Source organism: Electrophorus electricus, chromosome 18 (genome assembly GCF_041902795.1).
Source record: "Electrophorus electricus isolate QZ-2024a chromosome 18, ASM4190279v1, whole genome shotgun sequence".
NCBI lineage: Eukaryota > Metazoa > Chordata > Actinopteri > Gymnotiformes > Gymnotidae > Electrophorus > Electrophorus electricus.
Window position 1 is genome coordinate 13,279,614 of NC_137514.1, and position 60,387 is coordinate 13,340,000.

The 60,387-nt window shown below is 38.8% G+C and overlaps 3 protein-coding genes and 1 long non-coding RNA gene across 8 annotated transcripts in view; 3 read left to right on the top strand and 1 right to left on the bottom strand.

Moving 5' to 3' along the window:
* Nucleotides 1-11,523: 11,523 nt before the first annotated feature.
* Nucleotides 11,524-19,520, top strand: cd2 (CD2 molecule). 3 transcript variants are annotated; one of them, XM_027006134.3, is made up of 5 exons: nt 11,524-12,079; nt 14,754-15,044; nt 15,292-15,522; nt 16,015-16,167; nt 18,148-19,514. In XM_027006134.3, the coding sequence occupies exons 2-5, from the start codon at nt 14,831-14,833 to the stop codon at nt 18,444-18,446; spliced, it is 897 nt and encodes a 298-aa protein (XP_026861935.2). In that variant the 5' UTR covers nt 11,524-12,079; nt 14,754-14,830; the 3' UTR covers nt 18,447-19,514. The 3 variants fall into 3 exon arrangements, with proteins under 3 accessions (XP_026861935.2, XP_026861934.2, XP_081557618.1); XM_027006133.3 differs by lacking the exon at nt 11,524-12,079 and adding an exon at nt 14,318-14,546 and having other exon boundaries at nt 18,148-19,513; XM_081701492.1 differs by lacking the exons at nt 11,524-12,079; nt 16,015-16,167 and adding an exon at nt 14,318-14,546 and having other exon boundaries at nt 18,148-19,520.
* A 3,983-nt stretch (nt 19,521-23,503) lies between these two features.
* Nucleotides 23,504-51,047, top strand: ptgfrnb (prostaglandin F2 receptor inhibitor b). 2 transcript variants are annotated; one of them, XM_027006125.3, is made up of 9 exons: nt 23,510-24,166; nt 25,521-25,886; nt 30,537-30,944; nt 34,331-34,696; nt 40,857-41,264; nt 41,668-42,075; nt 42,929-43,036; nt 47,314-47,613; nt 47,886-51,045. In XM_027006125.3, the coding sequence occupies exons 1-9, from the start codon at nt 24,124-24,126 to the stop codon at nt 48,047-48,049; spliced, it is 2,571 nt and encodes an 856-aa protein (XP_026861926.3). In that variant the 5' UTR covers nt 23,510-24,123; the 3' UTR covers nt 48,050-51,045. The 2 variants fall into 2 exon arrangements, with proteins under 2 accessions (XP_081557382.1, XP_026861926.3); XM_081701256.1 differs by lacking the exon at nt 42,929-43,036 and having other exon boundaries at nt 23,504-24,166; nt 47,886-51,047.
* Nucleotides 51,048-57,283: 6,236 nt separating this feature from the next.
* LOC113574942 (2-oxoglutarate receptor 1-like) lies at nt 57,284-60,020 on the bottom strand. Of its 2 annotated transcripts, none has more exons than XR_014118341.1 (2): nt 57,828-59,206; nt 57,284-57,597 (listed from the first exon to the last, which is right to left on the bottom strand). XR_014118341.1 is itself a non-coding variant. In XM_081701690.1 (2 exons), the coding sequence occupies exon 2, from the start codon at nt 58,965-58,967 to the stop codon at nt 57,996-57,998; it is 972 nt and encodes a 323-aa protein (XP_081557816.1). In that variant the 5' UTR covers nt 58,968-58,969; nt 59,954-60,020; the 3' UTR covers nt 57,285-57,995. The 2 variants fall into 2 exon arrangements, 1 of the variants encoding a protein (XP_081557816.1); XM_081701690.1 differs by adding an exon at nt 59,954-60,020 and having other exon boundaries at nt 57,285-58,969.
* A 41-nt stretch (nt 60,021-60,061) lies between these two features.
* The window catches only part of LOC145652127 (uncharacterized), a 5,204-nt gene continuing 4,878 nt past the window's right edge, over nt 60,062-60,387 (top strand). The window contains exon 1 of the long non-coding RNA XR_014118342.1: nt 60,062-60,149. This is a non-coding gene — a long non-coding RNA (uncharacterized LOC145652127). The remainder of the gene's footprint in view (nt 60,150-60,387) is intronic.

Sequence of the window (60,387 nt, forward strand, 5' to 3'; positions counted from 1 at the left end):
GCAAATGAGGGTGAAATTACATGGAAAAGGTAAAAATACTGTGGGGCTGTCCCAGGCCCCAGCATATGTGCCACTAATGCCACATTCTTTGCAATATAGCTGCATGTGTGCTCTTGGCACAAGATGTTGGCATGACACCTGGCATTGCTTCAGGGTAGGACATGCTGATGCCAGACTGTGGAGGGCTTGCTGGCATTTTCTGCCACACAACCAGAGATAAACAGTGGGGCAGACTAGGATGGGGTGCCAGGCTTCTGAATATTGAATTCGTAACAAGAGCTTGGAAAATCCTCTAATTAATGAGGATGTCTCGCTTTCTCTCCTCTCATGCTTTTATGCTCTCTCTCTCTCTCTCTCTCTCTCTCTCTCTCTCTCTTTCTCTTTCTCAGACACACACACACACACACACACACACATACAAAATTGTTTTATTGCACAGCAGACAATCCATACAGGAAGGAATAAACAGCCATTTTCATCGTGTACAAATTTACATTTTATGCTGTTCTCTTACTCTTTTATAACAGCTTTATCAGTAATCATTAGGTGGAAATTATTCTGTGAAAGAGAACAACATATGGGAATGTGCATCAGCAGGTGGGTTTTGTTGAGCTCCATTACATCTAGATTAAATTTGTTTATACACACTATGGGAAGATTTAGGCTTTACAGTTTCAATAGGGCAGCTACAGATGCCAAAGAGATACTGTGTTTATCTATGTTTATGTAATAGTTGAATTATTTCTTCCCCTTCTTTAGCTGGATTGATCTCCACAGGCAAGGTACATTTTAACTGTTAGCAGTAGAAGCTTTAATCCAGATTGGGATTCAATTCAGAGTTAATTCACAGTTAATCAAGGTACAATTTACTCATTAAACACTATTTAACATTCTTTCTCAGGCACAACTTGATTTTGACAAAAAAAAAAATATATATATATATATATATATATATATATATATATATATATATATATATATATATATATATATATATATATATATAATGTTGTGACAATTTAGGGAGTATTGTTTTTAAGGATTTCATCAGGTAAGCCAGTTATTAGTTTAAATCCCTTCTGTTTCTCCTTCAGTCTGCTTCAAAACCAAAACCACAAAGAGTTTTGAAAAAATCTGAACAATCCTAAAAATTTAATAACATAGAGAAGAAATCTGTCATCCATAGACAACATGAAGAGATTAAGGAGCCCAACTTTAGGGGAGAAGAGACAGCACACCATGCTTAAGCAGACAGAAGACCACTGAAAAATGGTGCATCCTATCACTGAATTATTAAACCACCAATCATATAAACATGTCTTTAAATGATTGTACAAACATTTCTTTAAATGTTTCATTTTTCAAGTGTTCATATGTCTTGAATCTCCTTACTTGTAGCTATTCCCAAAATGATTGGTAACAGAAAGCAATGCATAAGGAATACAAGAAGATGAATACACTAAGGCACCATATTAGTAAAATGAATCCCTCACATTTGGCTTTATGCATAGATTTATTTAAACTCTTGTCATGTAAGTTTAAATCTCTTGTGGACAGTTTATATCAGTTAGGACTGCAAATAGAATTATCCTTAATCAAATGTTCCAGTTTCAATGACTCAAACAAAGTAAGAAACTACTTCAACTGTTCAATTGTTAAATAGATTATGATTTTTTTCTGTTCATTCAAGTAATATTCTTTCATACAGAACTTTACAGTGTATCCAAGTGGGAAAAAATGCTTTCAAAAAATAAACTTACTAAACCCAAAGAAAGTGGAAAACATACACATGAGAAAAGGATAATAATTTGGTAAGACACAAAGATGATAGACAACCTCACCCATGTATGCAAATATATGATGCCTGAAGTCAAAAGACTACTGACTGCAGTGTACAGGATCCAGAATTCCCAGTTATTTTAGCGTTAAACAACTGAATTAAAAGACAGGAACAATCTGAGTCACATGAAATCTTATACAATTTTGAACAATTACTAAGAATATACCAATATGTAGTATGGCCTATAAATGTAGTATGGTCTAAATATATAATAGGTAGATGGATTCTGCGAGACAGAGAGCTGAAGAGGCAGCATTAAAAAAAAAAAATCTAATTAGAAAACTTGCACTGCATCACAATTACACAATCTGGCCCAGTATAAATGTTATTAAGAGCAGACACTAAACCTTGTTTAGGTAAGAGAGTTATCAGAGCTGCCCACAACAGAAAGCGCTGTGCAGTAAAATAACATGAAGATAAGCTACAGGAAGTCATGAGGGGTCAGATAGATATGCGTGTTATTTCCCTCTGATATCCTTCTATGCCAAGGGATGACTTTCTCATGCATACCCAGCGTGTAGTTGGACCTGTAGGCTAACCAGATTTTGATGCACGCACATGTTTACTGTACAGTTGTACCATGCTGCTGGCCTCTTTTTTAAAAATAACCTATTTTGAAATCAGGACAGGCAATGTCTGGGTATTTTTGTATGTACATATTCATGAAAATATTGTAGGTTATGCTGCATTATAAGGGTTTGCAAAAAGAGTATTTACAAAGTTAGTTACAGACTTGATGTCTATTAAAACCAGCAGGCTAACACAGTCAACAGACATTATAGTATCATAGTGGTGCCACCAGTGGTGAATTACAGTTTAAAATTTAAAGTAAAATGTACAATAGCATAAGTGGACATATGATAGCATAAGTGGGCATTGGGCATATGTATATACTTTTTTCATTCTTTTTAACTCATTGTAAACACTACTGCTAAAGCAGGTTTTTAAAATAAGTTTCTGTACTTATTCAACATCATTATTTAAAAGATGGCATACAGCAAAGTACATATTATTTGTGTTATTAAGTAAAACACAAAATGTGACATTACATGACCCCTTGTATTTAAACCATGACTTTGTAGCAACACTAAAAGCTTGGTAATATGAGACAGACTATTGAACAGGACATGAGCCAGTAGTGACATGATGTAAAAACAACAAGACAAAACACAGTGCCACTTTACCCCGCCTGCGGCCAGATGCTGTGTGCCGGCCCTGTGCTGCCTTTCCGGGGAGTGAGGGTGGGGTTGAAATACTGGACCAAAATTAGCTCTCACCACTAGCTCTCATGCTCGAGTTAAATTATTCCAGAATTAGCTTTTGTGTTTTACACTGATGTGAAACTGATTACTAAACTGTTTAAAGTTTGTCTGGAGAGAGCTGGAATTGCATTAATATCAACAGGGCCCCCTCGGGGTGAGTATATGAAGCCTTCTCCCAGAAGAAGCTATGTTATACTCTGTGTAAGTGTCTGAACAGCATGAAACAGCAAAGAACAGCATTAAATAATGGACTACCAGCTTTATACACACACACACACACACACACACACACACACACACACACACACACACAATGCCTGGCCAAAAAAAAAAGGTCACACTCTAATATTTCATTGGACTTTGATTACGGCATGCATTCTCTGTGGCATTGTTTCCACAAGCTTCTGCAATGTCACAACATTTATTTCTGTCCAAAGTTACATTCATTTTTCCTCAAGATCTTGTATTGATGATGGGAGATTTGGACTGCGCAAAGTCTTCTCCAGCACATCCCAAAGATTCCCAATGGGGTTCAGGTCTGGACTCTGTGGTGGCCAATCCATGTGGGAAAATGATGTCTCATGCTCCCTGAACCACTCTTTCACAATTTGAATCCTGGCATTGTCATCTTGGAATATGCCCATGCCATCAGGGAAGAAAAAATCCATTGATGGAATAATCTGGTCATTCAGTATATTCAGGTAGTCAGCTGAACTCATTCTTTGGGCACATAACGTTTCTGAACCTAGACCTGACCAACTGCAGCAACCCCAGATCATAGCACTGCCCCCACAGGCTTGTACGGTAGGCACTAGGCATGATGGGTGCGTCACTTCAGCTGCCTCTCTTCTTACCCTGATGCGCCCATCACTCTGGAACAGGGTACATCTGGACTCATCAGACCACATGACCTTCTTCCATTGGTCCAGAGTCCAATCTTTATGCTTCCTAGCAAATTGAAGCCGTTTTTGACGGTTAGCCTCACTGACAAGTGGTTTTTTAAGGCTACACAGCTGTTTAGTCCCAATCCCTCTAGTTCCCTTCATATTGTACATGTGGAAATGCTTTTACTTTCACAATTAAACATATCCCTGAGTTCTACTGTTGTTTTTGTACGATTTGATTTCACCACAAGTTTAAGTGTTCGCCGATCACAGTCATTCAAGATTTTTTTCCGACCACATTCCTTCCTCGAAGATGATGTTTCCCCACTGACCTTCCACTATTTAATAATGCGTTGAACAGTTCTTAACTCGATTTTAATAGTTTCAGCAATCTCCTTAGATGTTTTCTCTGCTTGATGCATGCCAGTAATTTGACCCTTCTGAAACAGATTAACATCTTTTCCACGACCACAGGATGTGTCTTTCGACTTGGTTGTTTAACAAATGAGAAGCTACTCACTGCATCAGTTAGGGTTAAATAATTTGTTTCCAGCCGAAACATAATCATCCATGCAGTAATTATCCAATGGGAGGCTCTTACCTATTTGCTTAGTTAAAACCAGGTTGTGACCTTTTTTATATATATATATATGTCTATTCATCATATTCATCATATTCATCATATATATATATATGATGAAGAGACTAAAATGACCACGGTTCAAACTGCAGAAGCAAACAATACGGGCTCAAAAGGACCTTAAAATGGTCAGAAGCCTGATAATAACATTTTTACATAGATCAATACCAAGCAGATCTATCTGATACATAAAACACTTGAATTATCTATCTGGTGGTAGGCATGACAGAAGATCAATAATAAAAAAGAACACTGCAACTGTGGGATATTCATCTGAAGTGCACTCTCCTCTGCACACACACACACACACACACACACACACACACACACACACACACACACACACACACGCACACAATGCAGTATAAACAATCCTTAATTCTGACACATATAAACTTTCTTTATGGAAACGCCTACTCTACTTACTTGAGTTTTAAATGTGCAGTTTAGTTTCTCTGAGAGGTTTTTGGTGTCTGAACATCCAAAACCACCAACAAATCTGGCATAGGTAATTACTTGTGTAGTGAAATGATGCATCCATTCAACTAGTTGTGCATTAAAAACAACAGCGTGTAAAGAGGGTTTGTATTAGCCCTGGAAAAGCAATGCCAAATCCCCCTCCCGATCTCCCAGTTCAGGAAAATAAAAATCCCTGCATCATTCAGGGGTATTTAACTATATGCCTTTCAGTCTCCATTGCTTTAAATTAATAGCAGTAAGCATTTCAGCTGACTGCCTACTCAGTCTATACTTCAGAAAATCAGATTCTGAAAGCTCCTCCTCAGACGTCACATCCAGCGACGCCCCCTGCAGGCTCTTAAAACTTTGGTGCACTGCGGCAGCGGGAAGGGCGTTGCCTCTCGCCGACGGCCCCAGCATCACCGTCCCCTGGGAGCCGCAGACAGAGGAGTGCACTGCAGGCTGGCCGTGATTCACGAGCTCATAACACCACACACTGCCTTGCCGGTCCCATCACTCAGCGGCTAATGGGGCAGCTGCAGCTTTAATCAGGCCTGTCCTCTGCCCGTGGTCACCCACCATGCACACTGCCCTCCATAAGCACGGGGAATATAAAGTGCTTATAAAAGTGTGGTTGTTTAATTCTTTTGTTTGTTTACTCATTTCCTAAATAGCTGAAAAGCACAATTCTGTTTCAAAGGAGACATCTTGTCTTCTTAAAAGCGTAGCTGGCAAAAACATTAATATATGCCACATATATTTACTCTTGTGTAGAGGAACTATTGTGGTGGTTTGACAGTGAAATGCTAGCAATGGTGAGTCACTGCATGGGGAAGCCAACAGGAAGAAATCCACACGCAAGGTGTGGTGTTTCCTGATGAGCCATGTCTGTTCCAGACCAGATTGTATCAAAGCCGGACTGCCTGTCCCATACAAATCTCCCTCTCACTCTGCTTTGTCATGCCGATATTCCCCAGACCACCATGCTGGGCTTCATGCCTAGGTGACCCACAGTGCTCTGAACCCACTAAACACCTAACACTCCTAACTGTTTTCAACCATGATGCTACTTCCCAGTTTCCTCACTCTATACATACTCTATATATACACCTCCTACTCTATACATATTCCCTCCTCCTCTTTCTGGTCACTTTGAGTATCTGTGCTGGTGTCTGTAGTCATCTTCTCACCCTCACGTAGCTTTGAACAGCTATACAATAATAACAGCCTTGATCCGGTCTAAATGTCAGCCCTTGTGTCCAGATGAGAGGACCAAGAGAAGTAAGCAAATATGACAGAGGTTGCTGCATGACAAGCCATTTACAGAACAAAAGTACAAACTTTGGGTTTGGGTAAGATGCCATATTAAATATTATGCCATATTAAATATTATATTATGCCATATTAAATATTATAGTTTGAATTACTGTACTGACACATTACAGCAGACAGTGAATACTTCTGTTTATTTAGTCTTTAATCAATAATTACATGCATTGTCAAGAGATTAGGTAATCAGTTCAATGAAGGTGTAGTTGGTGTAAGTCTCTCTCTGTAGAGCTTAATCATTAAACTTTCTTGGCTTCCCTCCATTTGTCCATCTCAGTTCAAGGTATGACGTAGTTTAAGGGACTTTGAACCTAACAAAGCTCACAAATGAATTGAAAATCAATTGGTACACAGGAAAGTATGTTACAGTACATAAAATAACACAAGGCTTAGCCTGGGCAAAGTATGTTTATGCTCAAGTATGTTTATACTGTGTACACCCACCAGGCACAGACATGCTGACTAACACATTCTACACATGTTAGACCAAGCACTCTTTATTTACAGCATATTGGTGACTTTCATATAATTTGCATAACCCCCTGTGACACAATAATGACTCTAATTTGGCAATGAAAATGAAATGTCATCATTATGTCAATGTGCTGTGGCTACGCTGTAGTAAGTTCAAATACACACTTTTTGGAAAGCAATTACAGATTGCTTCAGGACACAACTGTGTTTAATGTTAAGAATGTTAAGTTGTACTTTAAGACTTCCTTCTTAAGACATCAAATGTTTATATATATATATATATAGATATATATATATATATATATATATATATATATATATATATATATATATATATATATAAAAAACACAGCTCATGTAAATGCTATTTTATTCTACTGAGCTATTGTAGCTCAACACTGCCACCTTATGATTTAAGGTAGAAGGCACATCATTAAGGTAGAAGGCACAACACTCTGATACATAAATTGGGGAAAATGAAAAATTGGAAAAACTTTCTTTCTTGCACAAAAACTTCTAGGGTCTTAATGGCAATGTTATTGTGGACACCGTCATATTTTTGAAAGTTGTTTATTTTGCCAGAGACAAAGCAACCCTGATTTAATAACCTCTCATGCACAGTTGTGTGGCACTCTGATCAAGCGTCACTGCCCTCACTGCTGTGAGACAGATGTAATAATAATAATAATAATAATATTTTATTTGTAATGCACATTACATTTTTTTAAAAATATCCAAGTACCACACAGTAAAAGCTTCACTACAAAAAGAAAACAAAACACCTAATACAAAACAACATAAAATAGTAGCAATCAACAGGTTAATTAAGGGCCATAAATTCTGCTAACAATAAATGTTTTGAGGTTTTGTTTTTTTTTTAAATAAAATCCCAGTAGTTTGTGGTGCATTCAGATGGTCAAAAATGCCATAGATATATTTCCATAGCTATATTGCCATAGATGCATTGTGAGTAAAGAGGGAATGGCCATCTCTTTGGCAATAAAGGAGGCCATGCTATTGCTTGATAAAGACAGTATACAGCATTCATTTACTTTACATGCGACTAAATGTAACATGACATTTAAACCAAGATACCTGATGGACAGGAAAGCTTCACAGGAAAATGAAACAAGTTATATATTCATTTCTGAGTAACTCTCTTATGTGGTCTTCAATCTTACAAAGTTCACACGTTACGCCACTGCTGCACTCCCTTCATTGGCTCCCAGTAGCTGCACGCATCAGATTTAAAACCTTGCTGCTTGCCTACAAAGCCAAAAATGGACCAGCCCCTTCATACATGAGGTCAATGGTCAAAGCCTGAACCTCAAGTATGGCTCAGCTTGAAATACCTTGCTTCAGGTCTAGTGGACAACAAGCATCAACAAGCATATTTTCTGTCCTGGCTCCAAGATGGTGGAATGAACTCCCACTTGCTGTCCGGACAGCAGAGTCCCTTGCAGTCTTCAAATGCAGACTGAAGACCCATCTATTAGCATAATATTTAAAGGACAACTGACCCTGCTCCAATATTGACTGGCTAAATTAATACTTATTGTAGGGTATTGTTTATTGTGTTGTTTATCAAACTCTAGCACTTATTGTTTATTGCACTTATCATAATTTAAGATAGATCTTATGTATTTTGTACTTCTAGGATCAGCATTGTTTCCTGTATTCTACAGTATTTTAGTTCATTGGTATGTTGGACTCTTACCTACTGTACTGTATTGTACTAGGATATATTCTATGAGTATATGACAAAGCACTTTTGTAAGTCGCTTTGGATAAGAGCGTCTGCTAAATGCCAGAAATGTAACTGTAAATGTAGTCCAATTTTCTAGAGGTCATGGTCTTGTCCCGATGGTGTCCGATGGTGCATATGTCCGAAACCCATCCCAGAAGAGAACATCCACTGAGGGCAAGGGAGAAGTAGTTGGCTAGGGTGGCAGTGTAGTGGGCTACAGCAGGGGACAGGAGGGGGTGGTGGGAGTAGCCATGGCAGCTGAGATGGGTTGAGGCTCAGTATCATCATGACATCAGGGGTAGGTATACCTCAGCAGAAAGAGAGAATAGATTATTAGGCTTGTCCAGGTATGAGGATGTGTAAATTAGAGAACTATAATGTGCAAAGATGGACTCTGGAAGATCTAGCTATGGCAGCACAGCTAAAAGGATAGAGCCAGAAGGAAACACAGGCATGAGAGCACCCTGGAACATCAGCACTCTGCCACTCTCAAAAAAAAAAAAAAAAAAAAAAGAGTCAAAAAACTTGAGTGACAAAAGAGAGGTGAAGTGACAGTGTCATAACATCCCAGTTTGCCATAACTCAATGCCCATAGACCCCCAGATCCACACCTTTACCTAAGATGAGAAATAGTTAATAAAATGCCTGACTGTAGGTTTTCAGCCTAGCCGTAAGTATTGAGACTGTGTCTGAGTCTCTAACATTTACAGAAAGTTTATTTCATAGTGTGGGAGCTTTATAGGAAAATGATCTGCCCTCTATGGTAATTTTCTTATTCCTATAAATATTATTTACATGAGCTTCAAACAAGCGACTGGGATCCACAATAACTCCAAGATCTTTAACTGTTAGACAAGATGTGATTGGGAGACCATTGAAGTTCATTGAGTAATTAGAGAGTGAGGACCTAGCTGTCTCTGGGCCTAATTACTAATTACTTCAGGTAGAATTTACTTAGGAAAGTTTGTGGGCAGTGAATCTAGTAAGCAAGTGGAGGATTTTGAGTACAAGATCAGACATGCAAGTTCTGGCTCTTGAATAGGTGTAAAGGATTCAAGAGTCATTTTTGGCTTGGTTGTTTTGATCTCTAAGTAGCTGCCCAATGTTATGATAATACTCTTAATGTTATTTCTAATGTGCTTAATTTTCTCATTAAAGAAATTCACAAACTCATTACTACTGTGTGATGTTGTGATCTGAGCATTGGTGTCAGTTTTATTCCTAGTTAGGGGTTAGAAATCTAGGGTTATTTTTGTTATTTTCTATTAGGGTCAAGTGATAAGCTGTTGGAGCGGTAATAAGTGCTTTTCTATACTTGAGAAAGCTCTCCTTCCATGCAAGCTGGAAGACTACAAGTTTACTATGGCTCCATTTTCTTTCTATTTTTCAAGTGCTTTGTTTTAAATTGTGAACGTGATCATTAACCTAAGGTACTAATTTTTTGTCCCTAATTTTTTTATTCTTAAGTGGAACAACATCATTGAGTGTGCAGTGGAATACTGATTCTAAGCATTCAGTTATTTGATCAAGTTCCATGGGGTTTGAGGGCATCCTAGTCACAAATGATAAGTCTGGGAGATTCGCAATAAATCTAGGTGCAGTGGCTGACGTGATCATGCATCTGGTATGATAACAAGCTACTATATTGTAGCTCATAAGTAGTTCAAATGAAATTAGGGAATGGTCTGAGATGGCATCCAGCTGGGTTAGTATAACTACATTCTCTATGTCTACACCATATGTCAGTACTAAGTCCATAAGTCAGTACTATGTCCACCAGAGTGTGTGGGTTCTCTTACATTGGATGAAACCAACTGATTCTAATATAGAAAATAAGGCTGATCTCAGAGGGTGTTGGGCACTATAAAAGTTAATATTGAAATCACCAACAATAATGGATCATTCCACTAAAGTGACTAGATTAGAGAAGAAATCTGCAAATTGCTTAATAAATTCTGAGTAGGGTCCTGGTGGCCTGTAGATGCCAATTAGTGGAAGAGGCTAGGTTGGCTTCATAATTTATGCTAGTAAAAATTATTTCAAAGGACTCGAAATCATAACCAACATTCTGGTTTATGCCTAATGTGTCAGTATAAATAACTACAATGCCACCTTTACATCCAGTTATACAGCAAAGAAGGTTCTACTACACTCTACTCTGGTGCACCTATGGAGAGGATCACTATGAACATCCTGGGTTTCTTTCCCACTACAAAATGCCAGGAATTGCTATGTCCTCCTGGCTATGGACTATTTCACAAAGAAGTCCTAGGTTCATGCAGTTCTGAACCAGAGTGTGGCCACAATAGTGGAGAGGCTGGTGGAGGGTTTTTTTTTTCTCTTTGTTTTATTGGAGGTGCTTGACAGGAACTAGGTGAGCAAATTTAAGTCAGGAGTCATGGCTGAGCTCTGCTGGGAATCTGGGAGACTTAGACTATGCTGCTCTACCCCTAGAGTAACAGCCTCGTGGAACACATAAACCGGGTAATCATCACTCAGCTGCCCCTTGTCACTGCCAATCACCAGGGCAACTGGGATTGCCATCTGCTCCTCGTCCTGCTGGCGGGCCACTCCGCTGTGCAGGAGGACACTGTATTTACCCTGATGTTCGGACTTGATCTTAGAACACCCTGAGCTTGTGTTTGACCAGAAGAGGACAACATGCCTGGGGCAGGATATGCCAAGGACCTCCACAACAACTTCCACACTGTGCACCAGCTCACAAGGAACCACCAGGGTGATGCCAGCACTCAGCAGAAGCGGGCATACAACTCGTACTGTCAGGGGCTGTCACGCTCACATACCGGAGCGTTCCCAGTTTCCCTGGCTACTTAAACCACTTCCTTGTTTTCCTACTCTCATCTGTTTCTGTGGTTTCCTGTCTCCTCTCCTTTAGCTCCAGCTGTTCCTCGTTTATCCTGCGTTAGTGATTCTATTTTAATCGTGTGTTTGCTAGTCATTCTATTCTTGTTCTGTTGCAAGTACTCTCTGCGATACAGGCCAAGTTACCATTTTCGTGTTCGCTAGTGTGGTTCTGTTATCGGTCCTCGTCAGGTGTTCTTCCTTCTATTGTACTTTCTCTCTGTGCGCTCGTCTACGTTGCGTTCCCTGTTGGTATTCGCCAGTCTTATTCTGTTCTCACGTCGCATCGTTTCCATTTTGATTTCACTTCCCCGTTTATGACGGAAGTATTGTGTAGTCTTTTCTTTTCAGCTCGGTTTTTGTCTATAACCCTCTAGTCTTCCATTTAGCTCTATTCCCCGTGTTTCCTGTTTTTGTCTTTTGTTATCTGGTTTAAGACGGGGGAATACACTGAACCGGGCTACTTGTCAGTTTTCTTCCCCGCTTGTCCTAGTTTTACGCTTCATCGTTGTTCTTCCGTTAGTCATTCCTTAGTGTTTATTTCTTTTGTTGCCTGGTTATCATCCTCATCCTGTTTAGCCTGTAAGTCTTCTGTTTGTTTCTTTTGTTCCATCCTTTTATTGTTTCTCTGGTTAATTTTTGTTATTAAACTTATTCATTTATGCTATCTTGTCTGTTCGTTATTCTCATTCTGAATTACCAGGTCATTGATTCAGCTCACGTGCGAAACGTGCGTGTGCGCCATCAATCTCCCACTCCTTACAGGAGCAGCCACTTTCGTGGGGGATGCGAGTGTGGCTGAATGATTTTATAGCTCCATGTTAAAATCCTGAAATATTGTTAAATGCTGTTTAACTTTAAAATTAAATGTAATTTGCTGCGATGTAGCCATGTCTGGGGGGGTATTTAGCTGTGGTTGAAGGCAAAAGGCTGGTGGGTTGGCTGAGGTGTATTTCACTGTTGAAATTTTTTTTTGGGGGGGGGGGCTATTTAACTCTGGGCTAATTTAGATTGAGGGGTAATTGGCTGAGAGATTGAGGCTGATGGGTATTTAGATTTTTGGGGTAGTTGTGGTTGAAGACTTAGGCTAATTATGTAGTTTATGGGCCTTTTTTGGGGTGATTTTGGTCCTCCTGGCCTTGGTCTGGCACTGCTTGTAATAGATGGTCTGCAGCTCTGGAAGTTCTGTATGAGTGATGCGCTCTGCTGAATGCACCACCCTTTGGAGTGCTTGTCTGTCCTGCTTGGTGCTGTTCCCAAACCAGACTGTGATGTTCCCTGTGAGGATGCTCTCAATAGTGCAGTTGTAGAAGTTCCGCAGTACCTTGGAGGGCAGTCAGAAGTCTCTTAGGCGTCTGAGGTGGTAAAGACGCTGACGAGCCTTCTTTGCCAGGGAGTTGGTGTGGCGGGACCAGGACAGGTCCTGCGAGATGTGAACTCCAAGGTACCTGAAACTATCTACTCTCTCCATTGTGGTTCCACTGATCCTCACAGGTTGGTAGTGCTGCTCCTGCTTCTTGCTGCAATCCATGATCAGCTCGTTTGTCTTGCTGACGTTTAGGTGGAGATTATTTTCCTGGCACCAGTTTTCCAGGTGTTTAATCTCCTCCAGGTAGGCCCTCTCATCGTTGTCTGAGATCAGGCCCATTGCAAAATTGACAATGATGGTGGAGCTGGAAGTGGCTGTGCAGTCCAAGGTGTACAGTGAGTAGAGCAGGGGGCTTAGGATACAACCCTGAGGAGCTCCAGTGCTGAGGGTGAGGGTGGATGAGACACAGTTGCCCACCCGTACTGATTGTGGTCTTTCTGTTAGGAAGTTGGAGATCCAGTCGCACAGGGATGTATGCAGTCCTAGATCCTCCAATTTAGTAGTGAGTAGGGAGGGAATGATGGTGTTAAATGCTGAACTGTAGTCGACAAACAGCATTTTAACATAAATACTACCTCCCTTCGTCCAGGTGGGTTAGTGTGGTGTGGAGCAGATGTGCAATTGCATCATCAGTGGAGCGGTTGTGGCGGTATGCAAACTGCAGTGGGTCCATGGAGGCTGGCAGTGAAGATGTGATGAAGTCTCTGACTAGCTTTTCAAAGCACTTCATCACGACTGATGTGAGGGCGACAGGGCGGTAGTCATTGAGGCTGGAGAGTCGAGGTTTCTTCTGGACGGGGATGATGGTGGCTCACTTGAACCCGGATGGGACGATACTGAGCGTCAGGGAGAGATTGAAGATGTCGGTGAATACTGGGGCTAGCTGGTCTGCGCAGGCTTTGAGGACTCTCCAGCAGATACCGTCTGGTCCCGCCGCCTTCCTGGTATTCACCCTTTTAAACACTCTCCTCACGTCACTCTCCGTGATGATGAGGGGGCGCGCTTCTTTGGTTGGCTCTGCGCATGCGCCGTTGGCTGCGCCGATAGCACCATTTGCGTTGTTAGCGTTAGCGTTCTGAGCATTAGCGCTGCTAGATGTATCCTCGAAGCGAGTGAAGATGTGGGGGAGGGGGGTAGATTTAGCTGTTGGGGTAGTTGTGGTTGAGGGGTTATTCAGCTGTGGAGGTAGTTGAGGGGTTGTTTTGCTGTCCATATAGTTCTGGTTCAGGGAATGAGGGAGGAAAAAGGGTTTAATCATGTCCTCTTATACTGGACTATCATGGAATCTTACCTTTACAAGCACTTTTTCCTATGGGCAAAAATCTGTGTTTATACATGCGTCACATGAAAAGCCTTTGGACCAAATTAACTCCATACAGATCCACGCATATTTGATTCAATTTAATACCAACCACCATTTACATGAGGTTTGGCAAATGAGACAAGCCTGATGTGAATATTTTTCACATCTAATGGAGGCAGCAGAGAGCTGCTGACATGAGTGCTTCTGAGACAATCTGCAACCTATTCTAGTTGTATTACCAGACCTCCTCCAGTGAAATACAGGAAAGTGAAATCATTTCCTCCAGTTTTCAGAGAAACACTTAACAAGAACAATGAAGTCCAAAGATTGTGTTATAGTCATATTTTTCTACAGCGTGCTTATTATTTCCTCTAAAGGTAGGGTTTGGTATAACTTTAAATTTTTCAATCCCTTTGAATATTGAATACATCAGCACATTCCTTTTGCAAATCAAAGGTTAGGCGGTGGCTGGTGTTTGGAATTCATATTTTTTAAATATACGCTGGTAATTGTATATGTGCGTGTGTGTTCATTTCTGAAATATTACACTGTCTTCTACAAGGGTATGTTTGTTTTTTCCACAGCTTCTAAAAATTGTAATTACACAAAATTAGAAGAGGATTCCGTAACTTTTGAACTGCTCTATAAATCACCTGAGAAGATGAAGGACATAAAATGGAAACATGAACAGAGTAATACTATAGTTGCCAGAAGAAACAAAGGCCAAATCTCAAATGTCTGGGGGGAAATTGCAGAAAATGGGTCCCTGAATATCAAACAAATCAAACGTAACTATAATGGCAGTTTTACAGTTGACGCTTATGATGAATTTGGCAGTCTGCTATTAAAAGCCACCACAATACTCTGTGTTTATGGTAAGAAACTTTATAGTTATTTTGATTTACTAAAATTGTATTTTACAGTTTTTTTTTCTATTTCAGTTATACTGGTTTATGATGATGAATGTCTAATTTCTTACAACCTATCAGATTGTTAAATTTTTTATTTCTTGTTTGTTTTTGTCTGTTTGCTTGTTTGTTACAAAATGCCTAGGTAGATAACAGTAAAGTCACAATAATCATAATGATGATAAACATAGCTCTGTGTTTTTATATTTACCAGAAAAGATACTTAAGCCAGCTGTTAATTTCACATGTGCTAAAGGGAGGCCTAAATTAACATGTGAATTTAAAAACAATAAAGAGCTAACCATCATCTGGCGAAAAGATGGAAAAGAATTTCGTCGGGGGACATCAGATCAGGAACAAGTTATTAAAACAGAAAATGGAAAGTATCAATGTACTGTGAGCAATCCAGCTCACAATGATACTAGTAAAGAAATCACAACAGATTGTAAGTATTTTTGTTTTCAAACACTGTTTTACAGTTACTATATAAACTCATTGATTACCTCTTAATGTGTTTATATGATTTTTATTAAAATAAAACATATAGAAGTAGTACATTGCCAAAGAAATTCCATGCATTTGCAAATTTAGTGCACATTTTACTTTCTAAATTTCTAATTTCTGAAAACAAGTGCCAGCCGAGTTGTCATTGTGTTTACAATGTCACATTTCTTTCCTATCTGTGAGATGTGTTCATTCCCAAATTCATTCACAATGTGTGTTTTACCAGTGAGTAACTGTGCTGTAGTATACTGGAAAATCATTTAATGCAGTCAGTGTTTCTTAGCCTACATAAATCATCTAGCCAAAGCTGTCCAGTGCCAAGATTCCTGGATACCCTTTTATTAACTGCATTTTCTGTTAACTGGTTATTGAAGTTGACATGTTCTTACTGGTTTATTTTATCCCTGAATAAGTGCAGAGTATTTTTGCACAGGTTCAACGAATGAATCAGATAAGCTCTTTGGCTTTGACTTCTGGGTCATGTTGGCCCTTCTAGCAGGTGGAGGAGGGCTTGTAATCTTACTGATAATTCTGCTGATAACATGTGCCTGGCAAAGGTGTAAACAGCAAGAGAAACGTCAGCAAGGTAAACTCAGTCTTTGACTTTATCAGTATTAACAATTTTAAAACATTAAACATTTTTAAACTTCATAAATAAAATCACAGTTGTCTGAGTCAAACTTTGAAAAGGGAGCCAGTGTGCCTTTCAGTTTCTGCAATGTTCAAATTTTTAAAAAGCATCGTAATCAAATTGAAAATAAAATAATTAAAATTGTCTCATTAATTGAACAAAGCATTCTTAATAATCAGGGAGTTGTATTTCTATATTCAATTATTTCTTTGTGATCATTGGCTATTTTTAAGGAAAAAAGTTGATGAAAGCAGTTGTAAATTTAAATTTTTGATTCCTTGCTGTGAATTTTGTATATTTTTGTAAATTTTTGATTACATGCTCTTCCGAGTTATGTATATGTACACTCACTACCAAAATTAAATTGTGTTATCCATCCAGTTTTAATCTGCAGCAACACTGCTGTGCCCATACTTGGCAGACCAACAGAAGCAAAGAGAAATTAGATTTTTTCAATTAAGAAGGCAATGCAACAGTACTTTTGGGCTACAGATACACTTATTGTACCATGAAACCTCAGTGACCAGAACATTTTGGGACCTCATTTTGCATCACAATTGAAAAATCCACACATGACACTGATATGTAAAGTGCATGCTTTAATTTTTTCTTTCCATCTTTTTTTTCTGCATTTTTGGTTCTTGTAAAACATTCTTCACTAGAAGATACCTTATCTTCAGGAGAAGATATATATTTTGTTCGTTACCCTTCATAATCACATCAGAACATCTTTGGCAGCAGAACCCTCACCTCAGAGCTCCCATGTCCATGTGAAAATGGAGAGCTGTGACTCTATAGTGGCTAGCTGCTATCAAATTTTAGGTCATCAGGAATAAACAAATACATCATACTCAAAAATTGGCTGGTTCTAAACATGGATTGTGGCTATTTTTGCATACTCAACTTGTGACGCACTTGTGACTGTACTACACACTGTACACATAAACGTTTTAGTATTAGGTTTAAGCATGAAATTGGGACACACCAATAATCTCTTGAATGGGTCTTGGGTTTGCCTCTGTGCCTCCTTCCAGTGGGACATGATTGGAATAGCTGTAGTGGCAGTTGACCATGTGGGTATCCTTATGAGATGCTCAAACCATCTTAATGGCTCCTCTGAATCTTGAGGATGCTGCCACTGAACTGCCATAAATGCTGAATGAGGTCCTGACTAAGTCTTCCATATTTTACCCCTTTGAAATGAAAACTTTAGAAACCTAAAGTGGCTGTATGTTCAGAAATGGTTCTAACCATGTTTCACCTGCCATCTACATCTCAATGAGCTGTGACCTGTTTCTTCTTCCCCCAAATGTTAACCCAGCTGCATGGACTCATTTTTGGGTAAACAGTTGTTTCAGTAAAACTGACATACTTTAGGTCCCATAACATCCTGTGCTATAATGCTTCTCATTATGATAAAGTGTCAATTGCTGTAGAAAAGCTGCCCCCACATTGCATTGCAACCTTTTTGAGACACTTTTTCCAGTATTGGTGCTATATAAGCAAATGGTTAAGTTGAATAAACAAAATCCTCAGAATGGTACTCCGACTACTCAGAACAGACTGCAAAACTGTAGTTTCTCTAAAAGATTCTATTTTAAGTTCACACTTACTTGAAAATTATTTTTATTGCTATGTGAATATGGAACAAGCTGGAGTTCCAAACATAAAAAAAATCTCTTTATGATGCTACAAACTTACTAAGCCTGTTGTTTATTGAGACTAGAGGATTTTGAGATGTTCTATTGTTGTAATTTTTTGGATTTGTAGCTGTTCTTGCCATACTTATCTAGTTGCTGTGTTATATAATTTAGTCCGTGACATTAGGTCTTCTTAAGAAGATCTCAAAGACTGTGCTTGTCTGTTAAAATATTTATCTTTCCTTTGTCCTGTGTAAAAATAAGTGAAGGAAATATAATATTTTCCCAAATTCAGACATACAGGAGCTCAGGTTGAACCACCTACAAAACCCTCCACCTTATGATGACCAAAGGTCAAAGCAAACTGCAAGAGGTCAGCCAGCTCCTCCACTCCCTTTGGATGAAGCAGATGATTACATCAATAATCCAGCTGAAGTCCTGCTTCAGACCCAGACCAAAACCAAGGGCCAGGGCCGTGGTCGGCCCCCTCCACCTCCCATAGATGAAGATGAGGAGCCTCCACCACTACCCCAACCTAGGAAAAAGGCTCCACGTGCCAGAAAGAGTCAAGAACCTAGGTCCTTACAGCAATGAGAGTACTCCAACAGCTAAGTCTCTGATTCTGCAGGGTCATTGTTGATATAACTTGACATTTCAAGACTACACTGTGAAGGTGAGGCCGACTGTCATTTATGCCAATCATTTGTCATTAATTTATCTGTACATGAGCAGCTATTTGCATGCTTTTAAAATATTGTCCAGTTTTCTTCACTGGTCAGTTTCTGATAACAGGTCCACTGGTGTTTGAATATTATTTTACATGACGCCTATACAAGAATATATTTACAACTTATGTACTTATATGTAACTACTATACTTTATGTTAAGTTTATTTATTTTAGAAATGTATAAATGTTCACCCCCAACGAGTGGTTATTATTTTCATTTAGTGCTTAGTATATGTAGAAATATTCCCAAGAGCTTTGTAATGGCACACTTGAATCAGAATAAAAAGCCAATGAATGGGTCACCAAATAGTTGTGTTTTTTTTTTCCATAAAAAGAGAATATCTTCATATCATGAATATCTTCCATTACGTTACATTTCACATCTTTGACTTGCTTACTCAAACACCACATTTTACATGTAAAGTAAAATGCAATGCAAAGCTTTTGCTCACCTCTGTTGCTCAGTTTAGGGATGTGGTTTAAAAGCACATAGCATATACCAGCAAGCTGTCATAGCATAGTCGGCTCATTTCCTGTGTGTAGGAGATGAAACTGCAACTTGCAATCTAGCCATTGTTTTATATCATTGTGATAGAACAAATAAACGTAGTGGTTACAAAACAATATAAAACTGAATAACTACAAACTTTTTACATGTACAAAACATTCTAAATTATTTCCAAAATATACTTACTTTTCTCTCTTCACCTTTCTTTTTTCTTCTTTTTTTGTATCTTGATCATTAAAATGCCTCTATTAATCTTATTTGTTAATAATCTAAAAAGGGATCCATTGAATTTGAATAGTTCTGTGCTGCACAGCTGATGAGTTTTAAAGTGATATTATATGTGTTTTTGTACTGATTCTTTCAGAAAGCCCTTTGTTGTTACTAGCTGTGATTCTGTTACAGCATTTTTCTTCTTTTTTCTGTTCTTTTGATCAGTGACATGTTTATTTGCATAAACAGAGCTTCTAAAACTTGCAGTAGTTTTTTTCCATTAGGGTAGAAATTTAATCTGGTGTTTAAAATAAATACTTGAATGGTCCAACATTATTATTATTATATAATAATGCAATTTGAGGCTTATCCCTTGTTAGCATGTTTCTCAGTCTGAAAAAAAAAGGTAATCTTGAAATAAATAAGATGTTATTGTAAACTATCACGTAAGTTAATTTAAAATAATAATCATGCAAATCATCATGCAAACCACAAAGAACTTAATCAATAAATACAATATGCAAGCATTAAAAAAAAACCTACATGAAACTATATTTTAACATGCTTCGTTGTTAAAAACAAAGCGCCACTTCCTCTGGCCAGTCACTCAGGAAGTGGTTAAAATTGTAGTTGTTTTATTAAGAACATGAACATCACACGCCAGTTTGACTGAACTGCTTTGTATTCTTAGACACATAACCACTTGAAATATGTCCCATGGTAGTGTAAACCACTATACATCCTTCAACCAATTTCATTCATGTTAAGATGGCATTAAAATAAGATGGAGGTTTTCATATGGCATGGGAAGAATCTTTTGTTCGCTATCAGGCTCTTGTTACAGTGACATCTTACTATTAAAACTGTAGGACCAATGTAAGATTGTTGTTAAATACATAACCTGGCATAAATAATGAACTCTATATTCACATGGTCCGTAATAGCAATAATTTCTTAGAATAATTTCACCTCAGATGGATTGTAGATTTGTGTCCATTGGTACTATTGGCCTTGAGTGCCATATTTGACACTATCAGCCATGATGACTCCTACAATAGAGTATATTAGAGGTCCCAACTGGCCTGCTTGCAGTGTATTTTGCACACTGTCACAGTTAGTCCCTCCTAGCTTCCTTGTTGCATGGTTTCCCTGTCATATATATTTTTTTGGTTCAATTCCTTAGTTTCGTTTTCTCCACCCGTCGTTTGGTTTTGGCCCGTCATTACTTTAACCTTCTCCTCGTTTATAGCCTTGTTAAGTTTATGTATTTAAACCCTGTCTGATGCCTCTGTGTTGGCTGTTCATTGTTTGGATGCATGTCTGAAAGTTTTTGAATGCCTGTCTGTGCCTCGAAGCCTTCGATTCTTATCCTGTTTTGTGATTCTAGCCGTGTTTTTCCTTACCTCCGTGTGTTTCTTCCTAGTTTGTTATAACGTGCTTCCCGTTTGTGTCTCATAGCCTTCGTTTTGTTTATCATGTATTCTACGACTCTCCGTGTTGGTAATATGACCCTGGACCGTAATAACGACTCTGAATCTGGATTTGCCCCTAATAAATCTCGCTCTTCTCACATGCGTCCGCCTCCTTACACACACCTAATATTGGCTTTCATTTTATTTATTATAAATAAAAACTAATAATATAAATACACTATATTCAGTGTGTGTATACACACACACACACACACACACACACACACACACACACACACAGTTCAGCCACAGAGATAGCATATTACAGATTAGGAGTCTAGAAATCTAAACTGGTAGAAAAGAGAAGGACTGATGTCCTAAAAGGGTCTGCTCAGAATTGATTGCCAGGTTTAGTTTTGACATTGACAGTTTTTCTGTGTCTACATTTAAGGACCTAGACATTACCATTAATGCTTATTTATCAATTAGTCCTATATAAATTATCTCTAAAACCTGCATATTAAAGAAACATACTCATATCTCACAACAGCTGCATGGCAGAAGATTCAAACCTACAACCTTTTGACCAACAGTGCAAAGCCCTACCCACTGGGATATTACTGCCGTTAAAGTCTGTTACATCTATTTCTATCAGTCATATAGCTAATGCTCAAATAAATAGGTTTTGTGAGTTTAAAATAGCACATATCTCTCTTCATTTAATTATGTGGTAAATATAAAGGAAGCGTCACTGAAAGCACACTCACAGGTAAAAAAGAACTTCTTATGATGTAGCACTAAAAAGGCATGCAACTTCATACACACCAAATGCTACAAAACTACTTCACAAACTGAAATAGCCCTTTATGGCTACTTTCCTCTTTTAGGTATGTAATGTTTTCTAGAAGATACTCCCTGTGACCACTCAGGAAGTGTCTAATACAAAAGGTTTCCTTGGTGTTATCTGAGTCAAAATGCACTGTATTGCTGAGGGTTGTTTTATACTACTCTAAATATAAGTGTGGATATAAGAATAACTTCTTTAATCTTAGGTTCTTCCTGTTATGTCCTATTGAGTAAACAGTGATTTTGCAAATATTTTTCCTCTCTGTTGTTGCACGTAGAAATATGTCGTCCTGGATTTTACTTAGTTTCACTATTTAATAACCAAATTGTTACACAAACATATTAATATAATGGAAACCACATTTTGGGAAATATGCAATGATAGTATGCTTTTAAAATAGTAGATTCGGTAATACCTTGTTGATTAATCTTTGGGGAAAATTATGTTAACTGATAATCCATCTGACAACATGCATATGCGCTAGCCATCCATTCTTTTCAGTGCTATTCCAAATTGGTAGACATTTAAATTTGGATTTGCATTGCAAATCTTGCATTGTATTGTACTGTGTTGCATTGCATTAACAATAGCACCCCCAGATGTATGACAAGTGCACAGTCTGTCACACAGCAACATAAGTATTTTAATCTAAATTGCAATGAATTGTCCAGTACATTATATTATTTCCATATTGTGACACCAATCTTTATAAATAACAGTAATAACAGTATTTATAATGTGACACACAAGAAAGAATTTTTACATAGACAACATTTTGAATGTAACTGTGGAATCCAGGTCTCCCCTGGTTTTAGTAGCACTTCCTGTTCCAGTAGGTGATGGAGCTAGTTCAGCTGATACCAGTGCCTCTATAAAACATAGCACAGGTGCAGGAGCACGATGCAGAGGAGCCTCTCACCTAAAGACAACCATGGCTAAGGAACCACTGCAGTTTCAGGGAAAGTCGACATGCTTCAAAAAGTCAGTTGTTTTCTTATAACATGACTCATGATGGCTATCTGTCTCTCCTGAACTCCTTATTGTACCAAATTTACATGCTTTTACATTTCAAGACTACAGAATCCAAAATGGTTTTTTTTTTTTTAATTTACAAAATTATTTTATATTTAAAAATTTACAAGATAACTTTTTACTTTTACTTGAGTGGTTCATTTCACTGGCCCTTTGTGATTAATATCACTCCAGGGAAAGATAAGCAAAACAGACTATGAATGTAAAGTGATGGAATGATGAGTGTTGAATATTATTCGTAGATATTCTTTCTGAAGTAATAAGTGTTTTTACCAAAATCTGTCATCAATATTTAATACCATCAGACATGCTTACGAAATATGATACAAACATTGACTAATCCACTGATAAATAGCACCAAGATGTCACTTCTACAAGAATAAGCTTTCCAAAGTTTTGTTTTTTTTTGGCACTGGGTACTTTATGGAGTGAGCATGCTGATAAGCTTTGGACTAGCCAGTATAGACTATGGCTAGTGACATTGTTTTTTAGCAGGGAATTTACAAAATTGTGTGTGTGTGTGTGTGTGTGTGTGTTGTAAATTCCCTGCTAATCTGACTTAATACCACAGAGAACCTTGTTTATTAAAGTTTTATTAAAGCTTCAGCCTGATTAGCATGATATGATGAAAGGTCAGAACTGTACATTTAGTGTGCGTGTGTGTGTGTGTGTGTGTGTGTGTGTGTGTGTGTGTGTGTGTGTGTGTGTGTGTGTGTGCGCGCAGGAGCCTACATTTACGCCATGTGCTGTTGAACGTATGTTTTTATGGTTAGGTAGGACTGTAATAAAATCTGGAGGATTTCAAGATTCAGACACTAGAGGGCATAAAACATTGTCCTCATTTGATTAATGAGAGAGAGAGAGAGAGAGAGAGAGAGAGAGAGAGAGAGAGAGAGAGAGAGAGAGAGAGACGTGCCTATAAATCGTCATTTAAAGCGCCTGCTGCCTACGCAGCACCCTCAAAAGGAAACGCTAAAAAGAGCGAACACTAGGAGTGACACACCGCATGTGTCACATGGTAAACCCACCTGAGCTAATTTTCAGCGCCACATAGAAGGCGGTGCGCACCTCTTCCTACAGGACAGGATTTCAAATAGTAATCTTGTAATTTTGTATAATATAACCTACTAAAATTACCGCAGCACAACTGAGAAAATGAACAGTATCGTTCGTATCATATGCAGTACCTTACGAGGTTCCCGGTTAGATAATCTCTTCATGCCATTCCGACATTGAATTGAGCGTAGATATAGGTTCACCATTCGAAAGACAAACTTTCGTCACATTTCGTCACAGCCTGACGTCGATAACCTTCACGACATGATTCGTGAGCGCATTCCCGGCTCTTTGGTGGACTCTCCTGTCACGTCCCTTACGGCAGCGTGAAGCCTTACTCCAGTGTCTTTGGTAGCAGTCGCGCGCGGGTTCGCTTCGTCTGTGAAAAATACTACAGCCAGCTGCTTGAATATAGGGATTGTGTCGTTCAGTATCTGAGAAGGTCGGAGGTTTAGCAAGACGTCCGAACAACCCCAGCATGGAAAAGCTTCTTGCCTTGGCCATCTTATCTTTCACAGTCGGTAAGTGCATTGTACATTTGGCCGGTGAAGTAGGCTACAATAACCTTTCTGTTACAGCGTCAGTGTTTGGCATTTATCGTCACTAAGCAGCGTCTTAACTCATGTCTTCGAATACTACAGTTTGATAAATAAAGGAGATTGCAAATAGATGATTAAAAACAACAGTAAAATAAAAACGTAGAAATAGTTGTTAAAGTATATTTAAAGCTCTGACTAAGAATGACAAGGAAAGAACATGTAATAGCTAGACATAATCCTTTGAATTCTGTTTCCAAAAATACTGACACATAACGACCCCACATGAAGCCGGATTGAGGTCAAGATGATTGTCCATCACCTGTAATAATAGCATCCTAGTGTACAATTAAATATTATTTTGCTATATTAATGGGAGCATTGTGTGTGTGTGTGTGTGTGTGTGTGTGTGTGTGTGTGTGTGTGTGTGTGTGTGTGTGTGTGTGTGTGTGTGTGCAAGCCTGATGAAGCACTTACCAAGTGTCTGCAAAATGAGTGTACATATTTTTGACTCAGTGTAGGAAAGGTTATTATAAGAGATAATACCTAATAGGTGATATTTATCCTCTTTCCCATTCTTCTTAGAACTATATGCTATATTTTAGTATAAGTATGATCTGCTGCACTGTGTTTTTAAAAGTGTTTAGCACCTCAGGTGATAATAAATGTATCAATGAGTTATTATTCATTTATATTATTATGATACTGTTATTGTATTGTTATTTGATCGATCATAAATTTGCTATGCAGTCAAGTAGTTTGATTTTTTACTGTTCATGAAATTGGTTATTTATAACTTATCCTAATTTTGATCCTGATACTGATTAGTTGTATTTTCAGTATTTATTGGACTGTTTCAGTGTTATAAAAAATTGTAATCTTATAATGCAGGTCATTTTCTAGGGTAAGCTTGCTGTTGGCTTATGTTTGTACAAGCCTTGTAGCAAGTTGTCTGACCAGTTCAGGTTCCCACATAATCACTCTTACATGCCAATGTGAGAAAGTTAGAGTCTGTGTGAGAATATTTGCATTACTCTAGGGCTGATCACCCTTCTTGCTTCTTAGTCTCCTGGTCTCAATCTTCAGTTTTTCTTCTCTCTGTTTATACAAGGGTTGGTGACCCTGCTCCTCAAAGAGGACTCCTTTTGTGGTCCTGAGAGGGTGTTATTTAACTCTGTGTGTGTGTGTGTGTGTGTGTGTGTATGCATGCACACATACATGCCTATGTGTGATTCATTAGATGAAGCTTCATCCTAAGGTATCAAATTCAAAAAGAGAATAATTGTCCTGAAAGACCTTCAGAAATTAGTTGAACCTGTTCAATTTCTTGATGTCTCAGGTTTCAGCTGGAGCCGAAGAGTGTCTGTGCCATCAGGCACTCTGGTGCGGGTGGAAGGCCAGGCGTTGTCTCTGCGCTGTGAAGTGTCTGACTTCGAGGGCCCTGAGGAGCAGGACTTTGACTGGAAGGCAACACGAGGGGCACAAACCGTGAACATCATCTCCACCTGGGAGCCATCATTTCCAGAGCAGGCCTTAAGGGGCCGTGTGCTAAGTGGAGACATCAGTGTGCACAGGCTGGGGGGCAGTGTGGTGGAGCTGAGGATCCGAGAAGCCAGGGTGACTGACAGCGCCACCTACACATGCAGCACCCCCAGCACTGACGCCACCATGAGAGGAAACTATGATTCTGATGTGCAATTAAGAGGTAGCATCTTTGGTGCATCTTTATTTATTTTGGGGCAGTGGGGGGGGGGGGGGTATGGGTGCCTGCGTGTGTGTGTGTGTGTGTGTGTGTGTGTGTGTGTGTGGGTGGGTGTGTGTGTGGGGGGGGAGGGCGGGGCGGGTGTGCGCACATGTGCGTGTATGTGCGTGTGTGCCTGCATGTTTCATTTTGGAGCTAGATGTGTGCAAAAATAGGTCTGGGTCAATGTTGTATATTAAATGTGTGTGTGAACATGTGTATGTTTGTGTGTGTGTGTGTGTGTGTGTGTGTGTGTGTGTGTGTGTGTGTGTGTGTGTGTGTGTGTGTGAGTGTGTGCACCTGGAACTTGATGTGCACCAAAATAGTCCTGGGTACAGTTTAGCTAATAACTAGTGCAGCTTGATATCAGTGCAGTCACACAGATCACAGTGAACAATTAGCATAACCAGCAGTTGCACGTCACATAGTAGAGTGTTTTATAAGGTTATAAGATCAAACAGAAATATGAAGTTGAACCTAATTATGTTCTACTAGAGCTCAGGTACCCAGAGTAGATGTGTTGAGATGTGTTATGTGATTCGCAGAGAAAAAGTCATTCTTCCTATCCTTCTTTTCTTTTCCTGTGGCTTTTTTGTCCTGTTTATCAATGAATCTAGTAACTGTCCAACCACTAGCTTCAACAACAGCAGACTTGTTCCAGACCCTTGTGTCAGATATGTAGTAGCATTTCTTTTTACAGCAGCATTACATTTCTGCATACGTTTTACCTAATGCATATGCTGCCTACCTTATCATGGCATCCTAAAACTTCATAGTATAATAATGGAGATGTTTATTAATCACTAACATAGTGTGCAGTTACACATAATGTGCAGTTATGATGTATTATGACCTAGTTATACTTTGTTTGTAATTTTCACAAAATGTGCAAAACATTTCAATTGCATTCATTGCCCATAGTAGCAATAGGAGGTCAAAAATATAAAGAAATAAAACGAATTGTTTCTTTCCCCTAGTTTTATATGAAACATTTTAGAATTAGAAGTCTGTGAATTTAATGGTGTCATAAACTGATGTTTACTATCTTTAATTATGCAGAAGCAGGACCTGAATAGAACCATATCTGTACAATAACTAGGCACCTTGTGTGTGTGTGTGTGTGTGTGTGTGTGTGTGTGTGTGTGTGTGTGTGTGTGTGTGTGTGTGTGTGTGTATGTGTGTAGAGAGAGAGAGACAGAGAGAGGGAAAGGGAGAGAGTGAGAGGTAGTCAAAACTGCAGTGAAGTACACAAGGTTTCCAGAGAAAGAGGATGCTTCAGACAGAGGTCCTTCAGCTGTGCAAGCAAATTGATGATGAGGGACATCTGTCTGAAACATCCCTTTCCTCTGGAAACCTTGTGAATTTCACTGCAATTTTGTCTGCATCTTTTATTACAGTACACCACAGTTAATTCTTGGAATCGTTTATCTATCTATCTATCTATCTATCTATCTATCTATCTATCTATCTATCTATCTATCTATCTATCTGTCTATCTGTCTATCTGTCTGTCTGTCTGTCTGTCTGTCTGTATATATATATATACAAACATACACTGAATGCTTTATTAGAGACATCCATCTAGTTGCGCATTGGTCCTCCTTTGGCCTTTAGAACCGCAATATTTCATCATGGCATAGATTCCACTAGATGTTGAAATTGTTCTGCTGGAATTTTAGCCCATGAGGACAGGATAGCTTCTGGCAGTTGCCCCAAATTAGATGGCAGTACTGACAGCCTTCTCTCTCTTATCCCAGACATGCTCTATAGGATTAAGATTTGGGGACAGTGAAGGCCAGGGAGGCAAGAAAACTCAGTGACTTATTCCTGGAGCCAATTCATGACTATACAATCCTTCTGGCATAGTGCATTGTCCTGCTGAAATTGTCCTTCTGCCAAGATAAACAGCTGCCATGAAGGTTTGAACATGGTTTGCCATAATGCTTATTTACGCTCTACTGTACAAATGTAAAAATTGTAAAAGATTTCCCCCTACCCATTCTCATTGTTTCCCCCTACACCTGACAGAAAATGTTCTGCCCCAAATTCTGACCCTTCCTTCAGAATTCTGCAACAGAAATCTGGATTAATCTGACCAGGTGATGTTTTTTCCACTACAATGTTTGCACTAATTTGCTCAGTGGAGTCTTGTATTTCTGTTACATTTAGACGGCAATGGTACTCAAACTGGTGGTCATATGTTATAGCTCATCCATGCTAAGGAAAAACGGGTTGTGTGTTTGGAGACGTCAGTTGTAGCACCAGCATTGTATTGACTGTGCTTGACCCCTCTGATCCCTTTCATGACCAAAATGTTTATGTTCACTTTTTCAGTGGATGTTCTTCCTTGGTCACACCATTCATGTATACTCTCGACAACACTGCACCAGAAAACCCTACAAAGTTGCCAGATTTAAAAACACTGATCCTGGCTAGTTTACCACCAATGACCATACCTGATTTTAAATTGCTCAGACTTGATTTTCCCATTCTAATGTGGATTCACACTGAAACAGATCCAGGAAAACTTGATTTTATGACTAATTTACGTAAAGGGAAGTTCAGATTGTGAAAGGGAATTCTCGAATAAAGTGGCCACTCAGTGTGTAAATTCAAGATCCTTGAGTTGTGTAATGCACAAACTGCACAATTGGTGGTGTTATCATTTCCTGCCATCTGACTAAATCATTACCTATTATCTAGGATTTTACTGGCAACATATATATGCAGCTCTAGTTATACCATACCTTCAGGTTATGGTCATAATCAGAAGAAGATTAAGGAGGCCATAAACTGCTTATAGCAGTATCTGAACAGTGTAGCTATAGATATTCCTATATGTACCTAATAAATTACCACTGTTATTAGATGCTGCATGTGATGGATGATGAGTTTTACTCATTGATCTTTTTTTTTTTTCCAAATGTGCAGATTCTTCTTCAATTTATATACAATGACAATGAGAATTAACAACTACATATATACTGTAGTTCCCCTTAAGTGTCTTTTACATACACACATGCTGTCACACTACCGACTCTGTGTCACCTCTGTATCACAGTGCTTGGCATCTAGTTTGGGCAGTCTGTGTATTTTTCATGACGTCATAAAGTTCTGCTTATGGCCATTAAAAGTGCAATCATACCATCGAGTCAAGCTGTAACATTGAGTGACTCTAATGTTCTCACTCGGAGCAGGAAAAGTTCATTGAAAACAATCTCTTCCACAGTTTGAAGCTTTACAATTCAAATTAGAATTAAAACAATTAAACTTTCAAATTTTAGAGTTGTAAGTCTCTCTTCATGTCTATTTTATAATGGATCATATTGAGCAATCAGTTATTGTGACTCATCAGGTACCATAAAGCGTAGATGAATTTGGCAGCAGTGCCTTCACTAGTTGCAACATGCAGGAAGTGTAGAGAAAGAAACAAAGTCCATTTAATGCCAGAATTATGGTGTTGTGTATTTAAGTGGTATGCTTTATCAATAGGACAAAAGGTTTAATTCCATTGTATCCAAAAATTGCCAATGCAGTCCTTTACTGGTTCTCATAGAGCTCTTACAAAGGATTTTAGGAAGGCAATATGCCCCAAGTAACTTCAGTGCTTTAGAGACTTCTGTATAATCCTGCACTGACCTGAAATCCAAAACCAGAGATTTGTAGCACACAATAGTGCTTTAGTGTTTTGTACTGATATTATTGCATTTAAACTCCTGACATAAATCATTTCATGCTTCAGAATAATTTAATTAGTTGTCAAGACTTGTTTTAGTTCTGAAGGTCAGATAACTATCACGGTGCACCAAGCACATGCCCGGTCACAAACACACACACACCCCACACCTGCCATGGTCCCAATCAACCACTTATTAGTTACTGCACACACCTGTTCCTTGTTTGCCCTCTTTTGAACTCTCTACCATATAAGTCCACATGTACCTGCCATCATGCTACACATTGGCAGTCATTCTGCACCTGGCACTGACCCCTGTACCTGCGTTAACCAACGCATCGAGCCGATACCGCTGGACTATCTGTCACGTATTATGGCGACTAAAGATTCTCATGGCTTTTCACTTGCCTCTCGCTCCTTCTTTGCAGACACTGTTGCAATAACAACATAAACTCACGAAACTATTCAATATAAACAGCTACTGTATGTTCATAGACAATTTTATTAAATAGCCTGCGGTGTGTTTTATAAGCGTACAGTTTGACATTGTAGCCCATTTGTTGCATGCATAAAGTTAAGTCTGTTCTAACCTGTTAAAGGTGCTTTAATATCCAAGACACACAAATGTACCTTTACAGATGTCCATTTTATTAATTCGAGGATTGAGTCATCTGGGAATTTTGGTCACTGTGTTGTTAGGTTGTCATCATTAACTGCATTATTTTATACTATATGTCCAATTTCACATGTGAACATTATGGGCATCCCAATCTGTGATGCATTTAGGATATCCCTGCTTCAGGTAAAAGGTTTTGTGTGTGTGTGTGTGTGTGTGTGTGTGTGTGTGTGTGAGTGAGTGTATGTGTGTCTGTCTGTCTGTCTGTGTCTGCATGGATGCATGTTCTGAACTCTCTTCCTTTTCATTGTTTGCTTTGCAGTAATTCCTAATACACTGAGCTTGGCCCCTCAAGTTCCAGTCAACTTGGTCACGGAGGGTAGATCCATCCGTCTTCACTGCAATGTCTCCCAGAATTTCACAGATGGAATTTACCTCTCGGTTACCTGGTCTATTAAAAAGGGTGAGGTACTACAAGAGGACCTCCTGACTTTCGGCCCTGACATGGGTGTGACTGTTGGTAGCAGTTTCAGCCGACGCTACGCAGAAGATGAAATGCATCTGCACCTGGACAGCGAGGGCTCATACAGCCTGATGCTGTCTGGAGCAGTGCCCGCAGATCAGGGGATGTATGTCTGCACGGCCAGACAGTGGACCAGAGAACAAGGAGACTGGAAAAAGATACAGGAGAAAACAGCAGTTATGGGGGATGTGACCGTCATCCCAACAGGTGGGGACAGATGCTTTAGTGTTGTTTTTGTTTTGTGTGTGTGTGTGTGTGTGTGTGTGTGTTTAGACAGATTTCAGATTTTAAAGGACATTCCTTTTTTTTTTTTACAACTGTTTGTCTGTTGCAGCATTTCAATGCTAATATCTACAGCCGTTAAATGCAGGGGTCTCTTCTTTTGCACACTATTTGCCAAGTGTCTGAGAACGTTCTCACAAGCCCAACTCTCTTTTCGTTACCAGGGATATTCTTCCCAGGCTACCGTGTAGACGGGCACTGCTTCTTCCCAGCATTTAATTAAAACTGGGACTGTATTGTTGGGAGTACAGAGCTTTGAGATAGGAGAGCAAATGGGTATGCTGAAAATGTCAGCCAAATTAATGTTATCTGACACATTCTGTCAGACTATTTTTGGCATCATTCATATCATTATACTCATATTTCCCTGTACATTTAAAGCAAAAAGAATCAAAACAAATAATAAAATCCACAACTAACATTATACAACTATCAGAGTATTCAACTAACAGAAACAAATGAGAGATTATTCAATATTTTACACACCTTGTTTTGCTGGTCATTGTTTCCTGATCCATAGGCGAAGCTTGTTGTCTAGTAAACACTCACACAGTATTTTCGATAACCATTTTTGAGGGATACACTGTTACAAAAGTGGTTTTCAGCCTTTAGTAGTAAATAAAGGTTTCTAACGTTTATATATGTTTAGCTGTGTGCTTGGTCCAGGTTTAAATGTAAGGCTTTTAAATGACATTGTAAATTGGTAGAATAGCTAATAAAAGTATATTTAACATAATTGAACTTGCTATAACTCGTATATAGCTAGATCTCAGTTTGTTATTTAACCCTTAAAGAGTATCCGATGCCAATATGCCAGTTTTTTTTAAGCCCAACTGAAGTGTTCTCTTTTCACTGCATGCCAAGCTCCATCCACCTGTCTCACTTCACCTCACCAGAGTTCTGAACACCTTCGTTGCACTTCCATGTTTCCCAACATTTGGCCCTATAAAAAGACATTTGATCTTCAGTCACATCTTTGCATGTGCAGAGTGCACCTCTCGTATCATTTCAAGTTCAAGTTTCGTTTATTCGTCACATACATAGTCATACACAGTATAACTCGCAGTGAAATGGTGGAGAGTGCTCTGTCCAAACTGAGGAAAAGAAAACAGGGGTGCATAGAGAAATATAGATATTCTCTATATGTGAAATATATATATGCAAGATAAATATATATATTCTATGTATGTACAAAATATATTAACAATGTATGTACAATATATGTATATTATGATTATATACACAATGTACAATGTAAATGGTTGTGTATATATGTACACAATCTACAGAATGTACAGATCCATTTCGTATAATAACATATCTACAGTTGTTGTGTAACAAGGTAATTGAATATAAATATATCTATACAGATATACAGTTATGTTACATGGTGGTGGTGGTCCCCACAGTTTATCAGTTTCCCTGATTCAGGGCCCGAATGGCCTGTGGGAAGAAGCTCCTCTTCAGCCTCTCTGTCTTGGTCTTCAGGGAGCGAAAGCGCCTCCCTGACCTCAACAGAGAGAAGAGTCTATTGTTGGGATGGGTGGGGTCCTTCACAATTCTCCTGGCCTTGGTCTGGCACCGCTTGTAGTAGATGGTCTGCAGGTCAGGAAGTTCCGTGTGAGTGATGCGCTCTGCTGAACGCACTACCCTTTGGAGTGCTTGTCTGTCCTGCTTGGTGCTATTCCCAAACCAGACTGTGATGTTCCCCGTGAGGATGCTCTCGATAGTGCAGGTGTAGAAGTTCCCCAGTACTTTGGAGGGCAGTCTGAAGTCTCTTAGGCGTCTGAGGTGGTAAAGACGCTGACGAGCCTTCTTTGCCAGGGAGTTGGTATGGCGGGACCAGGACAGGTCCTGCAAGATGTGAATACCAAGGTACCTGAAACTATCTACTCTCTCCACCGTGGTTCCACTGATCCTCACAGGTTGGTAGTGCCGCTCCTGCTTCTTGCTGCAATCCACGATCAGCTCCTTTGTCTTACTGATGTTTAGGAGGAGATTATTTTCCTGGCACCAGTTTTCCAGGTGTTTAATCTCCTCCAGGTAGGCCCTCTCGTCATTGTCTGAGATCAGACCCACGACAACGGTGTCGTCAGCAAACTTGACAATGATGGTGGAGCTGGAAGTGGCTGTGCAGTCGTAGGTGTACAGTGAGTAGAGCAGGGGGCTTAGGACACAACCCTGAGGAGCTCCAGTGCTGAGGGTGAGGGTGGATGAGGCGCAGTTGCCCACCCGTACTGATTGTGGTCTGTCTGTTAGGAAGTTGGAGATCCAGTCGCACAGGGATGTATGCAGTCCTAGATCCCCCAACTTAGTAGTGAGTAGGGAGGGGATGATAGTGTTAAATGCTGAACTGTAGTCGACAAATAGCATTTTAACATAATTTCCCCTCCCTTCGTCCAGGTGAGTCAGTGTAGTGTGGAGCAGATGTGCAATTGCATCGTCAGTGGAGCGGTTGTGGCGGTATGCAAACTGCAGTGGGTCCATGGAGGCTGGCAGTGAAGATGTGATGAAGTCTCTGACTAGCTTTTTAAAGCACTTCATCACGACTGATGTGAGGGCAACAGGGCGGTAGTCATTGAGGTCGGAGGGTCGAGGTTTCTTCGGGACGGGGACGATGGTGGACCGCTTGAAGCTGGACGGGACGATACCGAGCGTCAGGGAGAGATTGAAGATGTCGGTGAATACTGGGGCTAGCTGATCTGCGCAGGCTTTGAGGACCCTCCCGCAGATACCGTCTGGTCCCATCGCCTTCCTGGTATTCACCCTTTTAAACACTCTCCTCACGTCACTCTCCGTGATGATGAGAGGGCGCTGTTCTATGGTGGGCCCCGCGCATGTGCCATTGGCTGCGCCGATAGTGCCATTTGCCTACGTTTTCATTTCATTTGCCCCATTTTATTGTAGCAGTCATTCTTGTTGTTGACATATTTTGAGTCACTAATGCTGCATGTGTTTTGGACCTCTCGATTTTGTTTCTTTGTCAATTGCATAATAATTGCCTTGCATTCTTCCATCCGTCGTAACACGGGTTGCCTGTGTCTGCTGTGTTCCAACCAGAAAGTGAAGCAACAGTATGGCCAATAGCTTTACCACACTGAATAAAAGTCTTTATTTTGAATTAGCTAGATCTGTGTAAATTATTGTGCAGAGTCAAACACTACAACAATAAACAATGTTAAGTAAACAACTATATTAGAGGGAAATTCTAAATTGTGCTAGAAAGCCAATTCTCCTCTCTGTAAATCACAGAGGTAAAATCAGTAATACAATATTCTTAACCCATTTGTTTCTTTATTGTCTGATTTCAGCCAAATCCCTCACTGTACAAGTTCTGGACAACACCATCCTTGCTCAAGGAGATCCTCTGAACCTCACCTGCTTGGTTTCTGCAGATGACCTTGCTGTCCTAGGTCTTGAGGTGACATGGCTGATAAATGCCACACAGATTCTTACCCACTTCGGTCGAGATGGAGTAGTAACCAAAACCTCGAATGTGTTGAGCATGAGCCAAGTTGGAGAAGGCGATTTCACACTGGAGATCCAAAGGGTTGAGCTATCTGATATGGGACTCTACTCATGCAGGGTAGGGGCCTGGGTACAACACAGCAAGGCAAACTGGTACCAAGCAGCAGAAAAGACCTCAACCCCAATACAGGTGCTGGTCACTCTGAAAGGTGAGTAGACTGGTGACATGCAATGTGCATTTCCTACATTTCTAACAAAAAGCTCAGTTCTGGTCTCACCTGACCACAGAACCTTGATTAAATCAACATTCCAATGAGTTTAGTTTTTTTATTTATGGTTGTATTTGGATTAAAGTAGAAATTTTCATCTGGCAGGTCTTCAAAAAATAGGCAATTTAAGGCTGTATTTAAAGTTGGTGACTTAAGACAAAAAAAAGTATGTCAACATATATGCAGGGGAAATTGTGCATATTCAGACTTGTGTTAAATAGTTGCTTGTCTGGATTTTCTGGGCTGTCCATTTAGATAATTGAAATCAGGCATGCAATTTTCTCTTGTGTAGAACTTTCAGTTTTGTTTTGTTTTTGCCCTTGCATTTAATCCTAAATAAATAAACAATCATTATTCAGATCACATTTACATCATTTAGCTGATGCTTTTATTAAAAGCAGCTTACAATAATGACTGAATAATTGTTCAGTCATAATAAGCAAGTGCCTTGCTCAGGGGTCCAAGACTGGCAGCGGTGGAGCTTGAACTGGTTACCTTTTCCTTACTAGTGAAGAACCTTAAACACTGAGTTACCATTGCCCTGATAGAGGTCGGGAATGATTATACAGGTTCCACCATGAGGTGACTCACTGGATTCAGAGTCCAGCATGTTAACCATTACACCATGGAATTAATACATTATATATTTTATGCTTCATATTTGTTAATTGCATTTCAATGTAGACTATAGATAAACAAGACACAAATGTTATTTTATATATATCTACATATTTGAAACTGGCATCAAATAAGATTTTTGTAGCTTTTTATGTGTGTCACATTGTGCAGAACATGAAATTCAGCATAAAAATGTCATACCGCCCAACCCCTATCACACTACACTACCCAGCAGACTGTTCATCACCCAGCCAATGACTCGCCCAGCCAATCAGGGACATTTAATCATCACTGGAATATTGAATTCACCTGTGTGTTCAGAGGATTTCATATATAAGCCCATCTCATGCTCTCATACATTGTGAAGTATTGCCTTCTAAGCATACCAAGCATTGTTTTCTATGCTCGTCTTCCAGTGTATCCCAATTTTGTATTTCTAGTTGCTGATTTTTGCCTGCCCCTTTTTTGGAATCACTGCCTGGTTTTGGATTGCTCTTCTGGTTTTGACATGGACTGTTCTATCTCTATGATTTGGATTTCCCCTTACTTAGCTCTTTTGGGTTTGAGGCTGGTTTATTCAGCTACCACCAAGTTGAACACTAAAAAAGCTCCTGTTTTATATCCGTGAACGTCTGATTCTGCTTGACCTGTCACAAAAAAGAACAAACTCCACCCAGCACAAGCAAATTTCCTCAGTATGTGCAGGAGTAGCTCAGTGGTTAAGGTACTCATCTAGTAACCAGAAGGTTACCAGTTCAAGCCTCAACACGCACTACCAGGTTGCCATTGCTGTGCAAGGCTCTTAACTCTCAAGGTGTATTCATAATTGTAAGAGTTGTTACTGCTTTGGAGGGCACTGGTAATTTAGTGGTTAAGGTACTTTACTTGTAATTGGAAGGTTGCTGATTCAAGCCCCACCACTGCCAAGTTGTTGCAGTTTGGGCTCCTGAGCAAGACCCTTAAGCCTCAATTGCTCAAGTTGTACTCAGTCATAATTGTGAGTTGCTTCAGATAAAAGTGTCAGATAAATGTAACTAATCACTGAAATAAGGCCTTTAATGACTCAAAGATGCATCCAGCTAGAGATTTCAAAATATCCTTCACACTGTGTATGGAAAATCATTCCCAGACAGGTTCCTTTGAGCTCCATGCATCTTCATAAATATCCAAATAGTGGAGTATTTTGCATGTAGTTACACTTCACATCCATTACTTTATTAATAGTCTTTTGCCTTATTTGTTTGTTCTTTTTATTTATCTCAGTTGATGCATCTTTGTTTTTAGGCCATATAGGTTAGGAGCTATATGGTCTAAAAAACAAAGATGCATCAGCTGAGATAAATGGAATCACAGGAATGTCAAAGAACTAACAAATAATAATTCTGGAAGCCTACTCTGGAATAGGCTTCCAGAAAATATTTTCTTCTGCAGTTGCGCAAAATGTAGAAATGAAAGAGCCTTATGTAAGATTTATGTGAGACTTATGTAGTGTGTGTAGGTGTGCCATGCTTTTTTGTTGTTGTTGTTCTGTTTTGTAGTGGAACTTATGTTCATCTCCTTTTCATTGCATTGTCATCAAACTTTTTTCAAGCATCCTCAGGAAGGACTGAAATGCTTATGTGAGTTAAGGACAGAAGGCAAGGAATTCCTCATATGGTTAAAGTCCATGCAACACCCCAGAGTAACACCAGGGTCTGCTACGTATTGTCTCCAATGTCTGGGAAAGACAAAACCAAGCTCCTGTCATGAGGGACCAAATTTGTTCTCAATGTCTGACATAAAGGTCAAACTTTGATATTGCATTGTTATGGAAACACTAATGAGTAAAAGAAGATGTGACTAAACCAGTCATGGGGAAATTATCTAGCAGTTCCCACTCTGCTGATACAATTTTCTATTGCAGTATCACCATCAAAAATTACTCCTCTATAATGGTAGTAAGGCTACTGCCTGATCTAAAAATACTATACGTCTCCATATCGTATTAAGCTTATGTCACAAGAGTTAGGGCATAGTAATCTCTTCTCTATAAAATGTAGTATACTATACAAACATATCAACATACAGGACTACAAATAATCCCCTTTTATGCCTTGGCCTTGTGAATACTGTTTATTGTTTCTTTCAAAATTGTTTTCAAAGACTTTCCTATAAATAGTAAAATAGACTGAATATCTCTCTCCCAGTTTGTTTTTTCTATACATATATACACCAAGTGTGGTCTTTTGGGTGTCTTATATTGGAACAGTGATTCCCCTATATGCATTAAACAGCAGTGTACCATTTTAAAAGCCTTTTCATAATGAAGGTTTTCATAATGAAAATAAGTTTCTGACTAGATAGTCCTATCGATTACAATACTAATTTTAAGTGCTCCATCCCCTTGCTTCCCCTGCCTAAAAAGCTAGAATGAGAAGTATTTTTCCTAGTAATGTACCAAAGTTGAGCTAATAGAGACAAAATTTTAACTAAGGCTAGTATTGATTTGAGTAGGTGTACAATGAGAAAAGCCCTCCTCTAAAGAGCTTCCTGCTCAGCATCAAATATTATGGAGTCTCTACTAAAATGACTGACAGGCACTGTCAAAAACACAAATCGGTGTCTGATGTCTACAGCTCAAGGTTATGATTAATTTAACTCTGTTTAGACTGCACAGAGATTGGTTAGTGTTCCCATTGACATCACTGCTCCCCCCCCCCCCCCCAAAAAAAAAAAAAAAAAAAGAAATTTTAAAGAAACCATTGCTGGAATGTTAATGGCTCCACGTCTTCTGTCTCATCATTTAGCCAGTTATCTCTGCTGCTCAGTGTCGTCTCCACTGTTCACGATTGCACGCCCATTCCAATCATTCCCCTTGTTTTCATTAGATACTCCCACCCTTGTTTTCATTAGATACTCCCACCCGTGACTTCTCACTGTATGCTCCTCTGCTCCTCTTCAGTTGGTGGGGACTGGAGGTGAAGATTCTCAGAGCATGGACCACTAAGCAATGAATTCCAGTACTCTTCCATGTAGCTCCTAATGTCTTGAGAAAAATAGGTACATTTGGTGTTGAAGAATAAAGGAATAAAAGCACCTGATCTTTGGAATGAGATTTTTTCAGTCATCAAAAAAAGGAAGCAAGCTTTATTTGGTGTTTTGGCTTTGAAACCCAATAGTGTGTGAGGGCAGACAGACGGACAAACAGGGTCTGTCAAAATGTGTCTTTGTGAAGACTAGATATGAATTGTTTTCTTTTCCTCTACTTTATTTTGTCTTTCTGTTTACACCAGACTGTTGGTGTGATAAGATCCAGAGCACTTGCTGTTTTCTGATTATTTTTGTCATTATAAGCACAAGCAGGCCAATACTCTTGATGGTACCTTTTTTGTCTTTTTTTAGTATACTTTAGGGTTTATTTTGTTTCTTAGCTATATGTTTATCACTTAGCACCACATATTATAATGTTCAAAGAATTTTGCTTATGTAAGATGGCAGTGGTACTTGTAACATGGCAATACTACTGTGTAGTACTATCCACCTAGTTAATAATTAATTTATAATATTCTTGCAGGACTACATAATATGCAATCTTTACAGTTCTCTCATTTTTAATTATACCTCTCATTTTACATTATGCACAATGTTTGAACACTGTATATCTTTCAGGTTCCACAAAATCACTTCTGTTGTCTATGTTAAGTTTCTTAGTGATTTTTAATCATCTGGCATCCAGGTTTTTTGTTAACACTGAGCAAACCACGCAATGGAAAAGAGTCAAAGTCCAACAAAGAGTCAAAGTTATTATTTCTTATGACTTACTCAAAGGTATGTGATAAATAGTCTGGTACACTGTGCTCCTGGTCAGGCTGTGTTTAAGCCTCACAGCTTCTTTACACACACAGCAGGTCAAGAGAATATCAAGTGCTGAAAGAAGAGCCAGAAGGTCTGTCTGTCTGATAATGTGGACTGAGTGTTGGAGAGTAGCTGAGGTTGACTGACACCTACTCTTAGACCCCCCAACGCCCTCTTGTTCAGTTCCCAGGGTGTGCCATTCTTGTCCCGGGCAACTGTGTAAAAGGCAGCTGAAGAACATTTGTCTTGTCAGTTCCATTTGTCTGGCTAAATAAGTGTATATTACACACTCCCTCATCCTGTTTTTTATCTTTCTCCATCTTACTTTCTCAATCTTTCTTTTTCACTGAGTGTCTGTCATCCACGCTGAACAATACTGTTGAATATGTACTTGAGAAATTTACTCTTGACACTGTTTTAAATGGAGTCTGACCTAATCTCTATCTTCTGCATATGAAGTACTTGTCTTATTATCATGGACAATCATTTAAAATTTTTCTGAACTAGAAAAAAATGGAAAGGCCCACTGAATCAATTACTATATAAATTATTGAATTACTGAGTAGAAGTAAATGGTTGCTTAAGGGCAGTTGCTGCAAGGCTTCCTCAGACTGTGTGTGTGTATGTGTGTGTGTGTGTGTGTATTTGCTTAATTTCAGAATTGTACCAGTTGAGTGCATCTCTGTGCACACTGCATGCTTTGTGCTATGTGCCAAAGACTGCTGTGTATGTTCAGTACTCTACCTGCAGCCAAAGAAACAAAACAGTGACATCACAGATATGTGCTGCGCACATGCAAATGAAGAGTGACATGAAGACCCTAAATGTTTTTTACATTCTGCTTTGATATAAATGTATAGACTGTTAAAATTATTTATTTTTAAATAAAAAATCTTGTAAGCCAGGTTTGTTTTTACACATCATACATGCTCAGTTTAGAGATGAATTTCACATGCTAAAGTTTTACCCACTATGCCTAAGAAAATGGTGGAAGATGAAAGGTTTCAAGACGAGCAGGAAGTGGTCAGGATTGGAGCCACACTAGACAGATGGTTCCAGTGACTCAGTGATAATGACGTCCAAAAGCTATCACAAACTCATCGCTACATATGGGGCTCAGTGGAGCACAGGGGGCTCTGTGTGTGTGTGTGCATGAGTGTGCAAGTCAGTGTTTTGTTTCTGTGTTCTTATGTGCACTTCCATTGGATCTCTTGCCTTTCCAAGTGTGAAGACAATTGCCTCGTTTTATGGGCATTTAGATGTGCAATATGTAGTGTCCCTTTTATAGACATCTCACAAATGTGTGTGTGTGTGTGTTAGCACTGCTTAACCATGCATGAAGGTCCCAGCTGTACAAAGGAAAGGCTAACAGAGGGAGCCACTTTTCTAAGGTTCAGCCTCCAACCATGCTCCTTGTGGCCACATTTTTTCATATACTCTTGACATTGTTTCGCGTATGGCCTAATCATTACCACAAGTGTGTTTGTGCCTACATTCATGATAGCATTGTTTGACGCTCCTTTCCATGCCATGCATGCTTGGTGCACTCATGTTACCTTAATGAACGTTTTCAACAATTCACATCTCAGACCAAAAACTTGAGAAGGAGACGAGGAACTCCATATTGTTCTCTCCTTGTCTTCTTCAGATCCCACTTTCACTGTGACTCTGGACTCTCCACGCACAGCCCAGTACCCAGGTGATCCCACAGAGCTCGTGTGTCAAGTGCGCAACATTTCCCACCTGCGTGGTGAACGGCTGGGTGTTTCCTGGTTCTACTCATCATCCACTAACGAGCCACTTGCTATTGCCTCGATGGATGCCAATGGAGCTCTTATGCCCGGTGAGAAGTACCAGAGCTCCATTGAGGCGGGGCTTATTGTGGTGAGCCGGGTGGAGCCAATTGCTTTCAAGCTCCGCCTACTCCACACCACAAATGTCGATGCAGGCGAATATGCCTGCAGCATCACAACATGGACAACCACTCATCAGGGCACCTGGAGAAAGTCATCAGATCATCGAAGTCGCACACTGAAAGTCAGTCTGCCTTCCAAAAGTGAGTCCTTATTTTCATAGCTGCATTATTCAGTTCTCAGTAATAATAGATGGTACACTTGATGATATCAGTGCTTTAATTCCACAGGAAAGTCCAGGCAGGATGTCAGAAAATGCAGTTAACAGGCCTTAGCTTAAACAGAATGTAGTCATTGTTTTAAGCACGGTTCCAACTTATTTTGCATTAAATGTTTACATGCAGACTTGAAAGGTAAAGTTTGATAAACTGATAGTAATACAGAATTTCCCTAAATGAGCTACAAATGTCTGTACATACAAAATCAATCTCCTAGCATAAATATCAACAGCCATAGAGCAAAAGAAAATGAGCTGCTAGCTGATAACTGATTCTCCACCCTCTGTAAGTATCCGTCCTCTTCACAGTCTCTGCATCTGTCCCTCAGGCCCCGGCCTCAGCGTGGTAGCTCGCACTGTACGGCAGGCCATATCTAGTGGCTCCACCTTTGAGATGAGCTGCCAAGCCAGGCCCAAAAACCTCAAGGAGGGTGTAGCCCTCTCCGTGCTCATTTCCATGCAGGAGGGCGTGGGCTCACCCAGCCACAAGTTGGCCTCCATCAGTCCCGACCTGGTGTTCAAGGTGGAGGACCAGCACGAGCATAGCAAGCAGGACAGCTTGAGCCTGGTGAAGACTGGCAGAGAGGAATTCCTGTTCCGGATCCGGGGAGTGCAGGCGACTGACCGCGGGTTCTACTCTTGTGAGGTCGTTGCGTGGATCATGCAAAATGGGAGTAACTGGGTGGAGGTGGTGAAAGGAGATTCGAATAAGATTCAGCTAACCTTCGAACACAAAAGTAAGTTTATCTTGTCTTAGAGTAGATTTTTAATGGGGTTTTGGGGGAGGGGAGGATTGTATGTGAGCACTAATCTTAATATGAAATTTGCTCTAAAGCATGTTTGGATTAGATATGTCTCATTAATGAGACTTTAGCACAATAGTAAAAAATAGCACAATAGTACAAAAATTGCACATTTTCACCAGTAGATGTTTTACAAGCCACCATTGATATAGTATCATATCCATGCATGTCTGTCCCTACTGAGTCTGTTCATTACACATCAAACATACACACACACACACACACTAATTTCAAGTCTAATGACTGAATCCACTTAAATGTGCATCTGATTTCTAGTCAGAAGGACACATAAAACATGTGCACATAGAAAAGGACACATTTACTTTCAGTCAAGGTGGAGTGCATCTCTAATGAAGCAGCCAAGCACAGTGAGAGATAGTGTGAGTCTACATGTAAATGGTGGGACTACTTTTTACAAAGATGTTGAAGTGCACTTATTCAGGTGTGTAATTAGAACTTTTAAACCAGGAGATGTTTAAACCTTTGGTTCTAGATTGTGAGCAAATGATCTATACAAATTTCAAAAAGCTTATTGCCTGGTATGCAACATGCCTATCTCAGTAATTTGAGAATTTCTTTCTATCGGAAATTAATCTCTTCTAGATCGTTGTTAGACTGATGGTCTGTATAGGTTGCTTTTCATTTCACTTTTTTGAAACATGCACATGTTTCAGGATAAATGCTGAAACATTTTTAGTCTGTCGAACCATTGACCACCATATGATGTCAAAGCATTAAAGAAAAACAACAATCCTTGATCTCTAACTCATTTACTTATTCTCCACAGGACCTATATTCGATCTGTCCATAAATGTATTTACCACCAGTGTTCTTCCCTGGGAAACAGTTAAGATGGAATGTATTGTGAGTGTTTTAGGCACACCTACCAACACAGGTAAGTGTGCACGAGGGTTAATTTCTGATTTTACAGACCATGTGGTTTGTGTAAGCTGCATTTTGATCATCAATTTAAATGCTGTTCCTACATGCAAAGTTATTTGTTTATTGGTCTGTGTACTCAGTAAGACGGTAGTAGAAAAACAGGATGAATCAGACAGAGGTCTGTGAATCACCTGTGCAATGCAAAGGGTCTGTAATCAGAACATATGCACAGCTGATGAAGGACACACAGAGAGAGAGAGAGAGAGATTCAAAATTGTATTGTATAGATTCAAAAGTCTTTAGGGCTGTGATTCCAAAGGCTATAGCTTTTCTACTCATACATAGGTTTTATGTGTGTGTGTTTAGATTTTGTAATCACATTACAAAAGTAGTTAAACTATATATAAAATAAGCAAAATGTTTGTCTTGTGTGATTATTTAAAAACCTAAAATATTTGAAAAAACTGTTTCATATTCAATGCATGCACTAGTTTTATCTAGGGAGGAAAAATGAACATTCCTGACTGTGTCTCTGTGTTTTAGTGTACATTGTCCCTTCACACTTAGTAATTTCAGTTGCTAAGTTTAGTAACTTCAATTACTAGAACACCTTTGAGACACCTTGATTTATTGCACAATTTTACAGCCATTTCCTTTAGCTGTGGCTATAACAACACATAGTGCTTCAACAGGCAATGCTGACCTACATGTAACTCTATCATAGTGAGATTTACGATTTTAGATTTTGCACAGAAAAACACTGCTGGTTTCTCAACATAGATTTCTACTTTTTTTTATTGGAAAGAGATTCTAAAACAGGACTCAGTAATATAGTAATCTACATTGCAGAGAAACATCTCTAGGGAGATCCAAGGAATACTCTCACTAGCTTCAAATGATTCCACAATTATCTAGTCAATTTAAATAAATTAAAAAATAAGGAAAAAAATTGTCATGAGGTATCATAAAGAAGGTAATTAGCAGATAAGAACTGTGAAAAATTGACAAATATGGAGACTTTGGTAGAGGCACTTAAGATCACTTACATTGATATGGAATCTCTCTGATTTGGCAATCACTGGAAAAATCCCATCAGCATATGACAATTTCACAAGTTATTTAGTGTAACTAATTGATAGTGTGGAAACATTTCACCTGTTCCTGATAAGAATGACAAACACCTAGCAGTGGAAGTTCCAAACCCTATGGGCAAGTTTGCACAAGTGTGTGTGTGGCAGTAAGATCCAGTCCTAAGCAGGATGTCTGTTAAAAGGGAAAAAATGTCAGGTGAGTTTTTTTTACTAGTGTGATTTGGGCTAGACATTACAGTTTCTCTGGGGATTGGGGTTACAGGCAGATGGTTTTCTTAACTAGTCTCAGCATGCCCACATGCACTGAGGAGATTAATTTCTTATTCATTTATTATATATCCTGCATCGCCAAATTCGCAAAATGAAGGAAAAATAGTTAAATAAGACTTCAGGGGCAGCTGTCAAAGATTTATTTCTATGATTTATATTTATATTATGCGAAAGGTCCCACAAAGGCTGTGTTTAAACATAGGCCTTAATGCTCAATTCATGTTCATAAATGATCCAAATCTGCAAAAGCAGACCTTTACTTTCAAACATCCTATATTACATGGGGTTACATTACAACCAAAATGTCATATTTGCAAGACAGACCATAAATGAAAAAATCCATCATAGATTTGATCCCATGCTCTCACAGAACAGCACAACTGTGATGACCTGTTGGTTGCATGGACTTCTTTAATCGTTACATGGGACACGATGGTCATTGGACCACATTGCTCCTGTATACCTTTCATTTAGAATTGTCGCTTGATGCCATGGGTTACAGTAATGATATCACTCAAGCACAGATTTTGTGAGGCAGGCATCTGATGAGGCACTTTTAGCACACCTAGTATGGATATTCTTTATGCTTGAAGGGTATTTTTCTTTTGTTTCTCTGCCTTAGTACATTACATTTACAGCATTTTTTGCGACTTACAATTATGACTGAATACAACTTGAGCAATTGAGGGGTAAGCACTTGGTCAGTGACCCAACAGTAGCAAGTTGGCAATGGTGGGGCTTGAACTGGCAACCTTCTGATTATAAGTCGAGTACCTTAACCACTTTGTACATGCACGTTTGCTTTAATGTGGAGCTTGTGGCTAATGTGCTTGTGCCAGTGGAAGAATCAGTAGCTGGAATGAAATGTAACAAAATACTCAATTACCTGCATAATATGGACACCAGCTTAGCTTCCTATTACAGTACACTGAGGGGAGGGTCTGCAGAGCAATTTTATCACTAATTTTTTTTCAGGCAAATCTTAGACACACCACTGCATATAAATCTGTGATCTCACGCCCCTCTCTTTATAGTTCAGCTCTCGCTATTACATGAGCTGAACTATAAGTATTTATTCTTATTTCTCATGACAGTTTAGCTTTCTCCTACTTGCTAATGAAGACTGCTCATTTTCTTTCCCTCCAAAGATTTTTGAAATTGAAACCAGTGTTAATCACTGGAGTTTCCTCTTCTGTTATAGACTTTTAAAGCCAAATTATCATTTCACATGTGACATCAAAGAAAAAAAAATTAGGAAATTGCTTGTACCACTGAACTAAACAATGATTAGGAAATTCTCCCAGATTTATGCCAAAAGCTTTACAAAGTGGTAAATGTCAAGGTTCTCTTGGAAATGATTTTCACTGCAGATCAATATGGTTAACAACTCCTTTATCACAAGCCTGAAAGAGTCTTACACCTCCCTAGGACTATTAGCACATAAGGATATTGAACCATGATAGGTTTTTTGCCTTTTTGTGACAAGCTGATTTGCCCCAAATATCATTTTGTGTATTTACAATTGGTTATTAGTTTAAGCAGTTAAGAATTTTAAACGCCTGGTTTTTAGTGCAGTAACTTTTAAGAATACATTTAGAATATGGATTTTGTTGCTGTAAAGTGACAGGACTACTCAGATTCATGTGGATGAGTTTAAGACAAAGGGTTTTACTGATGTTAGAGGTCAAATCAAGTCAAATTTATGTATATAGCACTTTTTACAACAGATGTCGCAAAGCTGCTTAACAAATGTCAGAGTCCCAGCTCCCAGTGAGCAAGCCAAGGGCAACAGTGGCAAGGAAAAACTCCCCAGAGCATAAGGAAGAAGCCTTGAAAGGAACCAATCATAACTGAAAAACAGGTGAAGGTCAAATCCAGTATCGAGATATTCCAGAGGGTTAACATATTCAGTCAGTTGTCAGTCCGAAAACAAAGCGACAGAGGGACTAATCTAGAAACAATGTTTATTACACAATCAAAAACATGGCAATACCTCAAAAAGAGGAAGTATTGGAAACCTGATTAAATACACTAATTAAAACAAGAACGTGTAGATCATCAATTTTCTGTAGACGGTGATCTCTGGTGGTTCTCTGGACTATTCTGGGAGTTAGGAGGCCGTGGTAGCAGGGATGGAGGGCAGCATCACAATTACAAATATTATATCACCCTCATTACTGACACCATACTGTGGTAGCATGCTGTTTTCCCTCTCATTATACTTTGAGATTTGAAATTGGAATAAAATATGTTTAAGTTACTTTGACCTTAATGTCATTGCATGGCCATGTATCAAAATATCATGTTGTAGTTAATCTCTTTATTCATAACAGGGTATGTTCAATCATATTTGTCTTTATATAGGCTCAGAACTGGCATAACCCATAAAACTGAAATCCAGAGCTTCCAGCAGAATAAAAATTATAGGTTTGGATAGCCTTGGATAGCATTGCCTCTGCTGAGAAGCCCAACATGCTCAGTTGTTTATTTTGCTGTGAAATATTTCTCCAAGTTTGCTACATTTAATTATGCTGATTAATGATGAATACCTCTCGTTTCAGCTAACTTCACTGATTCATTACTTTTTTGCTCTGCATACTATAACGTTTGTACCCAATAGCTTTTCATGCATTTTAGGGTCAGCTGTAAGTTATTTTACTCTGAAGTGAGTTGATTGCCCCTTTAGCCTATATACAACCTTTTTCTACCTCTTTCATGAATAAATTAGTTATTAACCAAATGGCAGGTGTTAGCTGGATACTTTTTTACATTTTAAATTTACATACCTTAAAATAATAGAATTGTATTCGAGGAAGAAGCCTTTTATTAATTGTACCACAGTACTGTATCTTCACACATATATTGAACATTATGGTTCTCATATTGTGTTTTTCATTTATCTCTCATGAATCTCACTTTCTTTGCACAGAGGATGTGGCATATGAAATACGGTGGTATCAGTCATGGGGATCCGACACCGTCACTTTGCTTGCCAGTATGGATCGCTGGGGCGTGGTGAAGAAGAGCCCTCGTAACGACAGCAGCGACTGCAGTTTGGAGCGACTGAGAGCTGAAATGTTTGTCCTCAACATTCACGGCACACAAGAGAGTGATGCCGGCGAGTACTTCTGCACTGCTTCCCCTTGGATGCGATCAACCACGACAGGGGTCTGGAGCAGGGAGCTCGATGTCACCTCCAAGAGGGTCTTCCTTCATGTCAAGTTTGCATGTAAGTAGTGTTGTGTCCTCCCCCCACCCCCATTTGTTGTTGGCATTTTGGTTTAATGCACTGGTTTTTCTGATTTGGACCAGGATGTTTTGTGATCAGAGGAATAGCACACATTCATACCTGCAGCTAGAATGTCACCACAAAAACCTACTTGTATTTAGCATCTGTAGACTGCAGCAGTCATATACATTTGCAAGATCATGCTCAGGTAATGTTCCATTTGAAATTGAAATTTTAGCGTGGCACTGATTCTGTCTGGATTTTTTTTTCAGTTTGGGATTCAATGAAGTTCCCATTGCTGTATGGAGCATGTGCATCCCTCTTTGTAGGACTCTTCTCCCTCATTCTGGGACTCATCTGTGCACAGTGCTGCCTCAGAGACACCACACACTCTCCACGCTCTCGTGTCAAGCTCATGGACCTGGAGATAGATTGATACACATATAACTGAACCAATCAGTACTCCCAAGGAGAACAATGGACCTACTACAAAAGTTTCTATTAGGAAGAAAATGTATAATGACCAAGTGTATAATGAACAAGTATACTGAACAAGGATGCAACATAACATTTAGCTCCAAAGGACAGATTTGTCTCCAGGTTTTATTACTACTATGAATTTATTAAATGTGGTGCTACAATGTGATTGATCATTTTATAAGACATGACACTAACTGAACATATTTAAACATATGTGGTTTTAAAAGTGATATTTCTGCCCATGTGCCATGACACAAACAGTGCACTGATAAGTTAGTATGATCAACGGAGTAAATGTGAGGTATTCAATGCAGTGCTTAATACAGAGCTCTCAAGATATCTGGATCTGGAGAACATAAGTTACTTGGTTTAGGTGGGATTGGAGCCACAACAAAACAGATCATTTAAAGAGGCCTTCATTACTAGGCTGAATACCTCCCGTTCTGACTGGCTAGCATACTGTTTGATGGACACATAGTAACTAACATAGCTAACCTAGTAGGTATCTTACTAAGAGCATTTTGAAAACATTCACCAATAGATCGATGGTTAATGGATGGCGAGATTGCAGTTGTGCCTCATACAACTTGGGTTATTGTATGGCCAGATCAAATTCCTCTAAAGGCACTTTTCCCCCAATTACTTTTAATTGCACTTTTTTTAGAATTTGCAAAATTGTATTTTGTCATTGTACAGTATTTTGGAGTTTATTATGAGTGCCAGCAGGCACAGATGAGTTTAAATTGTGTATGTTTCTTTTTCTGAAGTTGCAATTAGATTTGTTTTTCTATGACACAGCTCGTGTAGTTATAGTAAGTATTTCTTATCCATTTGGGGGGGGGGTGTATGTTGTCTTATTGCATTTTCTGTACTGCAGCACATTAGATTTGATGAGTAGCTAACTACACTGGTGCAGCAATAAAAAATTATAATAGGCATGCACTCATTTTTAGGCTGCATGAGCTAGCTAAGGTATAGCAAGGATGATGGTTTATAAGCCCTATGTGTACGGCAGCAGATCTCATTTGAGATCACAGTCTCAATAGTGCTTTAATTGGTGGACGTGACCATAAAATGCAATAACAAGAAACGGTTAAAATAAGCATAATAATTAAGAAAAGATAAAATGGGAAACACAAAAAAACACAAATATGTAAACATTGCAAACATTACGAAGATTCTAAAAATTTCAAAGCCAAGTTAAAATGTTTATTTAAACTGCTAAGGATTTGTTATTGAAAAACTTTTATTTTATCGGGATAAAGTGATTTGAACTGATTTCAACTAATAAAAAATTAGTTTTGGTGTAAACAAGCAAAAAAGTATTTCCCCTATAATGTGTAACATCCTGGGCATATTAAATAGGCAAACCTCTGAATATTAAAGCTAACTAGCCTTCTTTCAGATTCACATTCACAACAAGAGTGATATGTGCACTTTTTCTTGTAATAAAAATATTTTACTTTGATGTAGACCACATGCTATTGCCTATTGTCAATGAAGTCTTCAACCAGTAGCTCAAGGTCATGTCAAGTGCCTAGCTGGTTTTGAAGGCATGCCAGGAAAAGGCCCGATACTGTATGACCAGAGTGTTTCAGAGTATGACTAATTGCATCTTAGTCATCCTCCTTTAAAACACAAAATCCTCCATCTAATGTCATTTGTTCAGGGTACAGACTATGACAGTATGGCAGCATGGCAGTTTGTTTTTAATATCCCTGGACCCCAGAGGATGTATAAACATTCATGAGTCTCAGCATTTCATGTCAACATAATGGAGGAATCACTGCAAAGGACAGTCATCCTTCTAGAAGAACGTAGAGTAAAGATGGCTGACTGCCTAAGATTTCTCAGAGGGCGGGAAGACCAGCTTTTCGGCTCCAGCACAGGGATCATCAGATGCTATAAGGAGGACAAGAGGTAATCCTGTATGTGTGCCAAACTTACAAATTCTATTCAGAAGCATCTGTTGGGCAGACTTTCAATAGGGGCACCTGCCTTTTTGAAAGCATTTGGATTAAACATTGATGAGACGTTTTACACAGAGAATATTAATTTTTCATCAGATATATTACTGGCAAATATTTTGTCTTGGTACAACTTGCAACTCAGAGTTAAGAAAGCTTTTATGAATCTGAGCAAGTCACTTGCTAGAAGCAAGTCATGCAACAAACTAGAGTGTCAGTGTGAGCTTGTAGGCACAGACTGGACATGTGGTTAAAAGTAACAGATTAATTGGTTGTTTTTTCATCTAATAATTGATCCAGGAAGTTTAATTAAAGTGGCAGAAATGACTTGGTGACAGCTAGAAGGAGAGATTTTGTGGCATTATTGATTGGACTCTCATGTGGACTGATATCGACCTGACCTGAAGTATGCAGGGACCATGTACCACCAACTTTGATCTGCAACAGTCATTTGGTAGAGGACACCACTAGCCTGCTCTCAAGGCCGTCCCCTCGGAGCACCTCAACAGTCTGTTAAGGTTTCTGGACCACCACAGTCTCACCTGGCCAGTGAAAGTGAGCTAGTCCCTATGGACACCGACAGTCTGATGCCCCGCCCGGACACAATACACAACCTCACCCAGGCCTTCCTTCACTGCCCACCTCCCACAGCCGGTGGACCTTCGAGCAGTGTCCCTTGTGCACATTACTTTCATTTCTTTACTATCCACTGTTTTCTCTGCTCCAATCTTCAACCCCAAGCCTCGTCATCATTCACATCTTCTCCACTAGGCCTTCCCAGCAAGGTTAGGTTGATTAGATACTCTAAAATTGTCCTATGTGAATGGAATGTGTGTTGTATGTATGTCCAGTGTCTGTATGTTTGTGCTCTGTCCTGGTCTTAACCTCCTCCCATTCTCTGCAGTCCCCCAGGAGGCTGTGGTTTTTGATTGAGAGAACGCTGTGCAAAAATTGGCTACTGCTTCTCATCGGAGTATGTGAGCGATTGTAAAAGTTGTCTGTAAAGCATCCTTGAGTTTGAAAAAGGTGCTATATAAATGTAACTAATAATAATAAAATATAGAACTACGTTTTTTTCTAAGTCACTTTTTCAGGATTCTGGGATTATTGCTAGAAAGAAACACTTTTACGGTAGGTTTGACAGATAAAAAGTAGAGAAATTTATACAGGTAAGAACAAATTAAAACTTTGGGGAGAGAGACCTCTGTGGGTGAGGAGAAGAACTGGCTGCTACAAATGCTACAGAACACTCCCCTGAACAGGTAGCATACGATGCCCCACATCCCCTGCCTGTGGATCTGTCAACAATCAAAGAATGGTCTACTATGTTGCTAGCAAGAACCCAAGAACATTCTTCAAATGAAGCAAATGCCTCCCATTACACCAGATTAAATATATGATTTTCAAAGCCCCACAAGTCCCGGAGTGTTGGTACTACTACATCTCCTAGCAGAGCTGGGATATGCTTGTGACCAGCTTGACCACAGTAGAGACATAGACACTCCTTTGTTCATCCTCCACTTTCAGCCAGGTACTTCTAGTATGAACTTGATTGGGTTCAGTGACCAAAAGTTCTTCCTTGGAAGAAGCAGGTTTGAAGGAACTAGTGTGAACTGAACGTTCAAAGCTTCTCCCCTACACAACACTTCTACTCAAAGGTAATTTTTCAATCCTCTCTTGTAGACTGTAAGCAAGGCAGGCTTGCTCCATCCAGTCCCAGTAGTAAGTGCGAGGAATACTAAGGCCAAGGGCTGGCTATGCTTAATCTCACATAGCCATGAACTGATAACGTTTTCCCACCATTCAGTAATCAAACACAATTTTAGAGACTAAGTTTCAGACTTTAAAGCTTCTGCTTTCGGACCACAAAGTGGTACAGTGGTAGCCCACTGTTTAGTTCTACTTACCTAGTAGAGATAAACCAAAATTGATTTTATTCACTTCAGACCTGAACTGCTTGATTTAATTAAAAAAAAAATCACTGCAGTTGTCAGTGAACCATAATTCCTTTCAGGTAAGCTTATGCTTACAGTGAGGTGAGCAGGGGTGGTGTCAGGGATTGCTGCTAGGGCTAAGGTCAAGGATGCCGAGGAAATAGTTTGTTGAGCCTCCAGAGCTAGAGGGTTAAAATGGATCAGTAACTCTTGCAAAAAAAATGAAGTATCTCCTCCATCCATTGTTCATAACATGCTATAGATTCTTCCAAATGTACTGGGTCCATGTTCAGGAGACGTCTCTGTCTCTCCACCCACAACCATTTACTCCTAGCCAATATGTGTACTCATGTTTGCCGATGAAGGGCAGATAGCACTATCCTTATGTATAAGGGAAACATCACAGTGGAGGCAGAGCAAATTAAAACTCTGGTGAGAGACTTCTCTAGGCAAGGAGGAGAACTGGTTACAACAGATTCTATATAAATAAACCAAGGCATTCTGATCTGTTATCTGCATCAGCTAGCTAATCTACATCACCAGTCACATATGTAGCAAGCATAGGCATAATTTATGATGTGAACTACTTTCTGAAGTGGCTGATTTTGGGTTAAGGGCCTTAGACAGGGGTCCAACAGTGGCAACTTGGCAGCAGTTGGCTTGAACCAACAATCTTCTTATTACAAGTCAAATACCCTAACCTTAACCACTAAGCTACTACTGCCCTGAGAATGAAGAATTTATTGATATATTTTAAAATTACCAAGAAGAAATAAGTAGGCATTTGTGTACTCAGTTTGCTGACTCCTCAGTTCCCATTTAATTTCTTCCCCTTGTTTCTTCCTTCCTTGATTCAGTTTCTCAACTGCTCATGTCTTGCTCTCCTGACTTTGCTGAAATGTCACAATTAGTCATACTAACCCCTTAAATGGTAATAGAGATTATTCAGATCTTCCTTGGATATTTGACAATCAGGGCCAAGAATATTTTCACTCTGAAGGTAGGTATAAAGTTGAGGTTTGACAGCAGTAATGAGTTTTCAATGCACAAAATGAACCCCAGGCACATTTTAATGGTCTCCTCATCACCCACCCTAATACAAGTTAAATCTCTACTAGGGAGGCTATTACCTTCTTCGTAAAAAAAAAAAAAAAAAGAAAAAAGAAAAAAAAAAAAAAAAAAAAAAAAAAGGTTATCAGGGAAGTACTTGGTGAAGTACAACAAACCCAGCTGGCCTAAGATAACATTTACATGCTTTATATGTAGGGTACCTTAGTTTAATTAACATGTAAACTTTAACTTTTTGCCTATCTAACTAACAATAGCTATTTGAGTCCATTTGTCATCTAGTAACATTATGATATTGGGTCAAATTTGCCTGATAAAATTTATTTCAGAAATTAGTAGAAGCTTGTCTTCATCTATTTCTAAAAACCAAATTCAGTAGCAACAGTGTTACTTTCACTAATTACATTTAATGATAGTGGTTTATAAGGGTGGGTTGATATGTTTTTTTAATCCCACTGGTGAATGCTGACACATCGTATTGTATATATTATAGCTAGCTATTTTCAGTTAACCAACAACCACCCTACTCTTCAGCAAAAAAAAAAACAAAATTAGGATAACTGCTTGACTAAGATTAAACCAGCGCAGCAACAAAATTGCTTACTGTATCTGTTCACATGACACTATATCCAGAGTCTACAAGGTTATTGATATCAGTGATAATCACCAAGTAAATTCAATGTTTTATATTTCTATCATCTTTAAAATTACATTGAAAATGTTACTTTTTTTTATAAGTAAACTGTTCTTTGTATCTTCTTTGCTATGAGTAAGCTTTGGTGTCAAACACTTCAGTATGACATGTAGTTATTAAGATCATTCAGTAGGTGGCTGTATTGTAGCATTTAGTAAATGTGACAAGTAAATGAGAACAATGAATGTATCCAGATGTTATACAGATGTCTCCTTACCACCTGTGGCATGTGCAGAAGTATTGTGACGTTCGGAGGCAAAGCAGGATGCGGGGACGAGCTGTGTCTGACACAACGAAACATTTTATTATATACATAGACAAAGATGTGGTTAGCAAGCTAACCTGGTTCAAACAATGACAAAACTAGTATGTAGACAAAGTACTTATATACATACACGCTAACGACAGGTGTGAACCGCAAGGAGGGTGTGGTCATGCACGAACACACACGCACACACAGGGAGACGTTTGGGGAGAGGGGCCGTAACATGACAAGTATAATGGGGTTTTAAGAAACAACAGGATTCTCAGTGACTCAATGATGCAATCTGAAGCCACAGAGAACTTATCTTTTCAAACCAACTGAAAAACTGAAAAAGTATACAATGGAATACTAACACTGGAAGAAAACTTGGGTAAAAAAAAAAACTATCAACCAAAAATAAAAACAGGATTTGCTTCTGTCTGTTTAAAATGAGAACAGTTTTCAATGGGAATACCTCCATCTTATATATGACTTGAATGGAAATGAGTCACCCCAAGTAGGGTCTTCAGCTTTAAGGGTTGCAGCAGATTCCATGCCAGCATTATAAAAGAACCATGATAATGAGGAATGCAAAATGCTGTATACAAATGCTATTACTTTTCATTAATGACATGCAGAAGGTGCCAAACTGAAATACAAAATCTTTATTGCTCACTTTACTAAAAAACAATTAAAGAATTAAACAAGCAAAGAATTTCTTTTTCAAATATTAAATTTTCCTTTTCAGCATTTAGCTGACACTTTTTAAATGCTAAATTAATGCCAGAAGTAAAAGGATCTTGAGCACTGCTAGTCTAAAATAGTTTTTTCTGTTTCTTCATGAGGGTGTGGGGCTGAAGTTGATGATAACTTACATACCTAAGAATAAGTTGCTCCCAAGGCCTCTTCCTGCTGAGATCTGATTGCTTGCTGTAGGGATTTTTCTCAGAATAGGACCCATACAACATTTTAGGCCTATCGTTTTCACTTTTTACCTTTCCTCACATTGTATTATAACTTCATGATCACTTAATAGACTATTTTGTCTCTATGGTATTAAAATTCTATGACAACTATACTAGTTTCTAAATGAGTATTGTGAGCTGGCTTTGAGCAATTGCATGTTGATAAAAAAAAAATACTTCCTTGTTACCATGTCAGTAAACAACAACAGTGATTTGTGCACATACAATACAAATTTCTTTGAAGCAAATGATTTTTTTCTAGATTTATAAAATGCTATACTACAACATGATTGTCATGTAATAGTACACTTGTTCCTTGGGGAATTCGTTTAACCTGCATATGAACATTATGTGGAGTAATTATTTTCACCTTGTATTTGGAAAGCAATATACTAAGGAAAGCATTATATAATATATATTTCCCTTGTTGGCATCGGTTGCAAGGATACATAATATGCTCAGTAAAAAAAAGTGTGTGTGTGTGTGTGTGTGTGTGTGTGCGTATATATATATATATATATATATATATATATATATATATATATATATATATATATATATATATATATATATATATATATAAAATCTGAAGAAGATTCAAGGTAAGCAGAGATATTAAAAATTGTAGTAAAGTACACAGTTTCCAGAGAAACAGAAACATACAAAGGGCTGATGAATTAGTAGCACTGAATTCAGAACTTTTACCAATTCAGAAGCACTTTGCTTGCACAGCTGATGAGGGCCCTCTCCGAAACATCCTGTTTCTATGGAAACTCTGTGTGCTTCACTACAATTTTTAATATTTCTACTTATCATATATATACATATCTGCAAACCTTGTGTACTACAGTGCGATTTTTATGATACACAGTTTCCAGAGAAACACAGTATTTTTCTCCTGTTTCTCCTTGTGTTCCCCAGTTTTGATGGCAGTTTCTCACCTGGATTCTTCTTCAGACATTAGTATTAGTATTTGATATATGTTACACGATGTATGTTATTGATATAGTAGTACTTGATATATAGCATATATGATATATGTTGTGTTATAATATTTTTTCAAGATGACATTTAGACCTGATTAAAAAATAATAATAATTAAATGGGCAAAAAAATCATTATATCTGAATGTGATCTCTTCAATTTCCAAACTTTTTTCAAGTGGACTGTTTTTTAACTTCGTTGTAATGAGATGCATTTTAATATATACGATAAGCAAAATTGCTATAATTACTGTTGTTGTTACTATTACACTACATTGTAAATAAATATGCTATACTATATGCTATTACGCAAACTAAGCTGACTCAAGGTAAAATGGCCATAAAAAATTTTCCCTTAGCAGTTTGCAGAATCAAATACACCAGTAATTTTCTGCAAGGTATTGTTCAGGGTATTCCAAGAACCAAACCTTAGTAAATGTCTGCAGACACTCCTTTGGGTGATACTGTTTCCAGTAAATCAAGACTATTTCCTCTTTCTTTTCAAAAACCAAGCGTAGTATATGGGTATGGTATGCAAAAGATAGTTCCCACATACAGATAAGAAAGTTTCTTGCTTTTTTTACATGCCCAACTGTGATAGTAACTTTGATAGTGTCCTTTGTTATACAGATAATGTTTCTGATTTTACTTTATGCCCAACTGGATTTAAACATGTCATGTGTCATGTGTTGTCATGATAGAACATAATGGAAAGGACTGCACAGAAAGGGCAGAGTAGCCACATTACTACAAAACATTTTACACTTACCAAATTCTAGGGTGACAATTTCCAGCCTTGAGGTGCCATAGTGTCACAGGGTTTAGTCTCAACCCTACTATAGGAAATCCTGTTCAACCGTTGGGTTGGGTAAGAAACAGATCAGGTATGGTAGGTTACAGAAAACACCAGCGTCCATAGTGAACACCCCGGTACCAGGAGAAATGTGAAACGTCATTAAACACTGAATGATTTATATAATATTTTAAATGTTTTTTCTTTGACGTTTGATTTTTCTATCATAATGTAACCTTTTATTAGTTGAAACCTATTTTTCATCTGTTTTTAATTTATTTTTTAATAGACACTATTGTAAGAGAGATAACACTGAACCCATTTGATACTTCTGTTAAATTAAGCTCCCCTGAATGAAAACCAAAACAGTAGATGAACCCTTATAGTCCAGAATCAATATCTAAAACTCTTAATTTCTTTTCTTTTTTACTAGAAGTTGTGTGATACAAAAAAAGAACACAGGAATGTGCATATATGCTTTTAAAAAGGTGATTTTCCCCAAATCAGTTTGACTTTTTTTTAACCCTTTTCAGGTTAGACATGAAACCCAAAGACACAAATAAAAAAATAAGAAAATAGCCAAATCATATATTATATTTGATATATTTATATCAAAGTCCATCAAAAACATGTAATAACATGTAATAATAAATAATACAATAATAAAAAAATTAAAAGATAATAAAGTTTTTATACACTGTCTATTTTTCTATGGCTGAATCAGAACGTAGACACATTAGATCATGACACGTATCAGATCAAGTCCATCATGAAGACATTGTGAAGCCATAGATGAGAAGGAAAACTGCATTGGTGTTCTGAGTAAGTGTATGAAGGCCAAGTACTCCAGCAGGGTCTGGGAGAGTGAGACAGGTAAGGTCACCCACTGGTTTGTATTTTAAAAGATGCGTGTGTAAATTTCTTGAGTTCAAGAAATTCTTCTATAGGCAATTAGGATAAAAATATATTTACATGTATTGAAGAGCTGCCTTATGTGAGAATGTGAGATAATGTGAGAAATATTCTCAATAAAACATTCGTACAACCTTTACATTAAAATACTAAATATGCTTTATATTGACTTACCTTAAGTCATTCATATGGGCATTTAAAAATAAGAATTGCCCAAATGCTTTAAACTGTTGTTTTGTAGAATGTGGAATAACTGTAAATGGACATGTATGGTTTTTGTTGTAAGGGCTCGGTTGATCTCTGTGTTGTACGAGTGATCTCTGTGTAGTACAAGTGACTGGGTCATTTGTTGCCAGGGTTGTTGTCTCCCTTCTTGCTCAAAAGAGACTTAAGTGCCTGCTTGAAGCGATCACCTGCCAGTGTGTATAGACCAAGGTTGAAGATAGAATTGAGTGCAGCCACTGGCCTTGTGACTACATAAGCTGCCTGTACACACTTCATCATCATGCAGGAACAATCAGGTGTGCGCCTTGTGTATATTCTGAGTGTGCGTAATATGTGATAGGGTAAAAAGCAAACCACAAAACATACTATTACTAGTGCTATGAGCCTCCTTGCCCTAATATGGCTCCAGCTCTGAGTGTGTGGCCCCGTGGCTAGCTGTTTTACTATGCATGTGTAACACACAGACACCACTAGTAAAGGTAGTAGAAAGCCCAGGGCCGTTAGCATCCAGCTGTACCACCACACTTGTTGTGGGTTGTTGCTGGCCAGGTCGAGGCAGAAGGTGGTGTTGTCCTGCTCCACGATGTAGATCAAATTAAACATGGGCACCACTTGTGCAGCTGCCAGAATCCAGGTGATTGCAGATGCAATCAGGCCCCATCGCTTTTTCTTAACCCTTGCCGCTTGCATCGGGTGCACCACAGCCACATACCGAAACACAGCCAAGCAGGTGAGGAAGAGGATGCTGCCATAGAGATTGAAGTGGAAGCCAAAGCGCACAAACCGGCACATGAATTCGCCCATCGTCCATGAGACACCCCGGGCGTAGTAGTATGCTAAAAATGGCATGGTGAGCACGTACAAGAGGTCGGTGGTGGCTAGGTTGATCATGATGATACCATTGCTTGTCCAAGGCCGTACCTTGGTCACGTAGACCAGCAATGAAGTCACGTTTCCCAGCACACCCACTGCAAAAATAGTGCTGTACATGACTGGTAGGTAGTAAATCATCATAAGGTAGCCAACATTGGTGCAGTTCTCATTGGTAATATTGCCAAAAAATACAATATCCATTGCTGTGCTTCCCATTGCTGTGCATTTGATTGGTGAGAGAGAGAGAGAGAGAGAGAGAGAGAGAGAGAGAGAGAGAGAGAGAGAGAGAGAGAGAGAGAGAGAACAGTTGTAGGTCATAGGCTACTGTTTTCATGTTATGCATCCTAACTTGTAAGACTTGCAATAGTTGTTACTTGTAATGGTTGATAATAAAACTTAGGATTCAGTGGGTTATTACCAGACTTTAATTTTCATGGTAGTCCAGACTACCATGAAAATTATAGTCTGGTAATAACCCACTGATGGCCACCAGTGCACTTATATTTGGGCCATGATGTTGCAAATTCTTGCAGATCTTGATTACTGGAATTCTGGATGTCTTCAGTTAAATGCAAAAACAATCTAGGCAACAGGACCATCCAGGCAGCACTGCCCAGTTGCACCGTGGATAAGTGTGCACATTGATTTGAACATGACATAACCAATAAAGGCTTATCACTAAAGTAACATGACCAATAACAGCAACTAACATCATGTACCAACAACTTTGTGATTAGGTTAGCTATCAATTCCAAGTATCATGAATAACTGTTACATAGATGATCATAGATAGATAACTAAGTAAACTAGTCTTTTTGTGATAAGGGTAGCTTAGTAAAGACCATAGTGCCATAGTGGCACTACAGCCTTACTCAATGTATTTATTATGCAGCCAATCCCATTTAAAGATTTAGTAATATATTTGTCACATAATGTATTCAATTTACAATTTGAGCCTGAATCATTAATGATGTCTACACATGACAACAAACACCACAGACCCTAGGACCAAACCTTATAACCATATAAGTTTCATTCGATATTAATTTTAATTTGTAAGAAGGTGCCATGACACTGCAATTCATATTATGCTTAACATTGTTTCCTTCTTGTTACAAATATATTTGTACCAGAACCTGACTGCACACCAGTTAATAAGCAGTTTATGTAGTAATACTTAAAATGAGTGAAGATGCTCTTACCTCACCCGTGCTCTCTCATGTTTCCTTGATCCCTGTAATGCTTTGTCACTTAAAGCACTGGTCCCGCCCAACTAAAGTCACAAGTGTTCCTCTTAAAGGAAATGTTGCCTGACATGCAATTTCTTTCCTCTTCAGTGCCTCTGATAATGTTTCTTATGCATGCAAGGATTGTTAATAAGGAAATGCAGGACCAGGGGTAAGCAGCTCATTCAGACATGGATATAAACATATTGTGATAGCTCTCACAAAGTCCTGTGGGAATTTTTTTGCATGAGGATATGAAATACAACCTTTTTGCACATACAGTAAGCTATAAATTAACAGGTATTTGTGTAGTAAATAGAATACATTTTTCAGTAGTTTCCTTCCTCAAATGTATTGAGATTCTAGGCCTACATGTACTATCATCTTGACCTTAAACTGAAACTATGAGA

Bases quoted from the DNA above. Each gene is read 5' to 3' on its own strand.
- cd2 (XM_027006133.3), top strand. From the start codon at position 14,483: ATGAAGTCCAAAGATTGTGTTATAGTCATATTTTTCTACAGCGTGCTT. The intron at 15,045-15,291 runs GTAAGAAACTTT...TATATTTACCAG, and splicing joins CACAATACTCTGTGTTTATG to AAAAGATACTTAAGCCAGCT. The intron at 15,523-16,014 runs GTAAGTATTTTT...ATTTTTGCACAG, and splicing joins TAAAGAAATCACAACAGATT to GTTCAACGAATGAATCAGAT.
- ptgfrnb (XM_027006125.3), top strand. From the start codon at position 24,124: ATGGAAAAGCTTCTTGCCTTGGCCATCTTATCTTTCACAGTCG. The intron at 41,265-41,667 runs GTGAGTCCTTAT...TCTGTCCCTCAG, and splicing joins AGTCAGTCTGCCTTCCAAAA to GCCCCGGCCTCAGCGTGGTA. The intron at 42,076-42,928 runs GTAAGTTTATCT...TATTCTCCACAG, and splicing joins GCTAACCTTCGAACACAAAA to GACCTATATTCGATCTGTCC.
- LOC113574942 (XM_081701690.1), bottom strand. From the start codon at position 58,967: ATGGGAAGCACAGCAATGGATATTGTATTTTTTGGCAATATTACCAAT.